The following is a 72,089-nucleotide window of genomic DNA, read 5'->3' on the forward strand; positions in this document are numbered from 1 at the left end:
CACAATTTACGCAGAATGCAGATGTGGGTACATAAATGGTAATCAGCAAGGTCTGGCTGAGTCCTGGAGAATGACAATGGCCTATTTCTTCCTTGTCTGATCCCTGCTGTTTCTAAATTAATATTTTGCAAAGGTTGAACACACATTGGAGGACACTGTGGGATAAGAAGGCGTGCTGATGTATGTGCACTCAATAAGACACCAAATTATTTTGAATGGATTGAATTCAATGAAATAAATTATGAATGTTGAATCATTTGTATGATTTGGGGAGATGTCTAGTGTGAAGATGAGAATTTGTACCAGGAGAACATGGCTTGTGAGGTACCTCAGAAGTCACTGGGAAGTGTAGTACGAGTTTACACTTTGTCCTTGTGATAGGTTCAGTTTGTTCACTAATAACTATATAGCAATGTATCAGTGAAGGAGATGCGAGAAGTCTGTATACATTATTTCACCTTTGTGTTGATGATTGCTTTCTCCTGTGCTTGGTTAGGCTTTTACAGTGTAGCCTTTTCATGGGATCAAACAGTCTTGTTCCACGCTCAGCTGTGTGTCGAGTTTTTTTATGTGTTACAGCAAACTGGGATCATCAGTAGATGACTCTGAAAGGCAAACGTGCTACTGTCTAAATCCACATCTCTTTATTTAGGTTGCAGGTCTATTTGGTCAACACCTGACCTGAACTCTCGTCTTTTTTGTCTCTTCCAGAGTCTGGGGTCTGCAGACAGGAAGGAGGCTCAGCAGAAGAAGTAAGTAGAAAATGTGTTTGTGTGTGTGTTTGTGTATTTTGTGTGTGTTTGATTCAGAGTGTATGATATGAATCCCAAAAATACACAATGATACTCATACACCCATACTCAAAATGTTATATCAGAATAACAAAAAAATTCTTAAATATGGTATTTGAATGAATTATACAGTGCACTGTGGTTGAAGTAGATTGACTCTGGAAACAGGTGTATCCATCTAGCTAATGTGTTTGCCAAATATCTAATCAATTCTCTATTTGTTTTAAGATGTGAGATAACAATACATGCAATGTCAGATTCACTTTAAGATGACAATAATTTTTCTTTTGTAAAATTCAATCTCTCAAAGACTAAAATTGCTTAATTCTCTCCCCTACAATGCAACAGTGCAACACGTATTCCATGTTCTTCTGAAATCACTGAAATCTGAAAGCACTGCGGATCGCATGACAGGCCTCTAGAACCGGGCATCTTCTCTGTGTTTAGCTCTTGCTGTTGCTCTGGTGTCTCTGTACTGCTTTTGTGTTTAAATCACAGCCAAGAACTTTGTGGCCTGACTTAGCAACAGTGATGGATTGCCAACTTGCTTAATTTGGCTCCTGTTTCAAAACATTACCCAATCTAAGAACCACGTGACGGCATCCTAGCGATGGTCAGGCCGTATGTTTTTTTTTTCTGCTACTGGAAAAGAAGGGAGGTTGTCTCTACAGTTAAAAGGGACTGCTTTTATTGGCACTATGTGGCATTATATTTTGTTCAGAAAGAATATGCGCAGGGTTTGCAAAGGTTTTCCATAGTTTTTTTTTTTTTTTCTCTCACAACATTGAGTCCTGTTTTGTGACTTAGGCATATGTGTAATTTTAGAATTACATTGATGTAGTCAATGATGTCATTGATGTTATCAAGTCATGACTTCATAAGCAAACAAGAGAAAAAACAAAACTCCTTTCTCTCTTTTATTATTTACTATTTATATATATATATATATATATATATATATTTTTTTTTATTATTACATTTCTCTTTCTGTGGCACAAGAATTTCCAACCAGGGATCCAGGTATCCTTAGACATTGTATTGAATCAGGTTGGATGAGGTATTTCTTCAGAACATCAAAGAAACATAAATAGCGATGTAAATAAATAGAAATTCGCAAAAAGAAGTAAATAATTTGATTTGATGTAACTTACTTTTGATTAATTAATGCAAATTAACGGTAACTTATAGCAAATTTAGCACATTAATCAGGCAGACGGCACCCTGTGTCTCTGTAGGAGAGTCTGTATTCATTAAAGCATCTAAAATCATCTTGGTGAAGTTACTTGGGTGTGAACGGAATGGAGAATTTGTCAGTGTATGGATGGGGATAGCTAACGAGCATGGTTAGTGTTGCTTAGGAGGAGACTCAGGCCCAGCGTAGCCACTGCTTAGGGAGTCACAGCACACTGTCCAGATCAGTGAGGGGGAAGGTGGGAGTCTAACTGGTGCACTTTAATACTCCCAGTCAAGTGACAGAGCTGTGCTCAGACAGACAGCCTGTCTGAGTGACAGCGCTGTACCAGGAGACAGCTCCCCACGTCTCTGCAGCGGTGACACTCCTGGCACTGTGTGCACGCTGCGGCTGTGGAGCGATATGGTCGCCACGGTAGCGACTGTCCTCCGGGAACCTTGGAGGTAACCAGTCTCGTTAAAAGACCTATTTTCCCTCATTCTCCCACTCCTGAACATTGGGGGATGAGCACATTCCATCATTCGACTTTCCCTGTGTGATTCACCCGGATGACTCATATGTCTAATTGCTAGGGCTGCCCCAGCCAGAAGGGCATTTCTGCAACTTAGACCCTTCATCCCCATACACACGCATTGATACACACACATGCAGGGACAAACACACACAGACACACACACACACACACAGACACACACACACACAGAGCACACACACACACACACACACATACACATTCAGATGCTCACGTTTGAACATACAGTCCACACGTACGCAAACAAGCACATAAAACACACACACACACACACACACACACACACACACACACATCCCTTCATTACTTCTTTACTAACTCTGACCTTCTTTACCCTGGGGACAGCCAGTCAGCCCACAGCTTTGTGATGGCAGTTTTCACACCCGAATCTAACACTTCCCAAATGAGGGAATGGACAGGACTTAATGATCAGGGTTTGGGGGCAGGTGGAGCTTGCCGTGTCAACTTTTGTGAATCACCAGCCCTGTTGCTGTAGACTTTCAGGCTGATGTGGCTCTGAGGTTTGTCAGTGCAGATGAGTCAAAGAGGATGAAAGCTCCAAACCTCTTTGAATCACAGCGCGCTGACACAGAGTAGATACAGTGCTGCCAGCCGGGAGGAATGCCACAGGCGTTAAACGTAGGTTGTGTTTTCTGCCCCTTCAGGGTCTATCCACGCAGCGGAAACCCTGGGGAAGAGCATTCCTTCGGCACTGGTGGATCATGGTGCCGTTGGATGCGGGTGTAAAGCATAGTCTCGCTGCCGTTGCTTGGAGACGGACTGGTCTCTCTCTGCAGTTGAAAGATGCTGTCACGTGCAGTCACAGAATGTGGTTTTTTGGATTGTGAATATTTGCAAAAGCTAATTAGGTTTTGCCTCCTAGCCCTGGTAGAGGAGAGAAAGAATAGGGGATTTTTCTTTCCCCCAGCTCTGTGCTCTGTGCTGAGAAACTGTCTTACTATAAAACTGGCCCTGCTCACCACCAGGGTGTGACTGTTTCATAAATTAGCCAACCACATTTGTCAGGATATTGTGACATTCTGTACCGAGTCCCATCTGATTTTTCACCAGCCTCGACAAACTTAATGGAGTAGGGCCAGCTGGCATTTTTTGGAATGAACTCTCCAGTTGCTGGTAAAGAAGTTTTTTCAGATTTTGCAGATTGTGGTCATTCATTGTGGTATTCATTGACTAGAAAATTAGTAACAAAACCTGATTATTAAGTGAACGGGTAATAAATGTTGATTGATTAATGAAGTGTACATATAAATGAATGATATCATTCTATTTACAATATATCTGTATTTTAAGGACATGTTAACAGTGTGAAAAAAGTGAAGTATGTTACTTAATAAGTATTATTATTTATGGTTTAGGTAATAGGTAATATGTTTTCTACATTTTCTAATTTTCTGCTTGTTCATGTACTACCTTTGTCAGGGAGAATCAGATGTTTATTCATACCACATTTGAACACATAGGTACATTTTTAATTAATAAATAATATATTTTTAAAATATTTTTTAAAATATATATGGTTCATCGACCATAATTGGATGTAATGGTGTAATGTGTACAGTCAATAAATAGTCAATACAGTGTTGTTACTCTTTTGCTGCCTGTTCTCTCTCAGGTTACTAACCTTATCATAAAATAAGTTGTGCTTAATGAATAGGTAACTATATTTTATTAATTTATCTGCTGCTTTTTATTTAAAGTACATTAATTGTTTAGGTTTTTATGTTTATAGTCTGTTATACTGGTAAGTGAAAATCACTGACAAGAGTGCTCTTTATGTTATGTAACTATGTAACTACACTGTGGTAGACTACTTTGTCAATTCAAGAAAGTAATGTTCTGGGCTGTTCTAGAGCTAGATATTTTAAATTAATTGTGTAGTCACAGAAATATGTATTTTAGTTGGATTTAGTGCTGGGTAATCATTGGATTAAGTTATGTGGAAGAGTCTGAAGCTTGAATTAGGGTCAGGGAGAGGTTAAGGGTTTATGAAGATAATCTCTATAACTACATGCCCACAAACTTGTGTTTCACAATAATTGCTTGTAACTAGAGGTAGATATGTTGCACTTGTGCATTAGTAACCAAATACCTACAGTGTTGTTTCACTGAATTGTAATTCAGTTCATATATCATTTTCATATATTTAATATTTTATTTGAGTTTGATGTAACAGTATCAAAACTGGGGTGAAGAGTATAATATGTTCCCAAGTGTATTCTACAATTATTGATAATTTTTTTACTATTATAATCAAACTATGTTTACATTATTCAACAATGCTAAACCAGTTCCTTAGGTGATATCAGCAAGCAACAACAAGTATCAACAAGTTCACAAAAACAAAGTGTATCATCAAGATCAAAGTCACTAGACTACAAATTCAAATTAAATTTAACTAGCTAGTGAGATCCAGATAACTAATATATATCCATATAACTATCATGTTTCCAAAATGCATTGTGTTTCGATAAAACTACAAAACAGTCCATGGTGGGCTTGGACAATAAATGAAATGATATGATAGCTAGTACCATAGCTTGCTTTATTGCTTCAATAAAAATAGATTGTTCCTCAAAAACACAAATAATTCACACACATCATTGTATGAAACTGGTGTTATATCTGATGTTACATTGGCTTGCTGTTAGCTGCAGTATAATCGGTTTTTCTTTTGGTTAGATGTTTTATTTCCAGACATAAATAAACTGAGTCTTGTTACTGTTTTGTGCAACATGGGTGTGATAGGAGAAATAGTGAACACTCCTGCAATCAAATGACAACGAGGGCAAATATTTATTTATTCATGTAGTTGCTGAAGTTATCAATAAGTATAGTGATACCTCAATTGTTAACTGAAAAAATTGTCTTAATGTTTCACTGCATGAATATAAATAGATCTTTTTTTAATAGTGCTGTATCACTGCGGTGAAGTTCCTGTCTTTCTGTGCTGTCAATTTCGAGTTTACATTAGGTTGTATATTTACAACATAATTTAAAAATGTATTTTATTTTATTTTATTATGAATGGATATGGAGTCCCTGGACAATATAACATATATTTGTTTTTATGTTTGTATTTGAGTTGACACAGCTACTTATGGGCACAGATACTTTACTCATGGTCCCCAAAATTAAATGGTACTTTGTTGAATTGTTGTTTGTTCATTGTTGTTTGTTCAAGTCAAAGGGATTCAATTAATATAATACATATATATATAATACAGTTTATTTCAATACAGATGTTTGTAAAGGTCTTCCAATGATGTTATCATGAATTTACTACAGTGCCTGCTATTTTAAAGGTCTTTTGAGCACCATCTGCAGCCATCAGTTGCATGTCAGTGTCTGCCGCCTATAGAAACAAACTCATATTGGAAACGGGGGAGGTGTTGACATTTGTAGACATCAGGCAACCAAAAAATGAGTGAGTTCTCTGAGAATGACCACTATGCGCCGTTGTTGTGTTACTTTTCCTTGTTTGTTTAATCTATAAACAAGAGTACACATTTGTCTCTCTCTGAGGCTTCATGCCTCAGGTTGTATCACAGACTGCGCGTGAGGGAAGAGGCATGCTTTAGTCTGTGACTGTAAAAGGATTTAAGTGCGGATGTCAGAAAGAAAGTTTGGCGAGGCTAATTCATTCGAACAAGCAGGGCGGGTAATTGTTGTCAGATGAGGAGTAACCTGTGGGAAAAGTGGGGTTAAAAGAACTGAGGCCTGATGATAACTCCTCCTTATTGATGTGCAAATCTACCACAGCACTCACTAGCTTTACTGTTCTCGCCAGTGTGTGCATGTATGCCTGTGTGTGTGCACATGAACATGTGTGTGTGTGTACTTGTACTTGTGTGTGTGCCTATTAAGTTGGGTGTAGCATGTTTCTAGGGGCAGTGTCTCAAAACCCTTGGTTTGTACAGGTGATACCCATGCATCATGTTTGACAACCTGCTCAAACACTTCACTGACATGTATCAGTCTTTCCACGGAGTGAAATAAGGAAACAAATCGCTGAGTCAGTCTAACAGATTTCACAGCTATTTGCTAGAGTTCAAGGACTTTTCCCCAACAATTACAGTTGCCTTGGCTACCACAGACTCACTGCCAAAACCATAGCTGTAGTGATGGGCTCCTACTAACTAGCGGATACTGACATCAACATTTGGAATTGCTCCTCATCTCCTTCTCGAGGAGCTCAGTTCTGTTGCTGATTAGAAACCATTCTCTCCAGTGAAAGAAAAAGAGAGAGAGTAAGAGGGAGACGGGAAAAAGGGAGATCTTTGTGCATCTCCGCCTTTGCACAGCTCATACTGGAAGGACCAGGCTGCTTCACGGCAAGAGTGTTCATTTGCGCTGCAGTGGCAAGCTGGGGAGGCTGCATGGCATTACAGCGTTAGCCTGCGCGATGACAAGGGGATGCAGTGACTGAACAGAGTTCTCCCTGCCTCCCCCTAAATGGAAGCCTTTCGACTTGACAGCTGTATTAGTGGAAATTGGCATAGCTGTGGTTTTTTTAGCACTCCGCAGTTTTGTCTTTAGGTGGTCTGCCACTTCATTCCCTGGTTCCCTCTTTAGTTGGAATGTGATAGAATTAAAAAAAGGGGAGCAAAAAAATAATGTTCAGTCTGTGGAGACATCTAATGGGCTCTGAGGGATCCCAGTCTGCTGAGTAGGAAACACAGTCCTCAATTTTCTCTCATTTCTGTATGAAAATCCTGTATAAATATATATTCATGTATTTACAATAGCAGAAAAATAAGCGAGTGGTGCAGTGAGATTGCTGGCTCCCTGACTTTCTCTTGGAGCGCCGAGAGGCTTGTTTTAAAGCAATGGCTGGCGGGGGCTTTGAAGTGGCTTGGCTGGGATGCAGCTCTGATGGTTCAGAACTTCCCCAGCACGAGCATGAATGCCAAAGCGTTTCGGCGGCAGAAACTGAGATTGTTTTGGAAAGGCGCTCTGGCCAATTTTGTATGTGCGGGTGCGTGTGTGTGTGTGCGTGTGTGTGTGTGTGTGTGTGTGTGTGTGTGTGTGTGTGTGTGTGCACATGTGCGTGTGCGTGTGCGTGTGCGTGTGTGCGTGTGCGTGTGTGTGTGTGTGCGTGTGTGTGTATACATGTGTGTGTGTATCTTTTTTTCATTTTGATTTTTTATATCAAGGATTCTGTGAAGAATGGCCTTTTCCATCCCGCCTTTCTGTGAAACACGAGGGGGAAAAAAAAATTCTGCAGAACTAATAGATTGCTGGGAGGCTTAGTTAGTAACATGTTGGTTGGCAGCTACTTCCAACGCACAGGGGTAATGAGCAAATTACTCAGCTCCAAAAATTAAAAAAGGACAATCAGAGGAAAGAAGAAAAACCAAAGAGGTGGGCAAATAGCTGTTGTTTTCAGCAGTTTCCCCCGGCTCACAAACAGCCGTGTCAGCCCCTTTTCACTTGGAAGACGTAGCAGCAGCCTCTCATGATGAAACAGGGAGACTGAAGGGCTGTTATCATCTGTTGGAAAGGAGACAAGGGCTTGAGAAGAAGGGGAGGAGGAGGAGCGTTGGTCGGTACCAGCTTTTCTGTACTTGGGTCCCTCCTGCCCGCACACTGCGATGTGTACAGGAAAGTGGGCCTTTAGCCCCGGCTACATGGCACTGGAGAGTGTGTGGCAGTAGATTAAAGCGGTTTGTCAGGAGGAATTTCCTCCAGCCCGTGTGAGCCAGTGGCGGCTGCCTGATGGCTGTGTGCTCATTACGTCATGCGCAGAGTCCGGTGAGCGGCCGTGCTGTTCTGCTGCTGGAGTCTCCCCTGGCCCTGGCCCAGTGGCTGGGACTCCTGCATCTTGGCTTCACAGTGAGAGCGAAAGGGGCAGGAGGGGGAAGCTGGCGGGCCTCTCCTGCTTCAGGGCAGAGACAGGTGGCGCGTGGGCCTGGACCCCACGCCTGTCCGGCGCACGGCCATCGGTCCTCTGTCTCCGCGTTTTCTCACACACCTAAAAGATTAGGTCACTCACATGTGTGAAATCGGGATTTTGAGTGTCGCTTCAAAAGGGGAGCCGCCACCCACTCGACCTCCCATTTGCTACACATTTACTTTCATCTTAGTCTTTTGTGTCTGTATCTTTTCATGATGTAATCCATAGCTCTGGTGTGGCGTCACCATCAGTGAGGGAAACTTAAATGCCAGCAACACAATGGAATCTCTCACCCCGCTCTTGAATGACCTGGTGCTGTATTATGTGAGAGTGACTTTTGCACCATATTTCGTCACACCCAAACATCTATTAGCCCCGCACAGTATAGTATTGTGCTGTTCCAAACGATATCTCTGAAGTTCAAGCGGTCTTCAAAAGCACGAATCATCTACGCCAAGTCTCGGCACATTGAACCGTGAACTTTCTGTACCATTGAGAATAAAGTCTTTTTCCCTCCAAACGGATCAGCAGGATTGATTTCTGGAATAGGTTGGGTCAACTTGAAAGATTCAGGAGAAACTTCTACCCTTAGAGGGGGAATTTTTTCAAAGAGCAAGAGACCAAACCACTTCACAATTGATTGGATAACGACATCAGTCTCTGTAGTTGCCACCTCTATAAAGGGTTTACAATCAAGCCATTAAGAGTCAGTGAAGTTCAAAAGTGGCTCTAGTCATTGAAAGGTAATTACTCCAATGGTGCCAAACCCTGAATGACTAACCATACTGGTATTTTCATGTAAACCACATAATGTTAATAAAGTGTGAATAAAGATGAGATTCTTGAATGACTGCTCAGTATATGCCTAATAGTATGTTTGGATTCTTATAATTTTTTGGTGAGAATAAGAAACGCAGGGGAACAATGAACTCCATTGACAGTCTTTGTTGTTTTGCAACAAACTCATAATTCTCCCTAAGGGAATGTTTACAGTGACCTTTCTCTCACAAATGAAAGACATCAGTTTGTAACCATTAATATAATTAGTTTCTTGCCAGTGAAGATGAGACATTAGTGTTGAAGCAGACAGTTTGTGCTTCATAAAGAGCATTCCTTTTTCTGTAAAACCCAGCCAGCTGCTGTTGCTGTAGCAAAGTTTAGAAATGCTAGTTTCATATGGCAATATAATGTTAAATGTAATGTGTAAGATTAAATATATGTGTTAGATATACATACGTATGATATATGTTAATATTTTACTATGCTGTCTGTTCTTAATGAATCAGGCTTTTTAATGTCTCCCTAGTCCCGTCAACAATGATAGGACTCCTTCTGCACTACCTTCTTCTTCTCCTCCATCTTCAAACTTCTGCACTGAAATTCTAGGCTATCTTATATTATTACTTATGATTTGGTGCAAAATGTGCTTGTCATTGAGAGTTTGTCACACATGCTGAGAGAAGATGAACAGGCTGTTTTTTTTTTATTTGAGCGTGGTAGTTGTCTTGTTATCATGTCTTCCACATGCTTCAGCGCTGCACTGTTTCATTGCTATTTCTAACTATTTTGCAAATTAACAGAACAATGGAATTGAAGAAATAAGCTTGAATAGGGTGGGAATTGGTGAATTCACTGAACTGAAAGCACTTTAACCTTCTTAAAACATTTTATGTCATTAGATTCCTTTGTTAAATAACTCCATACAAAAGCAACAATCATCCCTGAGCTGCTAGCGTAGGTGAGATGTAGGTGGTTGCTCCCTAAAAGTTTGTGAATTATTAGTATCCATTAATAACTATTGATTGCTCTGTTCATCATCTAGGGCATGCGGTTTAAATCCTTTAGGGAACCACGTGCATTTAGTAATGTGTTTTTAGATGTGTATATGCACATTTATTATAGATAGGTGCTTATTGTATAAATGGATATTTTGCAGGCGTGTGTGTGTGTGTGTGTGTGTGTGTGTGTACGCACGCACACAAGTTTGCTGGGATCCCACACTGCACCCCACACACTTTCCTGGGTCTCCTCCAGCATTTCTCCAAGGTTGCCTTCCAGCACAAATTATCCCTGTGTCTGCAGACACAGCCCTGATTGGAATGTTGACGCCGCTCTCAATTGTGGGCTTGGGAGAGCGTGTGTCCTGTCTGTGCTGCAGTGCCGCAGCCTCACACTGCCTGTAAACAAAATACCAGAGGGCTCCGCTAGGGAGCCGGCTCACTCACAGCCACTGTTGCAGCGTATGGTTTCATTAATGGGGTTTATAATGCACAGATTGTGTTATTCTTTAAACATCACACCTCTTTCATTTGTGTTCTTAACTTCTCACCACCACTCTGCACCTCAGCACCTGGAAAGGCCGTTGTCATACATCTTTCGCCTAGAACTGTACTGTTACCATGGTGAAATCACACTCCTTAGAAGTCGAGACACAAAGATCGCAGAACAAGAAACTGGTCTGCTAGTTGTGGGAGTAAGAGGTGGGGCTGAAGTTTGGCCATTGCCTTGGTGTTGCGATTTCCTAGATATCTGCTAGAAAATGAGTAGAGCAGGGGTGATGTCATACCAATCCCCGTAGACCATAACCTACTGAAAGTTTCCAGAAAATCAATGGTATGATACGTCCTTTTAATTTGGGCCGTGACTGTGGGATTTCGGCACTTGCCTCAGATGGGAGTCGTTAGCCTCAGGAGCTGAGGAGCGTGATGAAGCAGATTCTGCAGCCAGAGGTAATGGTGGAAGTGGAGGAGTGTTCCTTCTGATGCGTTCCTTGCCTCTGTCATTCCAGTGGGAATCAGTGGGCTTCTGGCTGACATCCTCCTGTGTGTCCTTATCCATGCTGTAGGAGTACAATGCACTCCTGCCCATTCTTCTGGTGAGAGGCTTCAGAGGGCTTTTAATGGCTTTTTTTTTTAGTTAATCAGGTCAGTAATTTTCATCCCCATGACCTGAACCCCCCCAGCCTCCTTCCAAACCCTTAATAAATGGAATATTTTATTTACCTCTTTTTTATTATTATTTTGTGTTGTGTTTTCAACTCTGTCACACCGGGAGCCGTGACTGCAGTGTAGAAATGCAGCGAGCGTAGCGAATGACAACACGAAATGCCCTGGACAGGCTCCCGATGTCGTTACCTTTATCTCTCCTCCCTCTGTGCGCCAGCGCAGCCCCCTTTTATTATGGCCGGGTTAATAGCCTGTTGCCTTTACTGCATAATGCAATCGCTATTAAATCGCTCCGTTACAATTTCGGCAAATCGCACTCAGATCATTATCTCATCTGCGCTCCTAAACCGAGGGAAGGGGGGGAGGCAGCCCTTTGCTCTTTTTGTGCACTGTTCAGGTTGCGGGTGGATGCCCCCCCCCCCTTGGAGCAGCCTTTAAAATCTGTTTCTTCTTTAATTTGATTCCAGATCCATCGTTTGTCACAGCCGATGAGTCACACGTTGAGGCACAAGTCTAAAAGAAATGAAAAGTGCGAGAAAGAGAGAAAACAGTGGGAAGCCAGAAGTAATGCGAAAACAGCTCCCCTGTCTCACTTCCACAGACCCTATTAGTCCCTCAAGGTGGGATCAGAGGTTATTTCAATGTTAGATCTGCGGTGAACTGTGGGTGACTCAGAGATACACCTCTGTTTCAACGTGACAGCAAGGCGGTTTTTTAAACGCTCCTTCGGCCACGTTGGGCCATTTACATTTCAGCGGAGATGTTTTATGATGAAAATAATTCTCCTGAATGCTTAAAAGGGATGATAACTCAACTCGTTAGCTCGCTGTTGTAATCGTAGCCACATGTGTTACTGCTTTATATTTCTATTCTGCTCTTCAGATAACATTATTAATACGTCAAATGGGAGGTGTCCGAGTATGATGTCATTCTTTCATCAAAAAGCACTTTGGCAGGCCTTTAATCCACAAACACGAGTTCAGTTTTAAAGCGTGCAGTATTTGAAACTATACTCTGATGGAATGTACTGGTTCTTTGCTCATATATGTATTTTAATATATTTTACAAGGGTATCTTAACCAGTCCAAATTGTTATAAATGTGGAGTCTGTTTCATCTGTAATATTACCAAACGTACATAGAGCAATTAGGTTAAAAGTCAATGCAGATGGAAAATGGAAGGCAAATAACCCTTTCCTTGGGAAGATTAAATTAGAAATATTCATAGCTTGGACTCATTTTACTTATTTTACGATGATGGAATTGAAAGCCTTTTTGTTCAGCCAGCTAAATGCTTTGGGTCTTGTTCCTGGATCTGAATCGCTGTAGGTATTCTTTTGTATTGGTGCTTTGTTGGCTAGTGTGAGAGATGGCAATCGTTGAGATTGAATGAAACTTTCAGCAGTCCACTGTTTCAGGCTCATTGAAGCGAGACGGGTTGCTCCTTTGTAGCGTCTAGCTAACCCATGTCATGCCCTGAGCAGCTCTGACCAGCTCTGAGCAGCGGAACCCAATCTGTGAGGCAAGAGGGGAGAGGGGCCCTCACTTTTTGCCATCCCCGCAGCTTCACCGAGAGGGTCTCGTCACTGAAGACCCGCAATCCCCAGTCTTTCAGGGACTTCTGGGACTTTCAGTCCTTGCAACTCAGAGTTTAAATAAAAGTTAAATTCAGAGGGTTGTCCAACTGGAAATACCGGTCTTGTTTTTCCAAGTTTACGACTTTAAACAAAGTCAAATCACTGCAATAAAAGTATATCAAACGTGACAAGGGAATTTTTCCAGACAGGACACTGGGATGAACAGCACCATACAGCAAGCTTTGCTTTGGAAATGTAAATGCAAAAAAAAAAGAAAGAGGCGCATTACCCTGGGAATGTTGTGGATGGTGGATGATAATGGCAGTGGCTGGTTTTTTGAGGTCATGATGGCAGTATTTCCTTGTAGAGCCTGCCTTGTCTGTGCCACTGAAATGCCTCTTAGATCTTAACAAAGCTTCTGTTGTTCTCATGGAGAATCGAAAAAAAAAGGAATTTGTCTTGTTGCTGGGTAATCTGTAATTGGAGTCATGTTGGAAGCAGGTGTGTGTGCACACCTTTCTGCGTGCATGCATGCGTGTGCACTTATGTCTGTGCGCATGTGCAAGCTGTGGGAGTCAGTTAGAGTCAAATAGAAGGAAAATGTTTGTCCAGTGCCTGAGCAGTATCTTCAGTTAATCCACCTGAAATAGAAGGTGGACCTAACCAAATATAGTTAAATGGAATAAAATCCAGAACAGGTTGGATGTCTCTGGTGACATTATGCCCAGGAAACAGTGGGCCTTGTCCTGTGGCCCAGTGGGGAGTACTGCCACCAGCAGCTACAGTTACGACAGGAGGAGATCCCAACGGCTGGGTCATCCCTTATGCTTTCCCACGTAGAAAAGCAGGATCTGCAAGGGGGGCCAGCAAACAGGCTTACATCATGGGCCTCCCATCATGACTGATGTCATCTGGAACAGCTGCAGGGGAGCGGGAGCCCAGTAACCAGATAGTGTCCCTGGCACAGTGCCTGCATTACCAAACCAGAGGGATGTCATCGTGCCCCCCTCGCCCCTCTCCATCCCACATTACCACCCCTGCTCTGTGGGTCAGCTTCTGACTTGCCCCCCCTCTCTTGTCAGCCACTCACCCCAGAGCCTTAGCCAGCCAGCCTTTCCACTAAGGCATTTATTTCTGATCTGAAACTGTCTTCTGCTTGTTTGTTGTTGAGGCATGCCATAAACAGTGTCTAAATACAGCATGAAAAGTTTGATAGACGTGAACTTCCTTTGACTGTCTGCAAAATGGGGGAAACATCACTTTGCAGTGTGCATTCCTGTTCCTCAGAGGACCCCGGCCGTTGTGTGATGCTTTTGTGGCTCTGCCTGAAAAACATCTCCCGGGTGCAATTAGAACCCTTATCCTTGGAGAAAAAACAGATGTCTGCATACACACCCTCGTCGCCATCTTAACCCAGACTTAGACCCACAGGTCAGCCTAATGGCCTAAGGATGAGTCTGTCTTCATAGGTTTTAAAGGTCACTGCCAGCCTTCGTAATCTCTGAGAAGCTAAGCTCTTTTGTTTCTTGTTTTATTTTTCATCTCTATCAGTACACGAACGCCTCAGTGTGGTTTTATTGTTGGGGGGCTCAGAACTGGCAAGTGTGCACAGCGGCACTAATCAGATTTAACACTTTACAAGAGAACCACAGCCAGGCTTAATCTCCCATCAATTAGACGGCCATCTGAGATTCATTTGACACTTTTTCAGATGATTCATGTTGGAAAATATGCTTTTTGTTTCTTAAATCAAACAGCGATCTGGAGTCAGTTATGGAGGGTATTATTAGGAAACTGGCAGGGAAGAGGCGGGGGAGGCAGGGTGGGTGGAGTTCCTCTCAGCAGATGAACCAAGCGTGGCGGCAGAATTGACATGACGCAATGCAGCTATCGACCCTGGGAGCTGCATTCTGCAGCGACTCGAAGACCAGTGGCCCATTTGGGAGAAGGGCAGAGCTCCAAAGTACATGGACCCCAGGTTCACCCCTCTGGTGTAGGGCTGAGGTGGCACCTGGGAGTGGATATTGGGAGCCATGCTGGCACGCTCTGGGAAGACATCATCTCCCGGGCCGAGCCCTGGACCACCCCTGTCACTGGGACCTGGGACAGGGCCAAGCCCGACTGCCAGGCGGTTTGGTGCAGCAGTGATGTGGTTCGGTGCCTGCTGGGGGCTAAGCTCTCTTAATCCAGAGCTCACCCCAGATTGCCAGGGCTGGAGCTCTCTGAATCAAACCCTAGCGAAACGGTGGTCAGCCCTCATACCACACGAACCGTGCTGGGGTTTTTCCATTTCATTTTCCCTCTAAATCTCTCATTACTGGATGCCGTTGAAACGGCTCGTCCCCTTGCACCAATACAAGCCGCACAAAGCAAAATAAACTTTTGGCAGTAGTTCCAAGGACAACGATTTGTCCTAGTCCTCGACAAGTTAGACTAAATGAATGTTGTGTTGCCGTAGACATTCTCAAACTAGCTTTTGCAAGCCATTTTCTGTGAGCTCATGTTTGGCTCATGATGCTACAACCCAGTCAAGTGAAACGACAGAAGAGATGATTATATTTCACATGTATTTGTGTGCCATATCCTACCTATTTCATAATGCAGTGCAAGACTGGATTGATCTTGGTGGGTGGGTATTTGGCAGCTCCCACAGGTACAAGTGAACTGACACATCTATGTCCGACTTTTATTCCCCAGAGACAAGCCATCTTTTATTCAATGCCTCCTGCCATGCTGGGCTCTTTCATCCTAATGATATTCCTGTTTTTTGACACTTCTGATATCTCAGCAGCAGATGATATGAAGATGTACCTGTCTACTGTAATCTCTTGAGTGACACACACATAATACTGGATGAATACCAAAGAGGGCTTTCAAATTTGCTATCCAAGCACAATGCGGCAAGTGTTTGGAGGTCATTCTTAACAAATATTAGCATAGCATTACTATGAACTTCTTAAAAATATAACAACATGAACAACATGATTATCCTCTCCAAGTCCATTCTGAGTCCAGTCGTATGGTCTCTGCATCTCTGTGTAGCAGTGGTTCTTCCGAATGAGCGCCAGTTACTCTTTATTTTGGAGCGTGCTCCAGGTAGGATCATACTAACTCATGATGCAATCTTAAAAGCTCAGGTGTTTACCGTGAGAGAAACCAGACTGCGGCTCACCTTGACAGATCCCGTCCCGAGGCTCTGTGCTCACGCTCTAGGGTACACAGCAGCCCCTGCAGCTCTCTGTCTGCCTCAGCAGCCCCGCTCAAACAAAACTCTCCATGGAGACTAAAACATTTTTTGGCAGGGGGTGTGAACAGGCCTGCATGAGTCATGTGCAGTGCTTTTTGATTATTCCTCATTAAAATGGAAAGAAATGCATTTGTTTAATTAGGTGTGAATAACATGATACAATGTGTTTGGAGGTTCTAAGCCCTGTGGCTCAAAGGGCCTTTAGACAGATTACTTCACAGGCTGATGGTGGTATTATTGTTTGTAATAGTAGTAGTAGCAGTAGTAATGCTACATAGAATGGTGTTATTTGTAGTCGCAACATCGGAAGAATTAGTTTTGCAGTGTGAGTCAAAACAAAATTCTGTTGTTTCTGAGCGCACAGAATTACAAATTACTGTATGAGGAAGGCTGTGAAAAAGATTTGTTTGTTGTAGATAAAATTTCAATATTCCTCAGTACACCCTTTACAACACACAGATCCAGGGATGTTTTATGGATGTTATATATTGTATACAGACTTATTTCATTAGATTTTTATGGTTGTGATATATCTGCATAAACCATTACATTCAGTGCACACTGGTTCCCCTCAAACAGAGATGGGGCACATTCATGCATAATGGAATGAAAGCATGATTGGTCCCAGAAGTGACTCTGTAGCAATATTACAAAGCAGAATCTCATCACAGGAGCCAGATGAGACTGAAACAGCATCACATTTCCCACTTTGGATTTAGCGAGACAGCCAGGAACTTCAAACAGAACAGAAATTCAAAGGGGAGGATTTTGACTGTGCACTGAGAATGTGAGAAAGGGAGACGAGTGTCAGGACTCCATGCTATGTAATATTTCTGCAATTTTGTTCCCTGCTTTCCTCCAGGCCAGAGTCTGGTATCTCCAAATTCACCCAGCGCCTCTCTCTCAAGGATCGGCAGGCCAAGCCTGAGAAGACAGCAGTAGACAGACCTCCATCCTATAGGAGGCGCTCTCTCAGCCTGGACTGGTAAGAATGGAATGTCTCTGGCTACAGTGTGCTGTCACAGCTGTGGCTACCTAAACACCCCGAAGTGCATGATGCAATGCATTGTTATGTAGGCCCCACAGATGCCTGCAGTGGCTCTATTTTGTTCTGATGGTGAAAGTACAGTATGCCCCAGACTTGGACTTTGCCCCAGAGGTGGGCAGTAGGTTTTGTTTTGTTTTTTTTGGGTGGGCCTTTTCAGGGCACCTCCAGAGAGCAGCAGCATTGCAGGAGGTTTTCAGGTGTCACTCCTGCTGTTACCCTCCCAGTATCACTGCGTACAGCAGAAGCCAACCCTTTCCTTTCAGGTTCTCTTTGACGTGGCCAATCCCCATAAGCCATGGCCTTGAGGTCAGTGGTTAGCAGGAGGTACACTGCTGAGTGCCAACTGCCTGCCATGACCCTCTGTGACCTCCGCTGACCTCACCCTCCCAAGGGGAGGAGATGTAATCTGTATTCAACAGGGGGAGGCCATTATTTCACTTTTGTACTTGTTGCGTGCTCTAAATTTTCCCATTGAGTTGCTGGTTGCTGAGGGATTAGATTAAATCCCTTCAAATGCTGGTTGAAAACACAAATAAATGTTTAGTGCTGAGTTTTGGTCATTGATTAAATGTAAGCTTTCATAACAGTAACTCAAAGTAAACACAAAGAGGGAAGATTTATGGTGGGCCTCCCCACATTAAATTGCTTTTGTATGGACCATAATATTAATAAACGACATGCTGAAGTACAGATTAGTCATATTCAAATATTCCTCAATCTTTGTCATTTTTTGGAAGCCGTGCAAGAAAGGGCCTTTGTTGCTCCAGCCCAGGTATAATAAAATTCTTGGATTCTTGGATGGAACGTGTGTCTCTCCGGGTGAGCTGTTCATCACATCTCTAGAGAGCTGCTTGTCAAATGGAAAGCTGTTCGTCACATGTTAAAGCTGTTCATCACATCTCTGTGATACTGCTTGGTTGATTGGAAGACGACTCTACAGTGTATTTGATATCATTATGTTACATACTTTCTTAGTAGAGACCCTAATCAAGACTTACATAGACCATATATTCTTCACACTCCAACGCTTCATCCATCTGGTCACAAATTCCAGCTTCAGTAGTGTTTGGACTTGTTTTTTGGCCTCTATTCATCTTCCCACATCTACAACAAGACATGTAAGTGGGCACAGTATCACAACTGTAATTTTGAAAATGCATTATGTCATGCTACCCTGTCAGGTAGGCTAAGAAGCTAATGTACAGATACCTATTAGAAGAACAGAGCCTCAGCTCTCAAAGCTTCCAGCAGCAACCAGGGCTGCAAAAGGCTGTTTCTGAAATCCCTGTATTTTGCGCTTATATTTATTTATTCATTTATTGGTTTGTTTATTAGTTGAGATAGCTGTTAAACAAGGGCCTCATTAAGCTCCATCATTAACAGGCTCTCAAGGGGGGTGGAGGGGTGGGGTCCTCACTCTGTCTGCGCTCTGTGAACAACGCCAACATACTTCAGTGGCGCCGGCTCATCTTGCACTTGTAAACCTACAGTTTTCAGGCAGCCGATGAAAGCAGCTTGAAACCTTTCCATGGTGGAGCTGTTTTCCTGCCCTGCCTGTGGTAATCATTCCCGCTGCTCTGCCCGGCATCCATCCTCTCTCTGGCTCTTCCTGACGATTTTTGCCACCCTCTCTCTCCCCACCACAAAGGCAGCCGCAGTGGAAGATGGAGTCTGTCGGTGACAATGAAAGAGCTCTGCTCCAACAGACAGCTTCCCACTGCAGAACAATGCACACACATACACACTCTAGAGGGACACTCCAGAACCAAGCCAAGACATTTCCCCCTGTCATCTGTCATCTGGAGTACATTTACACCCTGCACACTCGCTCTCACACACACACATGCCTTGGGTGCATCCAGAGCACCGCCATTTGTGCCATGGCTAGATCACAAAGATCAAATTGGGGGATTGTGCTCCACTCTACAGCATTGAACTTGGTGTCTCAGGGGCGCCTCACGGTGGTTTACTGGAGTATAGTCTCTGGGCAGCCTCAGTCCCGCTCAGGGTGGAGGCTCTCCAGGAGAGACGCCGTGGGCCACATCTGGCACTTCTCAGGCTGTGCCCACTCTGTGGACACCATTGGAGCCCCAGCCAGACCTAGAGTGGAAAAACCATCTGATGACATTCCTGCCTCTGATCAGATCAGTGTTTCCCACAGCACTATTCAGCACCCAAAAGCAAGGGAGGCCAGAAGCTGGTGTGAGGGAGGCACCCTGAAACCTGCAAACACAGTTATGTTTTTTGTTTTCACTATCTAGAGCAGACTTGGCATGGCAAGGTGAATACACACTGTGTGTGCGAGCGCGTGTGTGTCAGCGTGGCACTGAACTTTGCGCTGTACACTTCTATGAGCTAGTGGAGTGTGCTGGCCTTTTGATTTCTGCTCTTATTGATGTGGTCTGTTTTTAATGAAACACTCCATATACATTGGACATAGTCTTTATGGGTGTTCTGGCAGGGTTCGATTGACTTTCATTGGAGAAGGCTGTAAAAACAAGACGAGTGGCTTTTGATCACAGTTGTGTGAGAATGTGCAACCTCTGGGACAGCCATCTCAGGGCAGCCCTCAGACATGCTCAGGTGAGAAGGCGGCCAATCAGGCATCTGCGTGGAAGGCACCCTCTTAGACGTGGGAGGCGATGTCGGTGCCCAGAAAAGGACACTTTTCTGTCAAGGAGCCCACTCCAGAAAAGTGTATTAGTGCATTCGCGCCGTCTGCGTCCGAGTGTCGTTCCCGTGAACGCACTCACACCCACACCGTGCACTGAAGTGGCAGAGGCCCGCTCTGCAAGGCCCTGGCATATTTTGTATCTCAGTTGCAAGCCCGCCTCACGACATTGGTCATTAGTAACCCTAGACGCTGTTATGATAACCCACAAACTAGGCTTTGTAAGCGCTCTGCCAGTTTCAATCTGTGTGACTGAGCACAGATAAAATAGATGAACCAGTCCTATAGTCCTATAGGACTATAGTTTTTTATTGGTTATTAATAATACCGGCGGGGAAAAGTATGTCCTTTATTACAGTCTCAGAAAAAAAGGAAGAATGTGAACCAAAGGCTGAACTAGAAACCAGTCCTTTCTACTTTTTCATCAACGTTGCGATCTGTCTGCCTGCCTGGCCCCAGGAGAGCTCATTTTCGAATGCCGTGATAGTAAAAAATAATTGTTATTATTGTTATTGTTATTGGTAATCATAATAAACGGACTCTTGGGGGAGCTGGTGCTGGAAGCGAGGTGGGGGGACGGCTCACTGGATGTGGCACTTCACATAAAACATCTTGAAGTGTTTTGCCGGGAAACAATCACAGTTAATTATTTTTGAAGGCAGCTCAGAGGGTTTCTTGCGCATTCCAAAAGAGGGACCGTTCGTGGCATGGAGCTGGATGGGGGTTGGGAAGTGGGATTCTCCAGTGATCTCAGAGCCATCGCGGTTCTTCACGGCGGGGCGCAGTTCCAGGCCCTGGCGAGCCCTCCATCCGGGCCCCAACGCAGTCCAGCTGTCCCCTCTCTCCCTTGGAAGCAGTCAACGGTATGGTTTCCACACTGTCTGAAAGACAGACGTGTCCAGCCAATTTTATGTTAGTTTCAGCCATACTCTGCGCTGGTTGAAATTACACTCGTAGTTTTAGTGCAGTCCTCTGCCATCCCATGTTAAAGATTTTCAGCTGTATCAGCCTCGACACCATGCACATAGCCCAATCACCAAGCATCAAGCACAAACCAGGCATATGCAAGATATGCAAGCACTGCCTAGTGGTTTTTTCCCTGTCAAAATCAACACATTTGCAACAAAGAAAGCAGGAAATATTGGCACATACATGTACACACAGTCATTGAGTATGTTTACATAACATTATGACTCCTGTTTATCTAAATCAGAGTGAAGTATGGCTGGCTTTCTGCATGGATGTCCCCTGGAGCAGTGGCAATAGAGCAGACCCCTCTTCTCTGCTTTGTCCCTTTAGATGATCTGCAAAGAACATTTTACTGGGGTGCCATGAGTCTATAGGCCCTTTCTCATATACACACCCTATGTACTCACATGCATGCACTCGGTGACACACATATTTAGTTGGTTAGCATGGGAGCGGCTAATGGCAGGCATTAATCCCCCAACTGCTGCTTGCAAAAACACACAGAGCATATAAAAATACGCTTGAATTAAATCCTCCTTGGAAAAATCAGGGCAATGCTCATGGGATTCAAGTGTAAAGTGGGTTTGGATGGGGCTCCTTTGTACCCATTTGGTTCTGTTTTATTTTTCATACAGAGGCGTCAGCTCAAACAAGAGGGGTGTACTACAGAGACAGAGCATGACAGCGGTCCAGTATTCCCTAGCCGAGTTGCTTTTTAAGCACTTGTAGTGTAGATGTTGAAGTGAATATTAATGTTCACACGTACAATGTTTATACTAAATGGTTGGGGCGCCTTTGCCAGGCTGAGCCTTTTTGCAAATGGTGTTTTCTGTGATATTTATTTGCACTGAGTCTTGCAAGGTTGCAGCCATTCGTTGATGAGAGCAAAGTGAAAAACTGTCCAGATGCATATTTGTATGAGCTTTGAAAGTGAAATGAAGCCTTTCTTTATACATTGTTTCAGTATACGGTAAATGTCTTCAGTGACTTGGGAACAACTTAATTAATTTATGGTGTGCAGAACCTTTTTTTTAATCCAGAATGGCAATAAAAAACATGAAAGTTGTAGTTGTAAAACCACTTGTAAAATGCACTCTGAATGCAATATCCTTACAAATGCAGCAAGATTAGTTTTGATGTTTCCTTTTCATTGTGAGAGTATACAAATTTAAATGCAAATTAAGTGTAAACTTTCTGAACTTTGGGTTTAGTTGGTGATGGTAATGAATGTAGGTGATTAGTTCTCCCAGTGTAGACAGCTGTTCTTTTTGTGTAAAAGCTAAATCATAAACACATAAATAAACATTGTTTTGCTGATAGGGAATGTCAGCAAATCCAGTTGTAATTACTTTGTTGTATTCAGAATTGTCTAGTCCAAACCTCATTCATGTGGGATATATTGTGATGCACATTACCATTAGGGTTGGGTATCGTTTGAATTTTATCGATTCTGATTCCGATTCTGCTTATCGATTACGATTACGATTCCAATTCTGCTTATTCTTGCTTATCACAAGACATCAAACACTGTACAGTCTTTCAGACCGACACCGTGCTGCCTTAGATGTTTGGTCAGATTTGATGTGCAACCTGACTTGCAGCTAATTAGCTTCCCACATGCATTGCACTTTGCCTTGTCGTCATTTTCTTTTCTAAAGTGAAGCCACACTTTTGACCATTTACTGCGGTCCATCTTTCACACTGTTGTGATGATAGGCATGCATGCTCGCTCGTGTTTAACCCTTTTGCATGTAACTTTTTTATGCTATGTAGTGCACGTGTTATGTTACATGGTTTGTTATGTTTTCATCAGCGTTATTAAGCTTCTCATAGTTTTCAGTTAGCATTTGCTATATTTTTAACGTTAAATCGCTGTTTCCTCAAAGCTAAAACTAGCTAGAATTTTTACAATCTAGTGTTCTACACCGGTTTTAGCATATGCACTAAACTGCTAATCACACCGGTGTGACCATACGCGCAAAAGGGCTAAGCAAATGGACAAGCTGTTGCATTGATGCATGACATAGTCACGTAGACAGGTCCTGGCAGATAGCTACGTACGTCCTTACAGATATGTAGCCTTTGTTTGCAATAATAAAGGGTTATTGCGTTTAGGAACCGATAAGCAGAACCAAAATTCAACTTTTTTTTTACGGGAATCTGGTACTTGGCACTTTGGATTCGGTTCTAATTTGGAACCCAGTTTAGGTTCCCAACCCTAATTACCATCCCACCTGAATTATGTTGATATCTTCACTATTAATAAATGTGAGCACTACAGAATTTCATTTCACACACGGACACACACACATCTATAGAGAGAGGGTGAGAAAAAGAGAGAATACACTTTCACTGATGGCACTGTCCTTGACGCATTGGTGGCAACACAGTTGCAATCTCCCCGTTTTCTATGCAAAAATGCATAGTTGCAGCATTGACTTTAACCTGAAACAGCTCTAGCTTTCTGACTCTGCTGTCTGATCTCTGTTGGGTATCATAAGGCTGCTGGAAGCTGGGCCAATCGGGCTGCTCACTAGTGGGTGAAGTGGCACTAAGGAGGAGAGAATGGTGGGGCTGCATATCTGTGCTTACCTGTCTGCTTATGAATGGAAAAGGGCCACAGTCTCAGATTTCCCTTCTCCCAATCCAAGACTACTGGGATTCTGGTGGACACTCAGGATGTAGCAACACAATTTACGAACCTGGCTACTCTTGTTCTGCATGCGTGGTTTAGTTCAGGCTTCCAAGGAGAGACTCGTCTCAGCAGTGAAACAGAAAGAGGGAGGGAGAGAGGGAGACAGAAAAAAAAATAAGCTGTGGTTAGAAAATGGCAGTGCTCAGTGAGGCATGCGTGAGCGGTGAGTCACCAGAACGGGTCTCAGTCCAGTGGGTTGTGAGTGCCGAGCTGACGGTTGACCTCAGGGGACAGCCCCCGTTGGTGATAGAGAGCACGCTGAATCTCATGTTCATTTTGTCCCAGGTGTTTTTGCTTCTTATCTGGAAGCGTTCCATTGATACCATGTACAAAAAAAAGCCACAGCTCGTTACACGATTTCACTAAATCTGACCCCACTCTCCAAGCTTCAGATACTTGCTTTAAGTTGTCTGGTTTTACATAATGGCTTCTCCAGTTTCCTTCCCTCCTTGGGCCATTGAATGGAATACCATTCTGTTCCATTGACAGACTGTTCGGAAGTGCGGTTCTCAGGTATACCCCAACCATAACCTCTGACCCCTGGGATCTGTGAGTGGAGCCCAGTGCATTATGTGGCTGTGGGCTGGATTTCCCTCAGGATACAGCGGGATGCAGTGACGAGCTGGGCCCAGTGTCTCCTCCGGATGGGAGCACTTTGTAGCCAGCGCGCTCCCGGTCTAATTGTGCGGCGGAATGTGGCCGCAGACCGGCTGGCCGCTGCATCTGTGACCTGACTTGGAGAGCAGCGCAGCGGAACATTCTAAATAAATAAGCCGCGGGGCCGCCTGGAGACGTGTTCTGCCGCGGGCTGTTTATTATGGGAAACAAAGCTCTCAGCACCACATAAATAAGTGAATGAAGAACACCCCATGGCTGCACCGGCCGCCCCCCACTCCCTCCTCCCCGCAGTCGCACCAGAGCGGCTGGCCCCTCCCAGCACTTTCACCCGTAGCACTGCGCGGCACGTCGGAAAGGAGGAAGACTACGTTTATTTGCGGTATTGGTGCAGAGTAGTTTCAATAAAAATGCAAAGTGACCTGAGGTCAGCGTTGTGAAAATGTGGACCACTTAACGTGCAACACTAAAGGGAGCTGTCTGACAGGGGACTGGGTAAACAGGACTTTTGGCATGGGCTTGTGAGAGTATCTGGCGACTGGCGGGGCCCAGAGTCAGTGGGGAGGTCATTCTCCAGCCATGGCATATGGCTTACAGAGTGTGGCTCCCAGGCACTGGCTGATTTACCTCCAGCATGTCAGAGGGCCCGCTGCCTCTCGCTGGAGCCGTGCAGGCGGGAGCGTCAGGTGCTGGCCATGAATGGCCGCCGTGGCTCTGAGACTGGGTGTCACCAGGGCTGGACGGCCCCGTCTGCCTCACCACTGACTCTTATGTCCCCGAAAGCACTGGGCTTCAGCGGGCTTACAGGGGCGTCTTACAACCCCCTACCCCACCCCACCCCCGCCATCCCCCTCCCCACTTCTGTCTCACTGGGAGCATCCCCATGGTGACTGCTGTCTCTGCTCATCAAAACTTGAGAGATTTACCTACCCCCCCACTACAGTGAACAGGTGGCAGGCCTTCCTCCTCTCAGCAGGCCCCCACTGAAAGGTTAAACATACAAGGGACTGTACGTGTTTCACTGTTCACTCCCAGGCTGAAAGGCGGCCTGGATTCTCACATTGCGGTAAAAGGCGACGTAGTTTAACAGGGCAGGACTCGAGCTTAGCTTTTGGTAATCACATCTCAGGGGTGCCTTATACTTCTTTCACTGGCTAACGCTGTGCATCAGGAGCAGCTGAAGGGGCAAGCACAGATGTGGCCTGTGAGACAGCCGGGGAGAATTTTCACATCGTCCCCAATATCAGCGCTGCCAGGCCGGGTGACATGACATCTAAGGGAACGGGCCCTGAGACTCTGCATGGATATCAGGCTGTCAGACGGGACCAGAGGCCCTCAGTTTACCTCACAACTGACAACCTTAACCTCTGACCTTCTTCCTTTGGTGCATCTGCAAGTTGCATGACAGTTATCTCCTGTTTGTCAGTCCACTGATTTCACTGTGTGTTTGCATGGACGCCTTTGTTATTTGCTCAAACAAAAAGGCATGACTGTGACAGCCCCTATGATACGGCATGATAAATCCAATGTTTTTTTAAAACACACGTAATGTAATTTTGCAATATATTCTTACATTTCCTTTATATTTATTATTTGCTCCAGTAACTGTGTGGATGTCCAGAGTCACAGTCCTCTGTGTCTTCCCTTGGAGTGCACAGTGGCAGAGAGAGAAATTCCACCCAGCTCTGAAATGCGAGTACCTGCACGTTATCCCTTTCTGTGGGCTTTGCACCTCAGGCCGCGGTGCTTTGTGGTCTGGCGTGCATCCACCGCCACCGCCACTGCCGCCGGCACCGCGAGCGGGCAGCGCTCCCCAGAGTCTCATTGGAGAAGCCGGGCCGGGCCAGCTGATGCCATGTCCCTCTGCACAGAGTGATAGCATGTGCCATCCCAGCACAGAGGCACTGCCTGCTCGACCCCTTCCCCCCCACCACCACCAGCGCCACCACTGAAAGGCCTGCCCCTATCGAATTATCTACATCCAACCAACAGAAGCGCAGGGACTTGATTCCAGTATTAAGGGATTTTGCTCTCTGTTTGTTTTTGAAATGTATCAACCCTTACAAAAATGTCACAGGACAGGCCAATTTACTATGGTATTCTAAAGGATTTGCCTAATTCCCTGTAGGATTTTCTGCTGTCCTTTAGACGTTTTGACTAGATGAGAGTTCCAGAGCTGCAGTTGGTTTCTAGTGCTGGGTAGACAATGCTGAGGTTAGGATGTGTGAGGTTTTGTCAAAGCATCTTTTTTCTAGACCTCCCCACTACATCAGATGTAATCTGCAGCTTGCAGCTGTTCTAATATCCACACAGAATTGTCCTGTATTTGTGCAAATAAAGTTCAATGCAATGCATGGAATGCAGATAATTCAGGCCTCAAGAATTTATGTGATTTGACCATTGACTCAATCGTCCCAGTCTTGGTGTTTTTTGAAAAGTATAGAGTAGCAAATCTTCGAGTAATGGCTTGTTATCCAGACCTTCATCTAGACAATCTAAAAAATGCTCTCCAGTATTTGACAAAAGCAACCATTATTTAGCAGTAGACAGTGATTTTAGTGCACTATTTCTATTTAAGTGTTTGTTAAAACCATTTTGACCTCTTGTGAAACACTTCCATCATGGCTGCCGTAGGTATGCCCCTCGTGACACAGAGATGCCTGGATGGAGAAACATGATCTCTAGTGTGAGTGCTGTTGTAGACAGCCTGATGTGCACTGGAGTCTCATAGACTGAGACTGATATGCCTCTGTCACTCTGCCCTTGGTGGTCTCTCTCTCTCTGTCCCTGTCTGTCCTGCTTCTTCTGTCTCTCTCTGTCCCTTTCTGTGTCTCAGACTCTATATGCTTGTCTCTCTACATCTCTCACCCTATGCCTCCCTCTCTTTCTTTGTGTGTCTGTTTCTCACTCCGTATCTCACCCTGTCTCTCAGTCCATGTCTTGTGTCTCTGTGTCTCTGTCCCTTGGGGAAACACTATAGAGTGCCGGTACCCCTGTCCCTGGAGCCGGCCTGGCCTGCCGCTGTGACGAGGATGAGCCAGTCCCAGCGATCGTGGGCATTGTGTGTGTTTGTGTGTGTTGTCAGAGTTTGTTGCGTTCCCATGCCAACTCCAATGTGTCTGTGGCCTGGGGTCATGGGGCTAACTTGGCTCCGAGTTGCCTATAAGCAGATAAGACCCGGCAGGGAAAGTATGTGGATCCCAGTAACACTGCCCTCCCACCCCTGCCTCCACCCCCCACCACCCCCCTCAATCCCACCCCCTGTCCAGCCTGCCTGCCTCCAGTCTGTCTGGTGCCAAGAATCAAATTTCAGAATTTCCTTCTACAAGCCACATTTAGAGCGTGCAGCAGTGTCTGCATCCCTGTGCCCCTCTCTCCCTCTCCTTCCCCCTCCCCCATTCCCTCTCTCTGTCAGCACTATCCTGCTTTTTCTCTTTTCATCTCTTACTCTTTAAAACACTGCTTTTTCTGATTCTCGTCCTTTAAATGGATTTAATATGTTTGCTCATTGTAAATGCACGGCTCCAAACTGGCACCTAGTCTTACACTTCACTCAATGGTCCAGCATCTGCCTAAACTGTGTTTTAACTGGTCGTTCTGTATCTGTATACATTGGGGGGGGAGGGTGGATAGGGTTAGTGATCAGCCAGCTCTTCCATGCCAGTCAGGTCTGGCTCGCGTTCCTGCACTGAGACCACTGTCTGCTGTCCCCTGTGAGACTTGGCGTGGCCTGAGTCAGTGACACTGGACTATACCTTTCCCATCTGCTGGGGCCCAGTACTGAAACCGCATCGTTAAAGCCTTTCCTCTGCTGATCTCAGATGCAGAGGGGAGGGGAAGGGGTGGGAGGGGGGGACATCCATTTCAATGAATTGGATTCCCCCTGAGACCCCTCCACCCCCTCCCCCGCCCCCCCACCTCCACCATCAGTACCGCCACCCAAGATTTATGGAGGCTGGAGGCTTGTGGCGGCAGACTGCCCTGGTGTGGGGGGCCAGGCTGTCAGCGGATCACTGGCCCGAGAGCCCGCCTTTGGAAAGGAGGGTTACTTTTAGCCCGGACTCGCGGCGGCGGCGGCGGCGAGCGGGGGAATCAAATAAAGAACGGCAGCGGCGATGACAGCTCGCCGGGATCGACATGCCACGCGCTCTGGACATGCCGCCACGAATGACTGCGCGTAACAAAATTCAATCTGTTACACGCCGGCATTTTTCATCACAGAAAACCATGTTGTCTTGTGTATACTGTTATTCCTAGGGAGTTTTCCCCATACCAGGACTCCCCGTGCTTGGCTCATACACTCTTTCCCAATCAGGGGTTTGGAGGCTGTCTTGCTGCTTTCCTGCAAATAGTGCTTCAAGTCCCATCACCAAAGTTAGCCTTGCCCAACAAGCACTGCTTCGAGTTGCACATAACTCTGTTTTATCAGTAGTGAAGCTGCACGAGGAAGCAGAATTTTTATTGCTCGTCATGAACAGAACCTGCACCAAATGCACAGTATGCAAATATGTTGTATGTAAGCATAAATGTATACATTAACTTGACTGGGTTAACTTTTTAAAATGTGTATAGTAGGTCTATTAAGCTGACTTAATGTAAGCCTGCCTACGCCTTTAAAAGCTAATACACACTTTAGTTTGGTTTAGTTTAGTTTGTTACAGTCTCAAATTTAGCATGCACATGCTAAAATTATTTGTCATCTTAACTCAGTTTATGTAGTGCATCAGGAGCTTATACGCAGCAATCATTGTATGTGTGTGAGTGCTTATGAGTTTTTCCAAATTGTGTGGATGTGCCAGCAGTCAATGAAAGCTAAGTAGGAGCTGCTTCCTGTAGAACACTGATTCTCAATCCTGCTCCTGGGGCCCCCCTGCTCTGCACGTTTTCCATCTTTCCCTGCTCTACCTGACTGAACTCTTCGGTGGCACTTTTGATTAGCTGAGCGCACTTGATTTAATCAAGAGCATGTTAGTCATTTCAATCAGGTGTGTTTGGAGCAAAGATAGATAGAAGATATGCAGGACAGGGGGGCTCCAGGAGTAGGATTGAGAAACACTGCTGTAGAACAATAGCAACAGCAGAGAGAAAGCAGTGGAAGAGAAAAGCCATGGAGCTCCAAGCTGAAAAATGTTCACTCGCTCATGCCCTATGTCCACAGATACCTATCACAACTGACCATGCAAGCGTGATCAGTGGAGACAAATAGCCGGTCCATTGGTGATTTTGTGTGTCTCTTGTGTTCAATGCTCTTTGACATTTTTTTTTATAGGTCAGTGCTACTGATCAGTGAGCAGCAGCGTACGACTCAGAAATCACTGCTGAAGCCTGAGGTGGTGACTCATTCTACAGCTCTCCACTTTCCAAACTTGTGTGGCGTGTCAGGCCACTCCACCGCTTCCACAGTAGCCCACTCGTAAAGTGTGTCATATTCACGAGCAGTGCATTTGCTTTCAATCGTCAACATTTTTAGTATGTGCTCGTAAGTCTTAAGTGTCCAATAAGCAGAGTTTTTCTGAGTGTGGCTGAGGAGAAGAGACAGAGTGCGTTGCATGCTGGGGGTCAGCACTCAGAAACCACAAACCTGCAGGTTTAGGTCTTAAAACATAAAACATGACACCTCTCAGAGTGCTACAGCCACACTCCCTGCCCCCTCCGGCTCACTCACACACACTGACTGCCCACCACTGACAAATCCTGCCCGTGGGACACCAGCCTGGGCCAATCAGTGAAGGAGGTGAGGGTTGACTTAGAGTTTGACACGCTGAAACTAGAGGGCACAATTTATTGGACTACTGTATACATTTTAGTTTCAGATATTGTGGTGGAGATCTCCAGATGCTGGGGCTGTTACGCTAGTAAACTGAACATACTCTCAGCCTCCTTCACACCATTGACTTGAACCATCAATGCACATTCTGACATCCAGTGCTGATGGCTTATTTCTGTGTTAAATGGTGTATGTTATAGTTTTACATGTTTTTTGAAAACATGAAGATATTTTTTAAGGCAATTTTCTGCAAAAATACAGGGAGGAGGGTTGTTGAGGCCCTTGAAGGGAGTTGTCCCCTCTCTCCTGAAGTTCACACTGACACTCTGATCTCATCGGTGACCTTCCTATGTCACCAGTCTTGGGAGAAATCGCTCACCCTGTTCCTCTTTCCACCATCTGCTCCAGTTTTTTTTCTCACCAAGTTTGTTTGTTTGTTCCACTCCACCACTATGTGCTGACCCCTGCCTCTCGTGTGGGGACTGCAGGCTGATTGGAGCAGCTATCTGAAGATGGCATCTGCAGTAATAGGGTCCAGTGGCATGCTGTCGCAGTCCAGCTATGCAGCAAGCATCCATTTGTTATCTGACTGAGCCAGGACTTGTAATTCCACTCGGCAGGTCTGAGATAGATACTGACATGAACCGGGGGGGGGGGGGGGGGGGGGCTCGCTATTTAATGTGCTTTGCTTGGGGTGGGGGGGAGGGATGTGTGCGAAACATGAACAACCCCCCACCCCATAGGATTTGAGAGCTTTTGTTCTCAGCAGGACTGCTTCCTGCTCAAATAGTTTTAAAAGGCAGGAATTAATAGCCGCGGTGGCGTATCAGAATGTCCTTCCACACCTTCATCCCCTTACAGAAGTCCTGCCAGCTCCCTCTGGTCGTCACCATATCTGCACACTCTCTCCACACCTCTGGGCCTTATCCCTCTTATCCCCCCCATCTGTGTGTTCAGCGCTGTGCTCTCCCAGCATCCATCCCCTCTGCAGCTGCGCCTCCCTCCCTTTTTCCTCTGAGTGGCCCTTTCTCTCTGCTGTGTGCCTGTCAGGGCCGGGGTTTTGTCCATAAAGGACCGAAAAATCCCCTCGCCCCTTTCAGCCCTGGCCTCGCCCCGTGTTGCCACGCCGCCCGGTCCGTCCGTGGGCGGGACAGATGGGAGGTTTAAAGTTCAGTTTGGGTGGGCGCAGGGTTCGCGGAGCCTCCCTCTGGTGCTTTCGCAGATTCACAAGACGGCGCTGAGCGACAGATGTGCCGTCACAAGCGGCTCTCCATGTCGCTTTGATTGAGGAGCCGAGTTTGAAAGCGGGTTTTGCTCTAATGTTGTCAAAGAGTGATGGCCATTCTTGTGGCTGACAGAAAATGTCCGTTACATCTCAGACATACGACAATAATCCCACTGCACTCTTTGTGTCTTTGAAATTGATACACAGCATTACAAATATATCCCCGTTTTATCTCTGCCGGCCCATGGAAAAGATGTTATTTTAAATACCTGTGGTTTATCTGTTTGAGGTCCAATCCTGGAATAGGTTAGCTCAGGGAACATGGGGAAGTCTAAAATTATCCATCTATTATAAGGACACAGAAAAAAGTTTATGTGAGTATATTTATCTGTGTTGCCCTGTGAAGGGGGCTGATGCGAACAGATGCCTTTGTTGCGTACCCTCAACTCTAAGGTCGTTAGCTCTTAAGCATTGCTGTTGTTTTGCAATCTGAAGTGAAATGCCAATTCTTGTTCTCCCTCTAACGTTTGCTGACCGACTCCCTGCAAGTTCCTCTGGCCACGTCGCTTATATGCAAGTCTGGCTCTCTTCTTTTTTTTCATTTCAGTTTTATTTTAGTCTGTCGATCTGAGAGGTCTTTTTTGTCATCTCAGTTTGCCCTGCCAGTTGCCCTCCGGCCTGGTACAATCCCCTGCCTTGAGTGGCGAGGTCCCCTCGCTCTGAGTAATGCCACCCACTGCACAGGGCTGGGGCCAGGGCTATCCTGTCTGGAGCCGCGGGAGCCGTCTGCAGTCTTCCCACTCTCCGTTCCGACTCCTCGAAAAACATGCCAGTGTTAACCAATGACTGGCCTTCCTGTTGCCTGCCTCACACACGTCTCCCTCACACGCAGGACCGGCCCCAGTTTCCAACCCCAGAATGCCAAACAGAGGGACGGCGGGTTAGGACAGGGCGCTGTCAGAGATCGCTGCCGCTTTTTTTCTCGCCTTCCGTAGTGTCAGCGCCGGGCGGCGGGCATCAGCGGCCGTGAAGCGTGCAATGGCAGGATCCCGGGGTTCTCACCTCACTGGCATCCGTCATAAGCCCACGCAAAACCTCTATGACCGTGGCGCCTAGGCCTCTGACCAGCCCTTTTTCCTGTTTTTACTGCATTGCACTTGATAGGAGCTTTGTCTGGGGGGGAAACATTTTAGAGGAGAATTAGTTTCCTTCAACGAAAGAAGAGGAATTTAAAATAGGTGGAATTTAGTAAAATGTCACAGAGTGATGTATTTTCTTTATATAAAGTGAACGGTATAATGTGCATACATAGGCTGAACAACAAATGACAGGCAAAGTGCAGGAAAAGACATTTCTCGCTGGCGGTGAGTGGAGCTGGGTTTTCGAGGGAAGGCTGGAATTTTCAGATGGGGTCCGGTGGGATAAGCAGCATCAGATGTCACTCCTGCTGACATTTACATCAGCAGCTCTGCGGGTGTGTGGGGGCACAATGCAGACTTTCCGAGAATAAGACTCATCAACATTTTTCCAGTTGCAGGGCTGGTGAATGCCTGGCATGCCTGAGATGCCAAGATAGGCGATAGGCACGGCAGCGGCAGCCCCCGGGCTCTCATGGGAAGTGGGCACTGGAGCCGCCATTGGTGGGCATCCCCTGGCAGGTGAACAATGGTGGCATGCGCCTGGAGACTATCGCTGAGGTCAACAACCCTGCTGGAAGATGTCAGTGACCTGCGATTGAGGAGCAGCGTCCTGTTTGACAGTCCTATTTGTGTCTGCAACCAAGCGAAATCAATTCAGGCTCCTTAACAGGGGTTTCTGGAAAGAACATGTGGTTCAAATACACAGGATCCTCATCCTCATGAGTTGTTCTTTTTTTGATAATTTATCCTCTAAAGAAAACAGAACAGAAAAAAACCAAATGGGCTTTGTCCAAAAGGCAGAGTGAGAATATTTGTCTTGGTCATGCCTGCAATGAGGTTTTTGCATCTACCTTTCTCACTGTTACTAAAAAACAGCAATTAAACCCTCTGTTGCTAGGCATTTACTCAGAGCAGAAAATAAATAGGTCTGGGTATAAGTGTGATGAGACATGCCAGCTGGTACAAAGAATTAAGAAAAACCTTGTGGGGAACAGATTTATATTTGTTTGGTTTCTTCTTTTTTTGCAGAGAAGTATTAAGACCAATTTTCCATCACACAACGCATTGCCATAGTCTGTCAGTATGGATACAGACCGCGCCCAGTGATATAACTCACGACGGTAGAGAATATCAAGTGGGGCAATAGGGGCTGTGAAAGGGAAATGGAGCAGCCAGAGAAATGAGAACCCAAATCCTCACATGAAGAAAGTGCTAACTGGACGTTTACAGCCTCCCTCCGCTCCTTCAGATAAATTGGACTTTCAGCTCTTGTGGGTTTTCATTGCCCAGCTCCCAGACAATATGGACTGTTGTGTGACTGGACTGTATCTCGACTCTCCCCCCCTCCTGTCTGAACCCCCCCACCTGCAGGGCAGAGTCTCCCAAGATGACCCAGCAAATGCGTGAGCACCCTCCGGCACCGACCAGGAAGTCGGCCAGCCTCTCCTCGCCCAGTGCCGCCCGGCGCCTCTACCGCAACCTTTCTGGCAAGTTCCGCGTGGGAAACCCTGGCCTGGAGGACAGCGTCGTGTCGGGACGCGGGGACAAGGAGCGTCTCCGCAAGTCCACCATGGTGAGAAAGAGGGACACAGACATGGCACACACCACACATTTAACGTTTTGAATGTTATTTTTCTTTGATTTTATGTAATAAAAAATGTTAAATTTTGAACAATTGGTTTTATTCAGTGAGCTGTCTCCAGAGTCTCTGATTTTCTCACAGACTGAGCTGACCTTCAGTCTTTGCCCTCCTCTGTGGTCAGTTCCAGAGCAACGAGGCCCTGTTTGAGGCAGTGGAGCACCAGGAGATGGACCTGGTGCAGCTGCTGCTGTCCCAGTACAGCCTGGAGGAACTGGACCTCAACACACCCAACAGCGAGGGGCTGCTGCCTCTGGACATCGCCATCATGACCAACAACGTGCCCATGGCCAAGCTTCTGCTGCAGGCCGGGGCCAAGGAGAGCCCGCACTGTGAGTCGCCACGGCAACCGTGCCTCCACAGCAACAGGGACAACAGTAACAACAACAGTGGCAACAGCACCATAATGATAACAATGGGCCCACAGATTCATTGCCGCCCAAACAATATCTCATCTTTTTCTCACTCTGCAAATAACAGAGATGTTTTGGTTTGAATTTGCCCCTTCCCAAAATTTGAAATTAGTTAAATATATAAATGTAATGTTATTCTAATAAGCTTTCAAACGTAACTCTCTAACATCAAAGAACCTTGATAAAGGTCTGCTGGTAACACTTCTTACCTTATTAGGCTATGTTGACTTGTCTACAGTTGCCAGACCTATACTATAATATTCAAAATAAGGTATAACTAAATTAAAAACACTTGGATGCAAAGTTGTGTTTGCTGATTTTTTCTTTGACTATGTTCTGTAATCAAATAAGACATTAAAAGAGGAGGAAAAATTGAAAGGACCCTCCCTTCAGGACAAACCAGGACACCAAGTGATTTTTATGAGAGCATACTAATCAAACTCCATCTGAGGAGAAGTGAGATCAAAGACCCTGCTTTCCATCTGCTTTGAAAGGAAGCCACTGATTCAGCGCTCTAGACTTCAATAGGCTGGGGCTCTAAGACAGGGGAGTGCTCCAGACACCCAGAATCAATTGCACCGTAGGCACATATGCCGCAAGCCCCTGGTTTAGAGCTATGTACATGGCATTCATGGTTGATGCAGATGATAGGTGATTGTGAAAAGGAAAGACATTTTCTTTAATCAGTTAATATAGTTATTAGGGGAAATATATGCTTCTAGTCTGAGGTGACACTGGAAACAATTGTCGACCAGTTGGACTCATGTAGCTCCAAATAATAGTGATGCATATTCACTCAAAGCTGACTGTCGGACTGACACTGACAGACTTTGGTGTGAACACCCACAACATGAACACATGGATCTGTCAAAGCAAAACCATATTGTATTGTAACTGGTGTCACTAGATCCAGTGAAACTGTTCTCAGGGCAATATAATGCAGCAAGGGAAATGTAAGGTTAGGAAAATAGTTACTATGTTATAGAAGTGTTTTTTATTAGGTAACTCCATTGGGATTTTTTTACCGTCTGGATACCATAAAACTGCACGGGTTGTAAAACTCCTTTTTTCTTCTACCACTCAGTTTTTTCCTATTCGATAAGCTTTTTCCTCCTTCATCATTTGACATTCTCCTCATTTTCCAAATTCCAAAGGAGGAGCAGCACAATATTTATTTATTTATTTATTTTACAAATGTGATTATTTTCCTTTGAAGACAGCCTGGATGACAGCAGGAATAAAAGGGGCAGGGGCAGGGGGCAAAAATGTTTTCTGGCAAATGTACTTAATTAATAGCAGCTTGTGCGGAAGTTTTTTTCTTTTTTAATTTTGAACAATTTGGTTTTACTGTGACTGTTAAAGTTTGTGACCTTAACCCATATTGTCTAAGCTATGCTTAGAGACTCGCAAGCAGAATCTCCACCGTGTATCCAAACACATAAATATCCACACTCACACGAATATGTGCACACACTCCACACTTTCTCCACAGTACCACACTTTCTCACATTTAGAGCTGTGTGTAACGCTTCTGCCTCGACTGTTGTGAAAATAATGAACGCAGATATTGTTGATGTGGATTTCAGAGATATTTTAGCTATTCAGAAATCACATCTGCTACTAGTAGCAAACATCTGTACTCATGGAAGTGGGACCGCAACTCTTTATGTATTATAGGGCCTCAATCTGCCAGCATTGCGATCTGTGGGTCACGTGTTGTGTTATGTTGTTGTGTTTCGCAGTTGTGAGTCTGGAGGGCCGGGCAGTGCACCTGGCCACGCTGGTGCGGGAGGCGGAGCAGCGTGTGACGGAGCTGATGGCGCAGGTGGCCAGCGAGGGGCCGGGCGAGCACGAGGCGTCCGACAGAGAGAGGCAGCTCAAGGCGTGGGAGTGGCGCCTTCGGCTCTTCAAGCGCATGAAGACGGGGTTCGAGCACGCGCGTGAGTCCCCCCGCCACCCTCCTGTGTCACCCTCCTGGGTCGCTCCTTTGCTCTGCCTCTCCCCTCAGTGCTCAGCGCTCTGTCTGTGTGCATAGTTTCACAGGAGAACAGACCCTCCTGGAGGCTTTAGTGTGCTGACGCGAAGAGATGTCTTATTTTCCCTTGTCTACGGTTTGGGTCGGAGTGTGGATGAAGTCACAGTTTTAACGAGTCCACTGCTGTTAACTGAGCCCCGAATGGGCACTTTTCACATTGCACAATCTGGACACGGCGTGTGATTCCAGGCCAGAAGAGTGCGCGCCGATGCGTCACCAGCGCAGCGCACTCAGTCTATTAGGGCCCCTGACTCTTAATGTGACAGTTTGTGGACGTTTTGCATGCGCTCAGAATAATGATGCTCAGCGCGCCGTTGGAATCGGCGTGTGTTAAATGTGGAGCCAAGCGCTGCTCGTTTGAGAAAGATCAAGTGCTCCGATTAATTTGAAGCAAGTGCAGTTGGTGCCCAGATCCCTCCAAAATTCCCTTGATTTTCATTTTACCAGGGCGGGTTTGGTGGCATTCTGTCTAGGCTGAGCTGTTAATGATTTCCACGTTGAGGCTTCAGAGCCTGGGGAAGCGAGTATTGTGTGCAGTGCGTCTGGGTTGTTTTTAACCTTTTACTGGCTTTTCAACACATCCACCCCTAGTCCTCACTTCATCTTGTAGGTGTATTCCTGATATATGTGACTATAAGCAGTACAATGAGAAAACCTTTTTTCTCCACACTAAATAAAAATATGATAAATTGAACAATACCACAATAAACTGACATATAGCAAAATCATATAAATGTAATGTAATTTAATCCCTATTTTGAAAGAAATATTGTAATGAAATAACGTTGATGAAAAAAATCTTTTGACAACATATATTAATGGCAAAAAATGCCAAGTTAATGTGAAAACAATATACTTCATGCTGTTGATATATGGACAATATTTGCTGAAGGAATACACTGACATTCTGGATGTACTCTCTCCCCCAGGACCCCCTGATGCTCCAAGCAACGTCAGACTGTCTGTCAGCAGCAACTCCAGCCTGAGGGTCAACTTCCAAGAGCCCCTTAGTGTCAACTCTGCTGTAGTCACTAAGTACAAGGGTGAGAGCAGAGGGTCTGCATGAGTGACATACAGTCCCCTGACTTCCACTGTGGGATACAGAAGAGGTCACTGGAGAGAGTGAATTGGATAGAGGGCTCCAGTACTTCAAAGTTCACAGAATTATCATCCTGTTTTGTAACATCATCCAATTCACTGCCAATAAAAGCAATGGTATTACATCCTCTGACTCTCTTCTCTGTGGAAAATGAGTCTTTTGAACCTGGAACCAAAACATAGTCCTTAAACTGTCCCCCTTAAATGATTAAGACTTAATTTCTGTTTTAGTAGTCAGGTGCGGGTCATATGTGTTGGCATTATTATTGTGAGGCCACATCATATTTCAAATGAGCTCACGTTCTCTCTCTTTGATAATAATCAATAATAGTATTTTAAAAAGTGTATTTACAAAATCCTTTGTAGTCATGGAGTGGGCTTTGTAAAAGGTGATTCCCGGTGAATGACAGGTGTCTGTTTTATGGCAGTGGGATGGAGCTGTTCCCCCTCGCTGTGTCCCCTGCTGGGAGAGTTGGTGGTCGAGGACACCAGGACCCTGCAGTGCACCATCACTGGACTCACATCAGTAAGTATGCACTTATACTGTCCCTTCTCTCCCAGTGGCTGTTACCTCATTAACTGACCAGGGCATACCATGTGCCTGATAACAGCGCCAAAGGGTTTCAGAGGAAAGTGCACACATTCCATACATTGTAACAAGATTGGTGTTGTAGAAAAAGCTGATAACTCACATAACAGCTTTGGAACATTAAGTTCTGTTTATGAGCATATGTCTATTGCCAAGCACAGCCTCATTTTCCAAGTGTGTTTTCTACAGGGCATTCACACTATTCCCAAGACCTTTGCTACTGCCTATAATGTGAGGATATCTGCAACAAAAATTTAGAGCAGTTCGATGCTTCTAGGCCATCCAATCAAATAAGGCGTGAGTAAGTTCAGATATGTGCTGATAAGTAACACCCTATCTGCCCACTGTAGCCACTTTCCATCTGTCTGAAATTGTATTTCAGTCTGTCCCGCCTGGCACTCACTTTGTGTTTAAATAAAACCAGGAGGGGATGCAATTAACTTAAACGCCCCTGTTTACTGTTGAGAAAATGAAACAAAAACAATATTAGGGTTTTCAGTGGCTGTTAGAGGCAACTTATAAAAAAGTTCAGAGGACTGCACAGCCATAGGGGGCATTTGTACATGTAACATTGATAATACGAACATTTGTTTTATTTTAATGCTTACTATATTTTTGAAGTGCTGAACGTTTTATTTGGTGGTTCTTGTTCATCATTACAAGCTAATTAAAAAATATTTCATCTACACATAAAGATGTTTTTTACACACGCCAATGATGTTGTCTTTGTCATCTATTAGCCGTCCGATAATCTCTGATATGCTTTGAACAGCCAACCAGAGCTAAATTCTGGGGGACATTTCACTTTCGATGCTTTATTTCAGGGTAATTTATTTTGATCCCAGGTTCTTCCTTTACATTAATTTTTTGCACCTTTGTCATCACACCGCTTGGTAGATTAATGATAGTTGCTCTTTTGCTGATTTCTGAGGGCTTGTCACACTGGAGGGCATCAGACACCAGTAAGTCTGATAGGACTGAATGCAGTGAATCGCGTCATGTCCCCCCCCATCCCACCCCCCCCCGCGCGCGTGCTGTGCCTTTCACAGGCGTTTGGTGGAGAACAGGGATGGAGTGTTAAATGTGCGAGAGAGGCCAGCACAGCCCGTCAGAGGCTGCAGCGGCGCTCCCAAGCTGCTGCGTGATTTATTCCCCTGTAAATCAGCAGGCCTTTTCATCCCCTACCTGAAAGACACAAGTCCTCAGAAAGATGTGTGACCAATCACCTCGGCAGTGGAACCAAAGCTAAAAAAAGCCCTTCAAGAAGCCTGTTCCCCATTACACAAGAGACCCTCACTGGGCAGGTTCTGGAACTCTCTGATGTAACACATTCATAAAACAGTGATAAATCCCTGCCTGCAGCATCGGACATTTTCGGAGCGGAAAACCAGAATATTGCAATATCACAATATTAGATCAGGGCAAATGCAGAGTTAATGAATAGTAGAATTAGGAGCAAGTTGATGAAATCACAGGGCAACACAAAACTGAATCTATAAATACAACACAGGCTGTCTTCCCAGCTTTTGAACTGACTTGTAACTAACTGTGAATACTTTGAACTTAAAATGAAATCAAAATAATATGATGTTCCTATCCCTCAGTATGCTTTCTCTGCATTTCTTTTTTGGCTCCAGGTCCTTTGACTACCTCCCTCTCCTCCCCCTAGCCTTCCCCATTCTTAGTCCTGAGTCCCCCCGCACACAACCTGCTCTGAGAATTATTCCCCAATAAATCAGCCCCCCCATGTGTCCCCAGCTCCCCTACCTGCAAAGATCAAACCCCGCACCAGCTCCGTGGCTAATTGGTGTCTGTAGGCAGCGTCGCCATCCCAGCGGCCCCCCACGCCACCCCCTGTGCTCCCCGCGTCAGGAGGGGTCAGGCAGCGGTCAGGGCCCCCGTCGCCTCTGATTTATCAGGCTGAGAAAGTGGAGAGTGCCGTGGTTACATGGAAAGACCCCACATCCTCAGCTCCGAAGTGTCCCTGCCTACACACCCCCCCCCCACTCCCACTACCACCCCCTCCCCCGCACCGCCAGCCCCGCAAAGTCTGCTCTTATGTCCACCTCATCGCAGGCCCCCAACACACACATTGGCCCAAGATTCATAAAGGTTGTCCCCCAAGCCATCCAGGAGGAATTGAGTTACACTGTCTCCCCCTCTGGCCATGCAAATCACTGGAGTGGTTCCTTGCACTAACGTTGAATGCTAACATTAGCTAAAACGCCAGCTTTTTTCCCCCCACCCCAATGCAGGGGTTCCATATGCTGTGACAGTGTTTAATGAATACTGCAGTACTGGGAACCATTGTCATTTATTCTGTTGTATAGATGTTGCAAGTACTTCAGCATGATCTGTTATGAATGTGCCCATCAGAAATGCCATCACTATCTCTCCTTAGTGACAATTCAGCAAGGATTATGAATGTTTATACTGGTTGTATCAAACATTACATTACATTACTGGCATTTAGCAGATACTCTTATCCAGAGTGACTTACATCAATTACAGGTTTTTACAATGTTATCCATTTATACAGCTGGATATTTACTGAGGCAATTGTGGGTTAAGTATATAGTATATAAGTTTATATGTCTGACACTGGATTTCACAGTCATCCTGCTGATGTGTGTCAGAGCACATCCTTTCAGTTGTCATGAGGAAGCTCTATTGTACACTGTTCTGAATCTCTGATCTGGTTCTTGTTGCAGGGGAATCCTTACTATGTGCAGGTATCTGCTTACAACATGAAGGGATGGGGACCCCCGCAGACGTCCGTCCCAGCGTGTGCAGTCCCCTCCAGTAAGTCTCTGCCTTCTGTCCCTCTCTGTCCTTCACACTCTCTCTCCCTTGAAATCATAGGGGAGCAGCCACAGTGCAACCTTCAGACCACTTCAGCTTCAGACTGGCATTCAGTCCCAGCTGCCCAAAACTCAGACCTGGCTCCATCCATTGCGGTGATCATAAAGGTTATCCCACAGTGAACCAGCCTTCTGGGCTGGCCATTCTCCCTCTGCCTCAAAGTTCTGAGTCAGTGCCGTGCGGCTAAGCTCATGCTGTAGTTTGCCCGCCCGCCCCCGGGGCCGGCACCTCTCCCAGTGCGGGCTGAATGACGCTGCATAGCCGGCATCCAGAAGAACACAATGCCAGGGCAGGATGCTGCTGACTGCCCTGTGTAAACCAAGAGCCCCACTGGCACTGCCCGGGGCGAGCAGTCTGTCTCACCTTCAGCTTGCCGAGACAGACGTCTCCCTGTGCCAGGAGCCACAGTGGTAAAAACTGAGCTCAGGGCGGCCTCTGTATCCCCGTTACATTGCGGTCTCTACTCCAATACGCCATCGCACGGTATGGCATGCTGTCATAGGAACAGAACTCGCAGCAGTTCAGCCCCGCTCATGCAGGACGCAGAGCTGCCTGCCGTGGGTGCCTGGCTTAGCTGAATCAGGCAGCGCCGTGCCAGCACAGTGTAAAGTGCATGCTACATTCACAGATACAGGCAGATCTCAATATGCTGAGTGTCTCCCTCTCCCCCGGGGTGAACTTTTAACCTGCACTCTTGGCCCTGGCACTCCCTGAGACGGGGACAGCTGGGCTCTGCCGGATCACAGGACGTTCCCTCCGGGGAACGCCGCGCGGACGTCACTGGCTGTAACTGTAGCAAAGTGTTTTGCCGGGATAGTGCTCGATGAGGTCAGCGAATCCGTGCTGTTAGGTCATCCCACCCCCGCCCCCCCGACAGCTGAGGTGCTGAGAGGCTGTAAAGATCGCCCCCCCTCCTCATTTTATGTAACGCGTACCCTCACTGCGCACAGGCGATTACATCCGATGAGGAGTGCTTCACACTGGAAACCCCTCAACGTAGTAACATCGCCTCTCCAAGACAGGCTGTCTGCATGAGGGGGTTGTGAGATCGCCGTAGCTGATGGAGCACAGCTCTGGGAACTGCTCTGCGAAGGCGGAAAAAAAGTAAATGTCCATTAATGTGTTAGAAGCTCAGCTGGCTCTGTTGGACTGCTGACGTCTGAAGTACGTCAGCTCTTGCAGCATAGTTGGTCACTGACCTCCAAAGAGTATTGGACTGAAGTGGGAAGAGACGACTGTTTTTGGGCAGCTCGCATAACATTTTCCTATGGGTTGTGTATGCGAGTAATGTGTACGAGTGTGTGCTGTCTGTGTCTGTGTGTGTGGATGGGTGGGTTTTCCCTTTTTTTTTTTCTCTGTGCTAATTTCGATTTGTGTGTTTGTGTTTTCCATTTCTGCTACCACTGGAAATATTTTAATGTCTGTGAGCATGTAGTAAAGCAGGACAGTAAAGCCCTTATAACCAAAAGCAAACACATTAAAGAGCCCGGTTGTACTGTCAGGACAGGAACCTTTCCGGGAATAGAAGTACAGTATTCATAAAGTCCCCCAGGGGCCAGTGGGATAACCAAGACGGCCCTGTGTCTTATCAACATCACATCATCTCCACGCCGCATTCCCATCCTCTGTGTTTACTGTGGGAGCTGTCCCAGGTGTTTGGGCGGAGCAGAGCACAGCCGTGTTGCAAGGCTCTGAGCTTCTGGAATGCCTATAGAAGTAAGCAAACAACAATTTCTGTTTTTTTTTTTTTTTTTTTTTTAAATAGGAATGACTCCGTCTATGGGCCCTTATTGCAGGAGTAGCTACATGCGTTCACGGTGTCACACATTGCTCCACCATTCCATACATACATCCACTTTTCAGTGAGATGTGTCCCTCTCCTGTGGATGAGTTCTGCTGGTTCTGGGGCTTTAGAGAGGCACGTGTTTGATGTTTGTGGCCATGCACTAAGCATTGTGTGTTTGTAGGTTGGAGGGAGATCGACGGGCGCGCACCACGGCAGAGAGGCCAGAAGGAGGCACTGGACCAGCTGCTGGGCCAGATAAAAGATGCCCACCGGCACTGTGTGTGCCATGGTAAGAGACCGAAACAGCTTGGCTCTCTCTCTGAGAAACTGGCAGGCTCGCCATTTGCTGTTATTGTTGTTTTGCATCATGAGCTCTCTAGTGTTTGGGAGAGTTGCTTCTCAACAGTGGGGCAGTGTTGCGTGGGTGACGGCGCATAATGGTGAGCTTTCAGCCCTGCCCTGGTTCACACACGGTAGCCATGTCTGTCTGCTCAGGGTCATGTTTGTTGTTCTTGTGGAAATTGAGCCTTTGCTTTAGTTTCAGGGGTATAAATTGACAGTGACTCGTGGAGCAGCCCCTTAAGGACTCACGTCTGCTCCCTCTTGGGCCCAGCACCCCCTCCTTCTGAAAACACTATTAATTAAACTGTGAAAGGGGCCTTCACTAACACAGTGACCCCAGCAGTGGGCCAACCTGCCTGTCTGACTCAGGGGAGAGGGTGGGAGGGTGGTGCCTGGGTTTAGGAACGGGGGGAGGGAACGAGAGAAGCTCTTTCTTGTTATTTTACCTTCAATGCCTTGTGAAAAGAAAATTAGCTCATTCTCCTCAATGGAGGATTTATTGACTTAAGTGCCGTGTGCTGGGGAGCTGAGGCGAGATTGCTTCGGGGCTTGTGGGGACCAGCGGCTGCTAATGAATTGCAAAGCGCATTATCCTACTCCTTCCACCACGCCATCAGCCCACCCCACCAAAAACAAACAAACCCCCACCAGAGACAACTAACCTCCCTGTCAGCCAGGGTCCCCAGCACGTTCCCTGTCTTCTTAATTCCTGCTCTGACACCTACACGTAGAGCGGGTAAATACACAGAGGTGTGCATTGCCTACCCCCTGCCTCACCTCCCTCAACACAGCTGCAATAATGGCCGGCTGATTCCAGCACAAGACAACACTGTTCCTGGACCAGGGGTGAGGTTGGGACAATAGGCCGTCACAAGAAGGAAAGAGAAACCACCTCTCTGTGTATGGTTTGAACTGCTGAAACCCCATAGGCTGCCACAAGCAGAGGCAGAGGACAGTGGGATGAGTTTAAGAGTCTTTTACATCCACGCCTCTTTATGTATATTCGTATATGCTACAGTGGAGCCGTTTAACTAAACATTTGTTGAGACTGGAAGAGAGGGGAAACTTAAGTTCGAGCGAGTTTGATGTATGGGCATGTTATAAACCTAGGATTTTGCTTGTCTGCAGTGAAATACTTTGCGATAAGGGTTTGGCTGATAAGATGCCATAAATTCTTCTACTTCCTGTTGTTTGTGTTTGTCTGTGTATGCCAGGCTCTATTACAGACATACCAAATAACCTAACCGATTGTCAAAGTTTTAAAAGTAGAATAGCATCCTCGCAATAATGGAAAATTTATAAATGGAAAACAAAGACACACCAGCCACTCCCAGGACTGGACTTTGGGTTAATTGAAGCTGACTAAGTGAGCCAGTTGTTTCTCCAAACAGTTTTCGTTGTGAATTAAGAACATGCATACACACACACACACACACACACACACACACACGCACACACACAAACACAATGAAGTGTTTGTCCCAGGGGGAGAATGAACAGATCCATTGATTTTACAGCTCAGACCTCGAATTTACTGAAACAGATGGGATACTATTTCTGATGTTCATTATTAGCAGCTTTATCATTGTGAATGTTAACTTCACTCATCTTCGAATCTGCTGGAATCTGTTTTTGTCTCAGAGCAGTGCAAAGCGCCGCCACATGTGAGGAAGCATTCTGTCTCCAAAAGCCTGAGGCACCTTTTCCAGCCTACCAGCAAGTTTGTAAAAAGCTTGAAGAGGTAACATATTTATGCCTGTTCTCTCAGCCTTTTTTCTCTTTCATTCTTGCATTTTTTCTCTTTCATTCTTGTATTTTTTCTCTCTGTCAGTCTTTCTTTCTGTTGATAAATGCTGTCTTTTGTCTCAGTGTTGATTGAAAACATGTTTGTGGCGGTTCTTTGTATCAGTCCTCTCAGAGCTGTAGAAATGTCTAAGCACAGCTCTCACAGGGCCTCATTGATCAGCCCAGCCTGCCCCCAGGCCAAACAGCAGATATCCCCCTCACTGAGCCAGCCGCGCTCGCTGGCAGTTGCGGTCTTCCATATCACCTTTTATAGTCAGACCACAGGGTGTTTTACAGCACACACTTTGAAATGTCATTAGCATCACTCACTTGAAGTCACACAGGAGAACCCCCGACCCCCTCAACTCAGAATGGGTCTTACATAGTCATAATAGATTCAGTTTGGGGTGAAACGCTCGATTTGCTCTTTATCATGTGTGACATTGTGTTCGTGAGAAAACAAGTTTCAGAAAAACAGCGAGTAGACATTCTTTTAAACAGAAGCAAACAAAATGTTCCAAAATGGTGGTAATAGCATGACAAGAAGTAAGTGTGTAAGCCCCAGTCTCAACTCCATGCTTAGTGTAGAATGCATGCCTATAGGCCCACAGCCTTCTCGTTTGAACTGACCGGTGTCTTATGTTACCATTTCTTCTCAAAGGGGCCTGTACCTGACCTCAATATTCTACAGAGACGACAACGTGCTGGTGACTCCCGAGGATCAGATCCCCATCGTGGAGATTGAGGACTCCTACTCTAGCTCCCTGATGCAGGACTTCCTCTGGTTCACCAAGGTAGGTCCTTTCAGGAGAGCCCCTCCTTCATCTTACAGGAATAGAATCTTCAACATTAACTTCCAGTTCACAAGACGCAGTTGGAAGTCACCTCGATACAGAAGATCACACTCTGCTCGTGCTAGTGTGAAGCCATGACACTGGAAAATCAATTCACAGATGAGTCTAAAGTGGCGCCAGGCTTGTCTTCACCAAGCTGACATACAGATTTTTCATTGCTGGTAAAATATTGAGTAAGAGGAGCAATTTTTGCAGAGCTCATTGCCTTGAAGGACGTATCTACTCTGCGACTTCTTACACAAATGTGTGTGTTTTGTCCCACTCTCTTCTCTTCCTGTGCAGGTGTCCTACCTGTGGGAGGAGATCCCCTGGCTGCAGCAGTGTCTCAGCCCCTCCCAGTCCTCCTGTTCCTGTACCCTGCAGACACGCCTCAAGATGCTGCAGGCTATATCCCTGCTTCAGGTAGAATGGCCACCTTCAGTCGCTACAATTTTATTAACTGTTGTTTACTGAATAAAGCTACACTGAAAGGAAACTAAGCTGCACAGGATCCAGTGGCAGGCAGGGCTTTACAGGGCTGGTGTGTAACCCCAGCCGCGGACGTGTCTCTCTCACAGGGCATGCTGGGAACACAGGACCTTGGGAGGGTATACTTCGAGCCCATCAAAGACAAGCACGGCAATGTGCTGCTGGTGACTCTCCGGGACATGAGCTCCAGCCCCAGCCTGGACGGGGTGCGCTGGACCCAGCTCTGCAAGCTACAGCTCCAGCGAAAATCCATCTCTTCCCCCGAGGAGCCCACAGCGCTGGACATGCTCCTCATCACACTGCACGTGGGTCTCAGCCTCCAGCACCGTAACACTCAACACCGCCCTGGAACACTGTAAAACTGCATTAGCCAACACAACTGTCATTACTGTAACACCCAACACAGTACCCCTCACACCTGTAACACTCATCAGTTTAACAGCTAGCACTATAACACTCCACGCTGTAACACTCAGCACTGTAATACTCGATTGTAATAACTCTCAAAACTATGGCACTCAGTACTGGAACACTGATCATTGATTTGCACGCTCATGTATTCCATCTGACTGTCCATCTGAGACATCACAAGGTACAGCAGTTCACAACTGTTCAACTGCAGTTCACCTCCCCAGCTCCTCTGAGCATCACTTTAGCTTTCACTCTGATGAGGTTTCTTTTCTCCTCTGTGATAAAACATCTAAGCCCTGTGGGTCTCTGCCATACATGCTGAAGAGTGATCATGGCCTGTGAGAAGGCAAGCCAGTGTATTTAATAGCATCCGCTGCCATCATTACACAGTGAGGAAATTCATAATAGAGACGAACATCCATTACCAGCATATTTCAAGGGGGGAAAAAATGAGACGAAAATGTGAAATGACTTCAAGCTCCCTGTCCTGAGCGGTACAATGTGTTCTTCTGTGGTTCTCCGTGACACAAGAAAAATAACCCAGGGAATCTGCGGTCTTTCTTCAAATTTCATGAATTAAATTAACTCTCTGAAAGCATACCCTTGAGCTGAGCAGTATTTGGCTTTGTTCTAAAAAATGCAAATAAAAAAAGAAATCTGAATTTCATCTCCATGATAATGAACCATCTTGGAAGAGAATCCTTAAAATAACCAACATAAGCAACTTTTTTTCAGAGTGATCCACTCATAATTATCACTGTCACTCCTACTTCTCCCATTCCCACCAGGGTGGAATGCAGTGTATGGTATTCTCTCTGCATGCACTTTTTTCTAAATGTCTTCATTTGGACATCCAGACATGTAGAGAGAAGGGAAGAGAGAATGAGGTTTATGTAACAGTATTGAAATTCTCTTTTGTTCCCATAATCATGTTTCCAGATACATTTGGCCACATGCTGATGATGTCTAATTGCTTTTCATTGTGTGGTTTTGATAATTTATGCAAATTAGATCTTCCTTGATTGGATCATATATGGAAATGAATTGGTCGGCATTTACTTACGTAGATGTCTGAACAGTTGTTCTCAAAATAATGGCTTGCATTCCAGATGATGTTTCTCTGTTCCAAATGCTTTTGAACATAGATCATAATGCCAGAAAACAACAGGCAATGAGAATGAGGGAAAGCTGTCTCCTCTGTCACTGGATACACATGTGACTCGTTGAATTGTAGTGGAAAGACAGGCAGGCAAACTGCTCCTCTTCCCTTTACCTCAGTGGCTCTCTGATGGTATAATCCTCTCAATCCTTGGTTTCAGATCACAGCTAACAAACTTGAGAGAATGACAGGGATTAGCTTCATTATGCTTTGAGAGAAAAATTGAATATTTGCATTCACATCATTTGTATTCACTCCCATTTCCACCAGCGACCTGCCAGCCAATTTATAAATTTATGATATAATTTTCTCATTAATTTTGATCATGCTCTGAAGTGCAAGGTTTAATTTATTTGTATTTCCTGCTTGTTTGTCACTACTGTAATGTCACGCACTAAAAGTCACCCAGGATAAGTGCATCTGCTAATTAACTTAATAATGACAACGACATCTTTGTTAACTGGCTGACATGACAGGGGTTCATTTGTGCTGATGAATGCTCCCTGGGTATTGCAGGAGAAGCTGGCCTACCACAGGCGCAGCAGGAAGTTGCTCTCTCCGGGCCTCTACCTGGGCTACCTGAAGCTCTGCAGCTCTGTGGACCAGATCAGGGTGCTGGTCCCGCAGAAGCTGCCCAATGTGCTCTGCCATGTCAAGATTCGAGACAACAGCAATGTGTCCAGGTACGGAGAGCTCCTTGGAGGTGGCTCATCTGAGGAACAGTGGAGGTTCAAGCTGGGTCTTGAGGTGTAATGTTCTCTGTATACGTATGTACGTATGTGTGGAGTGGAAGGGTGTCACTGAATTTTCATTTTGTGATTTTATTATGTTGTCATATTACAATGCTATGCTAAAAATACAATGCTAAAAGCAGTTTTGTTTGATATGTTTGACAATATATGGGTGTATATTGTATTTATCGTTATATATATGGGCCTATATTTATGTATCATCTACTTGTGTGACCTCTCTCTCTCTCTCTCTCTCTCTCTCACACACACAGGGAGGAGTGGCAGTGGCTACAGGCTCTCAGCTGTCTGGAGGAGTCTCTGGAGATGGACCAGGATGTCCAGAGCGCTCCGCACTGTTTTCTGCAGGACCTGCGCAGTGCCTGCAAGGAGCTCATAGCCCACATCAATATCCCTGTCAGCCAGGTTAGACACATGGAAATGCACTCGGACCAAAGCACTCTCACACTTTTCTAACTCCTACTTATCCGTCCTCTTCTGTTAATAGCAGGTCCTATGCACACGCATTTTACCCTATGTGTTTATGAGTGCTATGCCGTGATCTCAGTCCCCCTTTGCCTCTCTCTCAAAGGCACAGGACTTTCGCATTTACAGCCAGGAGGTGTTGGAGTTCGGCGAGAAGGTTTCGTTCCTGCTCCTGTTGCCGCCCTCGGACGATGTGTGCACCGCCCCTGGGCAGAACAACCCCTACTCCCCACGCTCCGGCTTCCTCACCCTGCCCCTGCAGGTCTTTGAGTTGGGTGAGGACGCGACGTGAAACCCGTCTCCCTCCTTGTGCTCCGCGCGCCCCTTATCTGCTTCCTGTCATTGCACTAATGTTTCTCAGCTCGCTCTGGAAGTAATCAAATGAAACAGGCACTTTATATTCATGAGGAAGGGCGATAACATCCCAGCAACCAACTCACAAATGAAGGAACAGCTGACCTGAATAAGTGACTGCTGTTGTAAATGCTAGAGACCGACTCTTGCACGTCGTTTCTATGGGTCATAATGAAACGTGCCAAAACTGCGCTGTGTCAGCCATTGGTAATTCAAAGTTGTTAGTTTGTGGTTATCTTTTTTTCCAGACCTGTGCTATTTGTGTATAAGGATGGACATAAACCTTTATTGTAATGCCTGCATAATTTAAAAACATAGAAGTATCTTATCTTGAGTATCCAGAGTATCTTGCCATGAGACTTCAAAGTAAGATTAAATCTACTGAAACAGCATCAGTAGACATGTGGTGCATAATACAACAGTTACAATGACATGTTAGGGATTCAATAGGTAAGTAGTCCAAAATGCAAATTTTATGCCAATTAGCCATGTTAGCAAGTTTAAAAAATATAAAATGAATATATGGCTTAAGCCTGTGATCAAATTTGGATTGATATTGATATATTGATACAGCATATATTAAAAATGTAAAAAGTTGCAGAAGAATATTGTAGAATATCTGTAGACTTTTGAAAGTCATTCACAAATCTGACATGAGCTTACAGTGGTTGCTTGTGAAAACGGAATAGAAATAGACCAGCTTCCTCCCAACAATGAATACTTGTTCAGTAACCGTAGCTTGTCAGGTTCAATTTTGGTCACACTCAGGTGTACCTGAAGAAAGTAGAAAGGAGCGTTCCTGAGGCAGACATGCTGCGATTTGGCTGGGCTAACAAGGTCTTGTTCTGTCTGCGAGGTGCCGTTTTGTCGCTATTGATTTATTTCCAGTCTTTCAGTCTTGCCTTGACTGCCGTTCTGCTGTCTCTCCTGCAGTTCACTTTGATGCCTACTGCCAGAGCTTCATTGGCCAGTACTGTCGTGTGTCAGCCCTGCTGGAGCTGGAGTCATTCCTGTCCCAGCAGACCTTGAGAGAGGCCTTCTCTGAGTCTGAGCTGCTGGCAGCCAAGCAGAAGCACCAGCAAGTCCAGGAACACATGCAGGTGAGGGGACTGGCACTCACAGACCCGCAAGAGACGTTTTAACAAAGTCACAAATGGCTACTTTATGTCACAGGATCATTTGGGCTGTGCTCTAACTATGACTGAAACCTTTACAGTGCCACCCCAATTGTTAAAGTAGTCTCTGTTAATTAGGTCAGTGATTTCAAGCTTGATCACACAACTGGAATATGTTTTCAGCAAATGGAGGAGGTGTGGAGGGAAGCGCGGTGGATCATGGATGCTCTGCAGTATGCTCGCTACAAGCAGCCCACCGGAGGCATCTCTCTAGGCTGGGTCATCGACTTCTCTAGGGATGTGGTTCCAGAAAAACCCCGCTCCACCTCCTCGCAGCTTGACTACCTCCCCTCCCCTATGCCCTCGCCAGAGACCAGCCGTAAGCACATCTCTGGTGAGACAATCACCTGTTCTGGCATGACTCCACATGACAGTAAGTTTTGCCTGACATATTAATAAGAGGATATTCGTGCCTTGCACAGTAGTTGACTGGATTTGAACATTGACTACTAACCATCACCTCTATTGCCTTTGTGTTTTTAATACTGCGTTTTATGAAGCTACTACTTTACGAAGCTACTACTCTTGTATTAGTTTTGACCACATTGCAGGAGTCTAACCACTGTGACTCTCGGCAGATTTTCACGGCCTCTCTGATGAAGAGGGCTCCTCTGAGGTCTTCCTCACCACAGACAGCGACTACGACTCCAGCCGGGCCCAGAGCCCCCGCGAGCTGGACCTGCTCCCCTCCTCGCCCTGCTCCTCGGCGGCTGAGCCGGGGGGCTTCCTCCACGAGAGCGTGGGCGGCGGGGGCGGCGGGGGCGCCCTGAGAGACTCCACCCCCGACGTGCTGCAGGCCTCCGAGCCCCTGCCACCCATGTTGGGCGAGCGCAGGCGCACGGCAGCGGAGCTTTTCGACAGTGACTTCATCCTGCCCAGCCGGCAGATCGAGCTCTTGCGCATCACGGAGAAGAGGCAGGCCTTCTGCGTGCGCACCAGCAGCCTGGAGTTCCCCTCCTCGCAGCCCTCCGCCTCGCCCTGCACCTCCCCGCACCGCCGCTGGCCCCGGCCGTCCTCCGTGGACCGCTGCTGTCCCGCTGACCGCTGCCCTCACCCGCCCCCTGCCCGCACCCTCTCCGAGGACAGCGGCTCCCAGCGCTACACTGAAACCTCGCCCGGTGCCCCCAGGAAGGGCTGGCACGTCACTCTCAGGGTATACCCACAGTACCGCACGGGACTGCCTAAGGAGACCAGTGTCAAGGTCTGTGTCTCGCACGCCTGCTGTAAACCTAACCTGCACCCCGGCATCCATCACATAACCACTCACATAAAACAAGCTAGGATATATTTTCTTCAGTTTTCTGTTTAAGCTGGATGATCTCAGTCACTTATCACATTTTATGTAGCTGGCCTCTGAGCCTGGTGCTCATTTAAGGTTTGAGTGGGAAGTTTTGCCTTATATTACTTTATTTGCAGTCTGTTGAATTCAATTTGAGGGTGTTTGGTCTGAATAAAACTCCTCTCCCAGCTGACCTTTGGCCTGTTCTTCTCCCTCCTCCCCTCAGCTGCGCGTGACCCAGCGCACCTCGGCCCGAGAGATGGTCCGCCTGGTTGTGCAGGAGATGAACGAGGTGTCCCGCCGGCTGCTGAGGAGCCCGGAGCAGTTTGTGTACGGCCAGGAGCAGCTGGAGCACTTTGGACTGGTGCTGGTGCTGGATGACAAGGAGAAGTGGCTGCAGGACGACTTCCGGCCGCTGGAGCTGCAGAACCCCTGGCTGCGGGGCCGGCTGTGCGTGCGCGTCAAGGAATACTCTCCCCTGGCCCTGCAGTTCAGCCGCGCCACCACCGTGTGAGGAGGCTGGGGGCGGCCTTCCTGCCGCCTTCCCACAATCCACCCTGCCCTCGCCGCCACACTTCCAGTACATAAGGCAACTCCCCGCCCCGGGAGAATGGGCCAGAAATGTGTCAGAGTCTTACGGACGGGTCAGAGGGAACTCCTGCGTTCGCCCGCCGCTCTCTCCGCCAGACCCTTACTGGTACTTTCAATGTGTACCAGACAGACAAGCATTGTTGCTACCGAGTGCAGTTTGTTTTTTTAATCTGTCGTTCTGCATATGCTGCTGTGAGATTTACCCTGTTAACCCCTTCCCCCTCATATGCTTCCTGAAGACCTTTTCCCTTCTCATCTGGACACCAAATGAGCAAAAACAAACTTTTTCACGTAAAAAAAGTTTGGACTGTGAGAAAGGATGTGATTTTCTGAGTCAGTGCAAAGAAGACTGAAGTAATGCTGTTTCTGCATTGATAATAACATGTGACAACCATGTGTGCTGTCACAACAACATGTGACAGCATGTACAGGACAAGAGGAAGAGCAAAAATGTAATTTTTTTATAGTGTCCTCCTTCATGAAATTGGAGTAAAGGCTGGCTGCAGAGACACAGTGTTCTGCACGTCTCCCCATTGTGCCCTGGAACCTTCCCAAGGAGCAACTGGATTGGTGTTCGCTGTACGGGCTTGTGTCCTTGCGCTAATTAAACCTCTCTGTTGTTCACCCTTGATGAAAGGTGAAGGATTCTGCTCTGGTTCTCTGATCATTTCCTCAACGGGAGAGCCAGCAGGATTTCACACACACGCGAAACACGTGCAGGACATGAACTTAGGGAGAGAAAGGTTAAGTGTGTGAAGGTCTTTGCACTCTTTGACCTGCCAATCTCTCTCCTTCCCGAGTACAGAGAAGACATGTACAGAGGACTGCCGTTTTCTAAAGGAAGTGTGAAGTTGGTTAATGTATCATTTGTTTCAAAGTACAGAGACTTGAAAGTGACAACAGTTGTTATTTTGTGTACAAAAAAATGTACAAAGAGCAAATAGAACAAAAAAGACAAGCAATACTCTTCTTCCGTACTCATTTTACTTTGTACTATCTTGAGATTTAGTAAGGAGCTTGTAATCTTCCAGGACTCTTTGAAGACTTTGACAATGTACCATGCAGTACTAATCGTCAGTCTAGAACAGTGCAGTGCTTTGTGTTTTAAAGACCAGTGGTATTCAGTTTGCACCAGTGTGGGGCATTTGTTTCTCCAGTTCTTCTACCTGTATGTACTTGCATTAGTAGTTTACTGAAGTGAAGAGGCTGCTTTGCTCCTTTTTGCCCCCTCAGAGGGACAGCCAGGACCTGAAAACCAGCCTGCGCTCACAAGTATGTTGATAGGAGAAGGCTGTTTTGTTTATTCTGACTTCCATGAGCCTTGTGTTTACTTGTGTTGGTCCAATAGGAAACAAGTCTTATGAACTGCTGGTGTTTATTTGTAATAGACGAGTCTTGGTTTCTCTGACACAGTTTTATTATTGTGTTAGAGCTTCGATGTATCCTTTTACTCACGCTTTGCCACAGATTTTACAAGGGCAAACTACAAAAACATGCACATGCAAAATGTAATTAGAGACAGTGATAAAAACACAGTGTAAAGGGGAAACACGAGGTCTGTCAGAACACAGATTTAATGGATTTTTTTTTCTCTGGGTAGCATCAAGATTTCTTGATTATGTAAAATGATTAAATGGGTACAATATGGCTACAGGGCTACATGTACACAGAAAAGAAGTATTTTTGGGGTCCTCAACCTGCAAACGCCCTTACCAGTTGAGAAGAAAAGCCCCATCTTTGTAAAAATAAACTGGCAGATACATTAGGCAAAGTGAAGGAGACATATCGTCATTTTTAAAAATCTATTTTTATTGAATAATAAATGAATATTATAAAAGTGCATGGTTGTTTGGATGGTTTCACAATGACTGCACATTTCACAGGAAGTCTCAGGGCTCTCACTTCACTGAAAAGTGAGGTATTTCTGATATTGTTCTTTTTACACATCCCATGTTCGAGATAGCCCTTTCAGAAGCATCCAAAGCAATTCTGTTTTGCGTATGTGCACAAGGCTTTATCTGGTAAGTAGCTTCATGTAGTACATGTTCAGACTCTATTATGTCTTTCATCTCATCAAAAGCAAGAGAGGGGAGGTTTTATATCCGATGGGTGGTTTGTCTCAAAGTGCTCCGTTGGATACACTCAAGATGTCACCTGTAGAATAAAGGTAATGAGTCATGCTGAAAGCTAGACACCAAAATTTAGACATCAGCAATGTTAATTATTGTCAAGATGTGATAGGATGTATGGCTGTTGAAAAGGAGACCGCACACGGTGCTTCTCCTAAGGATATACCATGGTGTAATTAGAGTGACAGGCAGCTGATTCTTTAGTGGGCTGATGGAAAGGGGAGATTCACTGGAAGTGTGGTGTTGGGGAATCAACAGTCATTTATAGCTACCTAATTCTCAGTTATGTCAAAGAGGAAAATGGTCTTCACCCCATCTGAATCCCATTTATTAGCTGATTGTACGCTTTAGGGTTGATGTCACAAATCTGTCAGCAGCTCTAATGGAGTGGCCACCCTCCTCCTGCCCCAACTCAAAGTGCACACCTCAGTCTATACTCTGCCCCCTGGTGGATAGCAGTGTACAAAGTTATCAGTTCAGTGCAGCATAAAAATCAGTCTTATTAATTCATGATTCAAAGGGGTGGTTTTTTTCCCAACTAGGGTTACTGACTAGCTCATATCCACATTTTATTCTGCCTGGACAACATTAACTGTTAATCAGTCATTGTTATTTCACTGACAGCTATGCCCTCTACCGCTTACACCCGCCTGTCATCTCCCTCTGTCTGCAGGATCTTTTGTCTGGCAATTGGGCTTGTTTTCTTTAGCGGCAGTTGAGTTTCAAGAAGGAAATACCACCAAAGTCAGAGAGAGGAGCCTTTAAAGGTATTATGTTCAATCCCTCAGGGGACAGAAAATGTTGCATGCTTTTCTGTTGAGCGACTATGTTAACTTCCCTTCACACACACATGCTGACACACATGCTTATGCACAATACACATGCAAGCATTCATGCACAGACACACACACACACACATACACACACTCACTGCACCTTTAAGAGAAATCCTTAACCATTTATCGACAGTAACTTAAGAATTGCCCTGGAATTCTGACACCTCCTAATTTTAAACCTGAAGACTCCGGGAAGAGCCGTTCTAATTTTAGGCTCCGGCCCATGTCTAAATACTTAAAAAAAACATTCCGAAAAGTCCATGAATAGTCGTGATTCACACTCATTAAAGAAATTCAGAGCAGGTATTTTGCTTCCACGCAGTGTCTCATGTGCTGGTGGCTGCCTGCAAGCATAGAAAATTTTGGGTTTGTCTTCTACACACATACACAAAAAGCATTCAAATTTGATTAAATTCTGAGAAAAAGAAAAGTTGTTGGCCACAACCTACATGAAAACAAATTCCTAGTGTCCCTAAAATGTACCTGAACCCAGGAAGTTACGATAGTCCAAAACTGAGGTCCGATCATCTGATCCATCTGCTCCCAGGAAATGGGCATATAACCTGACCCCCTAACATTCTCATCTGGGAGGCTTTTCACAATCTCCTGACCTGAGACATGATCCCTGCTGGAGTTCCCATTCTGAGTCTGAGATGATCCTTTCTGCTTCGACAACATTCAGACAAGATTATCAAAGGACAGGACCTAATGCCACAAACTGAGGAGACTCCACAGTTCACATTAGGTAAGATACCTACTGTACCCACTTTAGCCCAAAGCACTAAATCTGTCTTGTCAAGAAGGGGTTTTGTCCATCGTATTATGTGTAATATAGCCAGATTTGAAAATGATTGGAAAATGTAGGACAAGGTCCTCAGCGCTCCATTGTTGTGGTTTGGACCATCGGTGCTGCCATTTTTTAGCCTCTGCTTTTTTGAGGCTGTGTGACTGGCACATGATGTCATGCAAGGTACCTTTATAACACACAGAGATGCCATGACTTCTATACATTTTTTACAAAGGGCCTCTCAGCAATACCCTCAGCAGGACATATTTACTGTCAATGATGTTGTGGAAACATCATAATGACATCTACCATTAGCAATACCCTCTGCATGGTATAGCCTGCAACAGAGTTGTCAGTGGCCTAACTCAATCTAAGTGCCCTTTTGATAATGTAATACATTACTACAGCGTTTCCCAAACCTCTCCTGGAGGACCCCTTGTCCTGCATGTTTTAGATCTCTCCCTGCTCCAACACAGCAGATTTAAATGATCAGTTTGTTATTAAGCAGCTTCAGGAGTTCATAACGAGTTGATCATTTGAATCAGCTGTGTTTGAGCAGGGAGAGATCTAAAACATGCAGGACAAGGGGTCCTCCAGGAGAGGTTTGGGAAATGCTGCATTACTATATAATAAGTGCCTTCCCACTGAAAATATAATAGGTTAGTATTTTACAAGGCTACTTCTGTTGAAAATATTTTAATATATAACAAGTGCCCTTCCAATGTAAAACTCATACAATCCCTTCATAGTGACCCCCTCAGGACCAAGTTATGACACCATTAAAAAGTGGGGCTGGAGGTCTGAGGTAATGGGTGAAGGTACTTCCCCATTTTAAGAATAGGTGCCTGGGCTAAAGCGGGCAGAAGCCTACACCCTTACTGTGCTTCCATTCCACGCTGGTTTTCCATGCCTTAAACACGGGATTGGGTTTGGTAAGATGACATCAGGCCAATGGGTGAGCAAATTCGACAGCCCAGCATCAGAGGGCCTGTAATTCTGCCCTGAAATGAATCCCAAACAGGATGCAGAGACCCAACAAGGGGCAACTGGCAAGGAGGGGAGGGTTGTTTCTGAAACAATATTTACACAGTCTTACTAATAAAAGCTTACAGGACCTTCAGAAAAAAGTGCTCATATCATATACATTTTTACTAAACTGATTTCTGATCAGCCTAAACAAGCACTTCATTTACATTTACTTTTAAAGAGGGTGATACAGATTTTTCACAAATGTGCAATGAGCAGAGCATTCAGGTAAGATGAGCTTCTGGTCTGATTTGTAAATATATTTATACTGATGCCTTTTATAGTGGCAGGTTACAGCGACAGAAGTCATGACTCCATTGTGACTCCCAACTGATCACCTGTTTCACAAAAGTTTGCCCCTATGCTGTCAATGAAAAAACAACATTCAGCCCATAGATTACTGCATCACTCCGCTCTCTCCCTGAGGCCTATAAACCTTTAAAGCACCTATAAAACACTTGGCAAGGGCTTTTTGAAGTTTTTATGAAGATCTGCCTTTATTGTTCCCCAGAGATGAGCCCAGCTCCACTGGCGCCTCTGAGCTTTCTGTAAGTGCCAGTGAATTCGGAGGAAGAGAAGGGGAGGGGGGACGGCTGCTGCGAGGGGGACGCCGTGTTTGCAGAGGTCCCAGAGAGGGATGGGGAGACGGTATCTGCAGAGGCAAATGTGTGCGTCTGTGTGCGGGAGCTCTCTCTGTCTCCCTTGTACGAGAAGACAGAGCATAGACCTTGTCCATTCCCTATGTGTCTAAAACACTGGGACACCTTACTGAGCCCTGAGTGTGTACAACATGATGACGCTGTACATGGGGCTCACCCAGTATCTATGTGGCAACAAAACAACTGGAGTCAGGAGCGATGAAAAGGCTTTCTATTTTCATTTATAATCCATTTATCATGTCTACATACAGTATACCTAAGAATATTATTTGCCATTAACACTATATAACAGCAACAAAAATAAGTAAATCAAATACTATGATCTCATTGATATCAAGATATTAGGATAAATACTGTGTTGGTCTGCTAACTTCATTAAAGCTACGTGGTGTGTTTGGCTTTTTCCAGCCAAAACGAATACGTATATGGGATAAATAAATCACTGATTATAGTCTTGGGCCACGTATTATGAACAACAAACCAAGCAAAACAGTACAATAGGGCTAGTAAAATGAGACCTTTATGAAGTTAGTGCTCTGTTCATGTAGCGGAAAATGAATCAAGCCAGACCCCCCTTGGTGTGCTTAATCCCGGCGGCAACGGTCTCTCTCAGAGGAACAGTTGGCAAATGGGAGCGCATTAAAAGTAATTTTCAACATGCAACACCGAACCTCCAGGTCTATGGAATGTTGTCAAAAAAGAGAGAAACTAACATCCCAGAGGTGCAGAAAAGGTTTTTTTTTAATGCGCACACCTCATAAAATCACGAACAGTCACGATCCAGAGACCATGAAATTAACCTTGGTATATTAAAACATTTATACAGCGCAACCAAGTATAAATTGAAGTTCAGCTCGGTGCAGCGCACACACACTGCAATTTTGATCATGTTGGCTTCACCACCCCGTTTGAAAGTGACTTTTCTCCATGATGTAGGTAGCCATTATGTTCACGTTCCTGTTGAAGCAGTTGAATTTTCCATACGTAACCGGAGAACATCTGTTGCCAAACTTCAAACGAGAGTAACATAAAATTGTTTGGTGTTGCTTTGTAATTCAGTTCGGAGGCTACTGGCCCCACACGTTTGGTTGTTACGTCACCATCAGAAAGGAAACAAATGAGCCCCAGGATAGACAAGCATGTAGGTAACAGTCTATAAAATGTATAAAACTGTTTATCCAGTAATCAGACAATGTGTGGCACAAAAGCTTCAAGTTTAATAATGACGGCCGGTATAACTTCCAAGGTTTTTTTTTTTTTTTTTTTTTTTCTTGTTCCTTGTAAATGTCTAGCTGTCCAGCTGATTTCCAACATGGCGGCTGTAAAAGAAAACACAGTATAATTGTAATACGGCAAATATCACAACCTTTTATTCTGAAACTTTTCCTGTTGTCTTAGACTTATTTTAATGAATTTTAACGAGGATGGGGCATGACTGTATGTCACGCATGATATTTTAACATCTATCTCTCTGAGGGCGTTTTGTAGCAGTTGGCACAAAGTAGTTGCAGTAGTAAATACCTTTTAATTATATGTATTTAAATATTTCAGCAGCAACAGTGGAAGAAATTACCTAAGAAATAATATTCATTATATATGTAATAATATAAAAGAATGAGATCAGTCTGATACAGTAACATTGAAATGTAATAAATTGCCATTAAAATGTGTATCTGAATGCATATGTGATCTTACCTTAAAATGACCTGTGTTTGCCTTTAACATGAATATTGTAGATTGAAGTCAGAAAAGCTTAGATTAAAGCAATATTTCTAATCCTACTTACAGATGGTAATGAGAACATGACAGATCTGTTAAATGTAGAAATTGGCAGAATTTTAACAGTGTTATCATCCTTTTAAGTTCTGTCATGTTTTTAATTCTCCATCCAAGATCTGACAGAAAAGGGAAACAACCGCTTTGATTAAAACCTTCCTTGCAAATTTGCCAAGAAGCCTGGTGATTGGTTGGAAGCAAAACATCAAGCACACCAACAACCATAAATGCTTAGGGGGAGAAACAGGAGTAAAGATTTGGCATGTTTGTTTTCAAATAACTTCACAGAAAATGAATCTTAACCCGTGTTTCCTCGTGGGATTGTCAATAAGCTGTTGATTTTAACTTAAATTTTCTTTTACTGATTTTCAGAAAGGCAGAGGTTCAAAAACACGATATTGAGTAGCCGAGGCCAAGGAAGAGATAGGAATCTGAAATTTGCTGGCAGGACACCACTGAGATTGCGGGAGTTCTGGGAGGGCACCGTTTAAAGCCGGGGGGGAACTTGGCGCGCAAGCTGTTGGACAGGCCAGAGCAGCTGAATGAAGCCCCTTGTGTGACAGATCCGGTTTACTGGTACCTCTACTGGTGTAATCTCAAACCCCCACCCCTTTTGTTTGGGGGGTGATGTCATGCCTTTGAAAAGGAGGCTCCTTTTAAGTTTGCGCAGAGTTTTCATCAGGCGGTGGCGGGCTCGCGGCGCGGGCGCTGGCCTGAATGGAGACTCCCCGCAGGTCTAGCCCCATTAGGCACGCTCCGGCCACGGCATCAAAGCACGGCTCCTTTTTTTTCCCCTGCGTTGTTGTTGTTTTTTAAATATGATCGCTCTGATGGATGGAGTGATGATCTGGGAGTCTCTGGCGCGAGTGGCAGGCTCTGCTATTGTTATGCGCCGGTGTGGTGCTGTGTCCATATCTATAGAAACCAGGGGAGACTCCAAAGGCATGCTTTCATCTCTGCAACCTGCACACACTGGTAATAAGAGGTCAAATCATGTCCCTAGCACACACGCACGCACACACACATATGTGCACACACACAGACACACACACTTCTTTGCATTTTCCAGCCATTATGTTTTGGGAAGAACTTTGTAAACATTTGATGATGTAGGTCCTAATGCACTGACAGAGTATATTTGTCTGGAAGTTCTGTCCACGTTTAGTTGTTTTTCTGATAATATGGAATTTCATTAAAGGTCACAATGCTGTTTGTTTAGAAAAGTACTCTTGGTGTGTGTGTTCAGGTCATTCTTTTTTAACATCGATGTATAGTTACACAATTTGTTAAATTATTTATCGCCCCCAAAGAATTAAACACTCACTGTCACTGAAGCACTGTTTTGACACTTACCTGTCGGCCCCTGACAGAATCACCAAGTGTAGTGACTGTTGACGGTTCTCCCAGCAGGTTCATCTGAGTATTCATAGACAATATTTGCTCAGCATATGGTGAGATCTAGCATCTTGGTCACAATGGCTTCCATGCAGACTTAGGCCAAGCCACTTACAGTGCACAATCACATGTTACATGGGATTACAATGTTAAGTGTAAACATTCACAGACTCTTGACACATTCCAAATAAAGTGTAGCCATACAATGTAACCATTTAACCATTTGTTGACAGTTCTGCATGTTTCCTGCAGCCACTGATGTTCATAGCACAGATGCTGCATTGTCCAGGTGTTTTAAACTCGTCTATGTGTGGGGAAAAAAACATCTTTTTAACTCAGTCAGCTGTAGATACTTTAGAGTCTCACCCATGCTAGCTGCTCTGAGACCTTGTCTTATGCACACAATGTCGTGAGAGATACAGGCACTGCTGTGGCCTGGAGAACAAAGAAGACAAGATTGTCAGACAATTGCAGCCAGGCAAACAGGGTCTGGAGCCAGGGAGAAAGAAGCAGGTCATTCCCACACGCAAACACCAGCCAGCTGTCCTGTTAGCACCTGTGTGTGAGCAGGGAGAGAGGGCACAGCGTCTCGGACCAAGAGACACTGAGACAGCAGCCGAGAGGGAAGGTCACCGCGCGCCCGAGACAGGGTGACGAGGGCATTAACTCGGCTCCATCTTTAATTACACCAGATGAAAAAATGCCACTGTCCTGGGAAAGGCACACCAGCCTCACTGTCTTCATCCTTGTAAGGGCCTTGGCTCTCTCCTTTTTCTGCAATGCTCCTTTTGGCGCATATTCAGAGCCACTTCATATCTTTTCAAGAACATAGAAAATGATAACCCAAGTACTGAGGAAATGTTGTGTGATTCCATCAACGCTGTGGATAATGTACTTCTATCTTTATTTAGATATTTTCATATACTATCATGCAATGGACAAATTTCTTTCTGGTGATTTATTTTCTAAATTTAGGGAAATTAAAATCATATGACCTCATATGGCTTAGTAGAAACTTTAATTATAAAACGTTTCACATTTTTGGTGAGATTTCTCCTTTAATGCAGCTTATATGATCTCTGTTATTCATCATCAATAATTAGGTGCTATGTTCATTACTAGTACAATTAATGCTTTTACTAATTAACTGCCCTCCCTTTGACTAACTTGCACTGGAGTGTATTTTCCTTACAATCCCCTTTCATTAGTTACAATAGTCTTCACAGTACAGTTTGGTTGAAACAGAAGCGTTTGAAACAATGTGATTTCCATCATGCTGTTAGCTGCCCGGTCATCTCCGGCAGTTTGTCTGGCACTGGGAGGTAGACGTTGTTATTGCCTCGTGGCTCCAGGGTCCTGTGGCTCTCGATTAGCAAACCAGTGTGAGTCAACAGCTGGTACATCCCCTGGGCACTCCTCTCCCCCCAGACAGGCACCTAGGCCCACCCTGCCTGCTTGCACCCCGGCGAGACATTTCCCAAGCCCTTTCCATCATGCGGGTCATTTGCACTCCTCCGCCCGCCCACTCCAGCAGCACGCTATCCACACAGACAGGGGAGCAAGGCCACCATCTGTACATGGCCATCGTCGCCGGACCACCACACTGCACACTCTCGCAAAGTTCTGGGGGGAAGTGGTGTTGACATGGCTGTCTGCGGAATTGCAAACAAGACCACAATGCAGTTAACTATAGCAGATGTGAGAGGGACAGAGAAAAACACACCTGTCATTCTGTTTCTGACAGTGAAGCACAGTGTGAATTAGGCAGTATCGCAAACAATATGTGATTTCTTTGGAAAGATCTCCTTTATTTCTCTTTCAAAAACTGTGCTGCCTCTGCAAAAATCGTCAGAAGTTTATTTACATTTTTGTGGTACCAGTGGTGGAAAAACTTTGAGTAGTATATCTGCAGATGTATCACATGAGCAGAAAACACAAGCCCAAGCCCTGCTGCATTTACGATAAATGCAGAGCTGTACACTTGTGCTGCGGGGTGTGAATGTGAATATTGATACTTCTTCCTCACTGCAGGGCAGCTAACAGCAACCTATTGTGAGAGGTGGGAACGGGCAGAGCGCCAATGATGTCATCGCGCTCCAGAGACGGCTGGGCGGAACGCCCCCCTGGCGGTAGGAATGCAGTCGTTTTTCTGTTGTTCCGGAAGGCGGCGATCAATTTAATTCCGATCCCGTCTCTCAGTTACAAAAATAAAAAAGTGTCTTCGGAGCAAAGCCGTTGGGCACTTTCCCTGGTCCTCAGCAGGCTGGAGCATGCAGCCAATGAAAGGAGGGGACGCTTCACGGCTCTCAAAAATCCCTCCTCTTTTTTTCATTTTGTAAGACATGAATAAGGGTAATCAAGACGGAATGCAATGAGGTCACACTACATCCCCAATTAAAAGTAACCGGAATCATTAAAGAAGAATGAAAGCGATTCAGAGGGAGAGGATCTTTGCCCCAGATCCCGGCCCCTCCAAAGCCCTCATGTCTGCCTGTCAGTACAAGGTGTATTGCACTACGTTGCCAAGAGCCGTGAGGCAGAGGCGGTGTACCGTGCTGAGCTGATGTCTGGAAAAATATATGTTTTTTTCACATGCTGTTTACTTAGTGGTTGCCCAGTAATCTACCAATTAGTCAGATATGTATAAAATGTACTATAGTGTCTAAATCATACATACAGCACTGGTACTACATGACAGCATGCAATGTTACAGCTGCCCTCCATGGAAAAGCTGTATAAATTAACCCAAAATACATTACAGGGTAATACCCCATTTTTACCTAAATAGTGAAGATAGTATTGCGCGTGTTTATTTTTTACATGTGAATGTTAGAACATCAAAGCAAAAATGTACGCAATATATTTGTGGCTTTATGAATATGTGTATCATATATCAAAATTTCTCAGTTAATTTCCAACATATCTAAAGTTATGTATATACAAGACCATTCAGTGGATGTGGTTAAGTCATCCAGATGAAGTACTCTATTATTTTGGATCTATACATGTTGTGTAAAACAAACCACTTTGTGATTTTACATTACATTACATTACTTCATTTAGCAGACGCTCTAACCCAGAGCAACTTACAAATAAGTGCATCATTATTTTCATATGTGTACATGTGAGTTACATTATATGTTACACAATGTCACTTTGGAATGTGTATTTCAAAAACATTCAAGTTCAACATGGGAAAATGGTACATTTGATAATGGATAAAGACCCTTAATGGTCTTTTCAAACAGTTCATTTTAGTTTGAACATCAATTCACGAAGCCCCTACTGATGCTATATTAGAACAAACCAGAAATGAACATGACTGCACTGCTAATGTGTTTATCGGGTCATTCTCTTGTGAGCCTGAGAAGGTCATTAATTTTCACTTGCACCTTTAAACCTAAGAGTCAAATGTGTGGCATATTTTGCATGGGGGCACCTCCACTGGCCCCAGATCAGAGACTCACCATTGGTGTCACCTCGAGAGCATTGCCTCACCAGACAACGGACCTAATCCTGAACAAAGATGAGATCACAGAGCTACAGCCACTGTGTCTGTGTGAACAAGCCCTTCAAATAAACAGGGGCCTTTGCAAATAGCTTCCCCCAATGGTGAGGAACAGCTGACACCATCAGAGGAATGCCTCACGCTGCTCCTGTCCTTTGAGCGAGTGGATCGTTTAAACGTGGACAACAGCCACCGAAGGACTCTCGGGTCAAAAATAGATCACAGGAAAGAAAACGACATCTCAACTGACATTGATGTCATGATGATGTTATGTGAGGAGGCAACAATGGCTGCCACCCTCAGTGGGACAACTAAGCAAACCACTGGTCACAGAAGAAACATGCTGAAAATGCTTTAAAGACTAATCCAGGGTTCTGTCCCCCACATTCTGGTTTTGTGCATTAATGAGTGCTGTTGATGGATCATGTGTTTCCTCAGATGAGAGCGTTCTAAACATAAAGGAATAGTGAAGGGTATATGGACTGTATGAACCACAGGTAAGGATTTGATGACACTTATCTGATGTTATTACCATTGGAATGGTTTACCCATGTAGATGAGATGGCAGTTATGGCATTTGCCAAGGACCTGTAAAGTCCACAGTGTGAGTGAAGTGCCGTCATGGTAACTTGTATCATCTGGCAGACTGAGATGCACTTCCTTCCCTTTTCCAAACTCACCACACACTCAAAGGTCTGGATCTGCATCATCCAGACATCCACAGGCGCCATCCATACCCCCTGCCTTTTGCACAGTTGGTGCATCTGTAATTGATGGGCAAATGCTCTTTGCTTTCTCTCTGCCCACCAGAGAGGAACACTTTAGATGACCTCTGTCACCCTGTAACCCAAGCCATATATAATTCTGCTCGCACATCTTCTCCTTTCCTTACACGCTAATCACCAATCAGAGTGGAAATGTCTCCATGGCAACAGAAAAATGGTTGTCTTGCTCACCACATTCCCAGAGGAGCAGAAGATTCCATCCCATTATTGCCAGTCCCACTGGATTTATTGATTCCATTACCGTCATGGCAGGTCTGTCCCAGAGTTCCACGGGGTTTAAAGACATTGATTGATGTGTGTTCTCTCTGATAGAGGAGGAGGTACCAGGGAATATTCTGCTCACATTTCAGTGGAGCTGGCTGTCATACAAGCATTCATTTTGCTGTAGCTGCAGGCCCCATGAAGATTTCATTATCTATTACACAAACAAATGGTGTCCTTTGAATATTTCATTGCCTTTGCCAGATTTAAGGAAAACAGGAGAACAACATTGTTTTCAGTGTAAACATTGAGCTGGGTTAATATTGTTAATACTGTGATAAATGAAACCCCAGAAACCCCTTATAATTTATACAAGTAAGAAGAACAGAACTGATTAATGATTAAACAATATATGCATAGCATGTATAAATTAATGTATAGCTTGTTGGTATTATGTTTGTTATGTATTACTTAATACATGCTCTACATATATTGTTTTAATCAGTTCTGTTCTTGCCTTTTCTTTGATTTTCTTTCACAAGAAAGAAAATGAGTTTTCTATGGATAAGTGGTACTTCATTTGTTCTGAACAACAGTTTTCCCCTGATTTGCATAATGGTTACCATGCTCATCTCTGTTAATATGCAAGTAGTCCCAAGTACAACTGATTTGAATTCTGAAGGTTTTGTGTGTGTGTGTGTGTGTGTGTGTGTGTGTGTGTGTGTATGTAAGAGTGTTCTCGCACTGGGTGTGTGCTGTTTATTGGACGTGCTGATCACTGGGTATAGACTGTGTGTCATGATAGGCTGTCAGGGCTGTGGCGCCTTGGTGTTCTAAGCCTGATGTGAAGGCATGGGAGCACATGTGTGAGTATGAGCAAGGAGGTGGCATTTCATGAGGAGCTAGCATGCATGCCACAGATGAAACGTGCGTGCGTGTCAGTTTCCCTGCGAGCTTCAGCAGGTGTATGAATATCTGTGGAGAAAATGCCAGCGGAGATCATTGTGAAATATGGCCTCTGATTAGCCTGGAGTGGGTCAGCAGCCCACTAAATGGCACCGTCAAAGAGGGTCTCAGGAAACACCAAGCCACATTACAGTCATTGGAAATGAACCTGAACATTTCTAGGTCTTTGGTGTAAATATTGTATTTAGTTCTTGATGTCATACACTGTCATCTCTTTCAGCATCTTAGCTACTCCTTTTACATAAACTGTACCAGTGGCATTATAAAACTGAAACACTTAACCAATTCTAAAATAATCATACTTGATTTTTTCATTGAGAGTGATGCATTGTCTCAGCCAGTGTAGTGGCATATGAAAACATAATGTTGTCATATGTTTGGATAGCAAGAGTCACTTTAATACTACAGGTAATGAGTGAGTTACAATAATGACAGGTATAAAATGTTTGCCATAAAAAGATTATTTTGTCACTTTGACACTGTTTACTGGTTATTTTGCAAAAGCTTAAAAAAAATCTTCAAAAGCAGTTGCTAACGGAACACAGATTTTCGTCACGCGTCTCAAACCATCTGCTTTTGGTTTAGCTCTGGAGTTTGGATGGGGAAAAGGAGCAAATGTTTCGGGCTTGTCTCTTCCTCTGGGCTTGGTGAGTGTGGCCCCCCCTTGTATGCATGTCAGATGGGGGTGGGAGAGCACACTTGCAGGGGTGTGCAGATGTGGAGAAGTAGCTGTCCTTTCACCCCGGAGCTCGTGGAAGGGGCGGGACCTGCACAAGTACAGCTCACAGCTGATATTATTCCCACAGATATTGTGTGAATTGTCATCAGTAAGTACAGGGATAACCTTATCAAATCCCATGAATCTGGTTCTCTCCCAACTACAGTCTGTGTTAAGACTTCCCAGGTCCCTGTCTGAAGGACAGAGATCATCACCACTCCTTTCTGTTTCATTCCCTTGCATTTGCACTCCCTCAAAATGTTCCTTTACTGATGTGCTTTTGCTTATTTTTGAAAGGAAAAAGTACTTTCGGGGCTGACGCAATGCTTGCGTAACTGCAAAGGCCAATATTAAATCCATTTGATTTCACACAGAATATCGAAGCTTAATCAAAATACTGTTTTTTCTCTTCTTCAGCCCATGAAATATTATTGACCTTTTCCTGTTTTTTAAATAGACCTCAGACACTATGGTTGAGATTTCCATTTAAAACACCTACAATACCTTCCTGTTGGTGAGTCATTTTGAAATTTCACAGTGATTTAGTCTATAAGAGCACACATGGAAAGAACATCAGAGCACTAAATGAATAAACAAGTGATCCAACAAAACTGACTACAGGAAAGTTGCGTATGATGATGGCCACTGAGCTGTCCATGCAACACTGAAACATTTCAGGCATCTCCTTCCCCCTGGTTCCCCTATTAAAATCTGGGAACTGAGGGGAAAAAGGACAAAAACAACCAGTAGCCTCTGTGTTTTCCAGGAGTGCATGCTCCTGGAGAAAAAAATGTGTTCTTTCCAGAGCTGCTTTTTGAAAGAAACCTGTCTTTCATTCACTCTTCTTAAATATAATTGGATTCTGTTCTCTGCCCATATGAATGGTGCAACAAAATGTCTGAAGCCTCTCTGTTGATTTAAGGCAGGGGGTTTGGAAGGAGGGGTGCAGTGGGCTAGTGTGTTGGGAAGCAAATCTTTTAGACAACAAAATTCCTTTACCGCTGTCATTGTCCTGAAGTAACTTGCTCCATTTTTTCTTCAACAAAGAGACAGGAAGTTAGGGAAAAAAGCAGCTTGGTTGACGTATTTGTTCCTGGTGACAGTTTTTGTTGTGGATGATGCAGTAGTGACGCCCCCCCCCCCCCCCCCCCAACCCCAACCCTTCAAGCCCTCTCCTCTTTCCCTGCTCTCCCCCTTTTTTTTGTACTGGCCCCCTCCCATATTCCCCATAATGCTATTGGTCATAACAGACAGCCAGTCTGGCTCTTGCGACCCCTGGCTTGCCCAGGCCAGTAAGCTCCCTGTGCCTTGGGAGCCTCACCCTTTTGTATGGAGTTACACTCCACTCACAGCCACAGGGAATCAAGCCTATCTGTGCCCCGGCCTCCCCTTAATGATCCCTCACCGTGCGCCTTATTGAGGCCTAAGGAAGCGTGAAAGATTGCTGCAAAACCAAAGAGCTAAGTCCCCTTGTTGTACAAGGCCAATTTTTGCCACCACCCCACCCCTCTCCATGCCCCTGCCTTTCCAGCTTTATTAAACGAAGCAGGTTTATTGCATTATTTAATTAGCCATTCCACAGCAAACTGCCACCCGCTCAAATGTGCCCCCTCCTCCCCTTCCCCTCACAGCGCTGTCCCGTCCATCCATCTCCACACTGTCCTCGGCCCCTTTGTAGTGCATCTCATGCATTAGCCATAGGACTGGGGCTGTTGCGGAGTCAGGTTGGGCAGAGGGAGAGGAGAGGGATGTTTTAAGCGGTTTTAGAGAGGAGTCGAAAAAAAGGTTTTCTGCAACAGCCACCTTACCCATTCCTTCACTCGCAGTGACACTTCATGCATACGGCAGCTCTCTAATAACAATTGCAGACAAGCTAATTAAAGTTCTAATCTGCTCTGCTCTATTTTGCTCTGTTCTTTCCCCTTGAGCAGAGTGATGGCAGAATGAGCACCACATTATGATATTTGTGATATCAGAATAAATGCGTGTAACAGGCAGGCATCATAACTAATCTGTTCTTGAAACTCACCACTTTTTGCAACCATTTGCAAGTTATGCAACATTATAAGTGCAGTAGTCCTTGCTTGTTCATTATTTTCCAACAAAATGAGATTTCACGTTCTTTACATCCTCCCTCGGTTTCAATTTCTAGTCGTCCAGTTGTCCAGAAACATGATGTCATCCTCTTTAGCTGGACCCCTGGGGAGCCTTTAAAAAGACGATTATTTCTACCCCCTTGGGAGGAGCGGGGAGGGGAGGGGTTGTCTTAATTAGCTATTCTGTGTGTCTGGCTGGAGGGAGGATGGTTCCCAGTGTGGGGCTGGCCCCGCTCTTTAGGTTTTGGACAATGGTAGGTGGCGGGCGGCGGCCTTCAGTCCAGCAGGGGGGCTGTTGGGTCTGGTCCGGCTGCTCGGCCCCCCCCTCCGGCCCTGTCTCACCCTCCATGTCCACCCGGGACCCATGCTGTCTGCTCCCCCACCCACCCCCACCTCTTCAGCACCTTGATTTTCCAGGAGAGCTTGAGAGTCGTTCATGTGATCACTGTGGAGTGTATTTGTCAGTGTGAATCTTCTTATGACTGAACTGTGTAGTGAAATGACCAACTCCAAATTTAAGATTCTGGTGTAAGCAAACCGCCATCTGGAGTCATAGAGCAGTAAATAGCTCAAAACTGTTGCCAGTGTTTGGGGTTGTAAATGTTGCAAATATGTTTGAAATATGTTGCAAACAAACAGATCTGAACCTGCTGAGGCTGGTGTCACACCAGTGTACTATGTAGACAGAATCAGGGGACCAGCTGTTGCCAAACATGTGGATCCTCTTCCCTGGCACAGCTGATGAGGAATTCGGCGATGAGGAGGCATTGGCAGAGGAGTGCTCTCTGCGAATGAGCCAGGTGAGGAATGCTGCTGCTTGTCACTACATCTGGAACCTTCTGCAGTGTTTCCCCGGAAACCTATTTACTGCAAGAAAAAAAAAACAACGTAGAGCAGAGGTGGGGGAAGGGTCAGGCACAAAGGTTGTTTTTGGTTTCCACAGTGGTTTCACATAAAAAATAAAACTGAAAATACACTTGCCCAGTTTCTGTGGTCTAAAATACGATACCCAATTTAATTAAAATTCAAAGTTGCTATGCAGGAGGGTCGCTGCAGAGTCGTTGTTTTGTGGTAAGGGAACATGGTGTACAGGCTGGAGCATGACGGATTGCAATGATCTATAGTATTTTGGAACAAGCAGCCTTTATTCTGAGCATTTTAATCAAACATGCATATGAGTGCTGTAGAACAGAGATCCGTTAGTGTCTTAGGTGTAAATCAAAGTGAGCACCACATTTACGGCAAGCACTATACAGTGTGCCTAAAAATAGTGCTACAATGTTACAATGTCTAATAACTTGCCCTTAAATGCCAAATAATAAAACTTGTGTCTCTGACTTTTTCTCGAGTCCAGGCATGGTGCCACTGCTGAACTTTTGTTTCATGGCACCTGGATTTGCAGTAAAGCAGGCACCCCTCGTTCGCCTTCATAATAAACAGCTGTTGTTTTGATGGGTCTGGGAAAGGGGTTGGGGCAAGGAGTAAAAAACACTATTTTATGGCATAAAATGTGTCATATGAAAGTGGGAGAGACTGAGCTGTACAGCTCTGAAGAATTGTGTCTCCTTCCCCTCATGTGATGAAAGAGAGGCCATTGTTTTATTATCATGCTAATGACACGACTAATTACTGCTCCGCTTCTGACAATCCCATCTGGCCACAGGGTCTCCTCTCCACTGCTGCCTGGCTCCACTGGTTTCCCACCCACCCGCTCTCTCTCTCTCTCTCTCTCTCTCTCTCTCTCTCTCTCTCTCTCTCTCTCTCTCTCCTCTTCCATCCTTCTTCCTCTTTTTCCATCACTCTCCTGCTCCTGTATCCCATGTTTTCACCTCTCTTCTCTGGTGCCATTCCCACTATCTATCTGTGCTGTGCTGGCCCTCATTGGGATTTCACACTGGTGACAGAGGACTCACGGAAAGCATGAGCATATTGTGCCAGATATCACACCATACAAACCTGTGACACCAACTTAGACAGGTGATCTTGTTTTAGGGCATTGCTTTTGCATGTAACAAGACTTTGCATCACCCTCAAAATGTAGCTAGCAAGCATGTCAGGTACTGATGTAAATATCACTATAGTAGGATAGCTATAGGCCTGTTGATATCAACTGAAAGTGGATGGTTAAGCTACATCTATCCATGAATTTGGAAGCAAAAGCAGATTTCTGCCCTTCTTCCCTATGGCCCTATCAGCCAATAATCAGCTTCTGCTAAGATCTTATGTCAGAAGAAGCACAATGTGAACAGTTACTCATTTGTGGCAGAGTCTTTACAACAACTTTACAGAGCACATGCTTCTCATACATGAGAGATGAGAGGCACGGCTGTTTATCTCCCATAACTCTGAGCACATACTGATATTCAGTTCAGCTCTACCTTTGACATTTAATTAACTAAACCACAGAACAAATGATGCATCACATTTTCCAGTCAAAATGATTCTGTTGAATTCAGCAACGAATACCAGACTGCATTGAATTTACACTGAAAATACAATATTCCAGTAATACATCTGTATTACTTCTATGCTGTCAAAAGCGTTACACTGTATGTCTGCCCTTCTGTGAATGTAGTCATCATTAAACCAGTGTCAAGCTGTGCCGATGTGAGACTTAAGTGAACTGAGATGTCAATATATTGCATGTAAACAGTAATGAAGCTGATTTGTCAGATGGAGTCTTTAATTTGTCTCATTTTTTCTTTGTACATGTCAGTGTAATTCCATCACAGAAAAAGCGAGTTGAGGTGGGTACCCCAGTTAAAGCAGGCCTATCAGTTCTACCAGACCCTGACAGATAAAGACTGTCTACACATCACCATTACCC

General features: G+C 45.2%; 2 protein-coding genes across 2 annotated transcripts; both read left to right on the plus strand.

Annotated features, from left to right (window-relative positions):
• The first annotated feature begins 734 nt into the window (after nt 1–734).
• LOC118789109 (ankyrin repeat and fibronectin type-III domain-containing protein 1-like) lies at nt 735–49,293 on the plus strand. Its single transcript, XM_036545430.1, has 16 exons — nt 735–752; nt 17,060–17,182; nt 33,698–33,899; nt 34,090–34,297; nt 36,121–36,318; nt 37,343–37,456; nt 37,940–38,037; nt 40,812–40,902; nt 42,930–43,037; nt 44,732–44,831; nt 45,537–45,669; nt 46,012–46,131; nt 46,287–46,502; nt 48,284–48,450; nt 48,771–48,921; nt 49,088–49,293. The coding sequence occupies exons 3-16, from the start codon at nt 33,714–33,716 to the stop codon at nt 49,271–49,273; spliced, it is 2,076 nt and encodes a 691-aa protein (XP_036401323.1). The 5' UTR covers nt 735–752; nt 17,060–17,182; nt 33,698–33,713; the 3' UTR covers nt 49,274–49,293.
• A 395-nt stretch (nt 49,294–49,688) lies between these two features.
• LOC118781877 lies at nt 49,689–53,470 on the plus strand. Its single transcript, XM_036535046.1, has 5 exons — nt 49,689–49,701; nt 50,269–50,435; nt 50,634–50,844; nt 51,089–51,711; nt 52,016–53,470. The coding sequence occupies exons 1-5, from the start codon at nt 49,689–49,691 to the stop codon at nt 52,301–52,303; spliced, it is 1,302 nt and encodes a 433-aa protein (XP_036390939.1). The 3' UTR covers nt 52,304–53,470.
• Nucleotides 53,471–72,089: the final 18,619 nt, after the last annotated feature.

Source organism: Megalops cyprinoides, chromosome 1, assembly GCF_013368585.1.
Source record: "Megalops cyprinoides isolate fMegCyp1 chromosome 1, fMegCyp1.pri, whole genome shotgun sequence".
Lineage (NCBI taxonomy): Eukaryota > Metazoa > Chordata > Actinopteri > Elopiformes > Megalopidae > Megalops > Megalops cyprinoides.

Bases quoted from the DNA above. Each gene is read 5' to 3' on its own strand.
- LOC118789109 (XM_036545430.1), top strand. From the start codon at position 33,714: ATGACCCAGCAAATGCGTGAGCACCCTCCGGCACCGACCAGGAAGTCG. The intron at 34,298-36,120 runs GTGAGTCGCCAC...TGTGTTTCGCAG, and splicing joins GGCCAAGGAGAGCCCGCACT to TTGTGAGTCTGGAGGGCCGG. The intron at 37,457-37,939 runs GTGAGAGCAGAG...GTTTTATGGCAG, and splicing joins TGTAGTCACTAAGTACAAGG to TGGGATGGAGCTGTTCCCCC.
- LOC118781877 (XM_036535046.1), top strand. The intron at 50,845-51,088 runs GTGAGACAATCA...GACTCTCGGCAG, and splicing joins CAGCCGTAAGCACATCTCTG to ATTTTCACGGCCTCTCTGAT. The intron at 51,712-52,015 runs GTCTGTGTCTCG...TCCTCCCCTCAG, and splicing joins CTAAGGAGACCAGTGTCAAG to CTGCGCGTGACCCAGCGCAC.